The following is a 72,089-nucleotide window of genomic DNA, read 5'->3' as shown; positions in this document are numbered from 1 at the left end:
TAAGGACTGTAAGGAGTGTGATGAACGCTGTTCTGGCACAAGCTAAAGGAAGACTGGATGACACTTCATTAAGAACATTTTTCTACGAGGCAATGTCAATTGTAAATAGTCGTCCGCTTACCACAAACACAATAAATGACCCAGAGAGTGTTGAGCCTTTGACGCCTAATCATTTGCTCACGATGAAGACCTCAGTGCCTCTTCCTCCTCCTGGCAAATTTGTTCGGGAAGATTTGTATGCTAGGAAAAGATGGAGGAGAGTGCAGTACCTGTCGGAACAGTTTTGGGGCAGATGGCGCAAAGAATACCTGGCCAACTTAAGCCTCAGACAGCAATGGCACAGGCCTAGAAGAAATGTTCATGTTGGAGATGTAGTAATTCTCAAAGAGGACAATGTTCCCAGAAATGAATGGAGACTAGCTAGAGTCGTTGAGACAAGTGCAGACGATGATGGGTTGGTGCGAAAGGTTAAACTCCAAATGGGACAAAGGAAGTTAGGAAAAAAGGGTGAGCGATTGACACAAATATCCCTTTTGGACCGTCCAATCCAAAAATTAGTAGTAATAGTTGAAAACAACTCTTAAATAATGCGTGAAACCTCAAAATGGGATTAAACGGATTAGTTTTGACGCATCTAAAATAGTTTAATTCAAATAATGGTTAAATAACACTGGTTGTGAAAGTGTTGAAAGATGAATGCAAGTTAAGTGACAGCTCATAAGAAAATTACAGGATTCATTTAATTTGTTCAAGATATTACTGACATAAATCCTTTGTAATTTTGGTGGCAGTGTAGCTGTCGCACATAGTGTATTTTCTTGCTGAATATTCATCTTCTTTTGAAAGTTTTGTTTTGTTTGTTTTATTAATGTTGTATAATACTCTTTTGGGAATTGTATTTTATTTGCATGATAGTTTGGTAATAGTGACACCTACTGGAGAAAATGAGTGACATAAGACGTACTGGTCATGTGATTTGATTTTGCGTGAACACGGAAAGAAAGAAGAAACTGAGAGACATGAGGTGTCGCACACGAATTGAGAGGTGTGAAATTAAGAAGAGTTTTGATCAAAATATGTCTCCTAATGTCTCCTGAATCCTGATTAGAAGGCACACGGTATGTTTGTACATATCTTGTTTATCGTTTATGTGTATTGATGTGTATTGATTTGAAGTAATAAGCTAAATTGAATAACGTCATGGAAAAATCACTTCTTCACAAATTTGATTGTAATTTTGGTTTATTTTCAGTTTTTTCACGGTGTCCATTTGATGTTTGTGATGGTAAAATGTCCTAATTCTTGAGAAGAAGACATTAAATATAAAAGACATCGAAGGCATCAGTTGAAGCGTGATTTTTTCTGATCTGGAGAAAACATTCAGGAGCCGTTATAACTTCAGACAGTGCTGCAAGCAGTGTGGGGCATTTGCCCTTGACTTATGAAGTGGAGCTGCAAGTTCTGCGATTTCACGACAACTAATCAACTCATTCTAATAAGGCACTACAAGTTGAGACACTGTCATCACGCAAGTAACTATCCGCTCCCCTGCATCTATGAAGACTGTGTGTGTTCATTTAGAACTGAGTTTGGTCTAAAAAAACATTTGACCAGGGACCATAGGCCTATAAAATCTATCAGGCTCTCTGCTGAAGCTTTTACGTTGAACTGTGATCTTTGTGCTTTCTCAGAGACCTGTGCTATCACTCAATATTTCACACACTTAAAGACTCATCTCCGCAACAGAGAGAGTGTGAAATGTCCTTTTCAAAACTGCAGCTTTCAGTCTAGAGTATATAGTACATTTCATGCTCATAAGTGTAAAAAACATCAGCAGTGTGGAGTAAAAAATCTTCGTACTGACATTTATCAAGCTTGCACTCCAGATCTTCCAGGCTCTGAAAATACTGCTTTTGAAGAAAATTCTACAAATTTTGATGATCTGGACCTACCAGCATCTCCGTTATCTTTACCGTGTGAAGAAAATGTGCAAGATTTACTACATCGAAAACTAGCTTCATTCTTTCTTCGGTTGCAAACAGTTCTTCATGTTTCCAAAGCAGCAACCCAGGAAATTGTAAATGAACTTGCCAGCATTTTCACAGTTGCAGAAGAGTTTGCACCTAAAATAATTGAAGATGTTTTGAGCAAGCACAACTGTGCAGTAAGTGATACAGTTATAAGTGCCATAAAAGAGATAATTTGGAAAGCAAATCCATTCAGTTCTCTGACGAAGAGTGGCCCTTTTAGCACAGAATACAAAAGGACAATTTTCTACAAGGAACACTTTAAAGTGATTCAGCCTGTTGAATATGTTCTAGATGCGTCGTCTTCAAGAAAGTGTGTTTATATTCCTATTCTGCAAACATTGTCTGTTCTGTTAAACCGTAATGATGTTCTAGAAAAACTTTTGCAGACAGAAGACAGGGAAAATTTTCCAGAGTGGGCTCAGTACAAGTCATACAGGGACGGCCTATATTGTAAAGAGAATCAGTTGCTTTCTTCAGAAGATCTAAGTATAGCTTTGGGATTGTATATAGATGATTTTGAAGTATGTAATCCATTAGGGACATCTAGAAAAAAACATAAGATCTGTGCAGTTTACTGGGTACTTTCAAATTTACCAATTCGTTATAGGTCATCTGTCCAATCAATATATCTGGCATGTCTTTCCTACAGCAGTGATGTGAAAAAATATGGCTACAGTGCCATTCTTGAGCCATTGCTGAAGGACATAGAAGTACTAGAAAATCAAGGAATATATGTTCAAAAACTGGGAGAAAATATAAGAGGTACTGTACTGTATGTGTCTGCGGACAATTTGGGTGCGCACTCACTTGGTGGCTTTCAGGAAAACTTCAATGTGGATAAATTTTGTAGATTTTGTTTGGCCAGCCGCTCGGAAATTAACATTCATCAAGTAAGTGATGATTTGTTTCCACTCAGAACAATCGAAGCTCATGAAAACATCCTTCTGGAATTAAAGGGGACAAATTTGGTTTCTGTGGACGGTGTAAAAAAAGACTGTGTACTTAATAGACTCTCTCATTTTCACACAGTACAAGGATTCCCACCAGATTTCATGCATGATGTATTGGAAGGGGTAGTACCAAAGGAACTGAGTTTATGCCTTAAATCTTTTATTTCCAAACATTATTTTACTTTTGAAGAACTTAACTCAATAATTCAGTCCTTTCCTTTTAAATATTCTGATAAAATAAACAGACCTCAACAAATTCCAAAATCTTTTGCTGTAAGACACACTATAGGGGGTAACTGTCATGAAAACTGGACTTTATTGCGATTCTTGCCATTGATGATTGGCGACAAAGTCCCAGAGAATGACAAAACATGGCAAATTGTTTTGGAACTAAAAGACATTGTTGAACTTCTGACATGTGAACATTTTTCTGAAGAGACATTGCATTACTTGGATTTTAAAATCTCATCTCATCGGTGCTTGTTGAAAAAAGTCTTTCCTGACTTCAGTCTTTTGCCGAAACATCATTTTCTTGAACACTACCCTGAACTTGTTCGTAGATTTGGCCCACTGGTAGATTTCTGGACCATTCGCTTTGAAGCCAAGCACAGCTGTTTTAAAAGAGTGATTCATGAAGTTCGAAATTTTAAAAATATCTTACTCACTCTTGCTACAAAGCATCAGCTTACATTAGCTTATTGTCTAGACCTACCCAGTCTTTTTAAACCTGACTTGGAAGTTGGGCATGTTGCTTTTGTTTCTGTGGACACTCTGGAGCACTCAATGAAACGGGCTATAGAGGACAAATTTGCAAACATCACCACGGTATCTCTCGCAAGTCATGCATCTCTCCATGGGACTAAGTATGCAGAAGGAATGTTCCTGTCTGTGGGACATACAAGGGGACTGCCTGACTTTGCCAAGTTGGTTAAGATTTTGATAGTCTCCAACAGAGTTTCATTCATCATTGAACCTTACATTGCATGGCTCATTGAGCACTTAAGGTGTTATGAACTGGAAAAAAGACTTGCCCCTGAACTAAAGGTCGTGGAACCACATGAACTAAATGGATACCACCCCTTCTACCCATACATGAGAGCAGGCAAATTAATGGTGGTGCCAAAGACCAACCTTCTTTATTAGGGTAAAGTATGGCTGTACATGCCATTTTATATTGAAAAATTTGGTTTGATAGGAGTTAGGGCTGTGCAATATATTAAATTTATATCATATGGCCAAATACACACAAATTCATGTAAAAATTGTGACAGCCTAATAGACTGTGTGCTTAAAGGGATAGTTCACTTTGGAATTAATTTGATATGTTTTATCTTACGTCAAGGGCATCCAAGTTGCAGGTGTCTTTGTTTCCGCAGTATTTTCATTTTTGATATTTTTAGGTCAAACCGTTCTTGTCTGTCAGTCATATAATGCAGGTCTATGGTCACCACCCCAAAGAGCATGCACAGAGAAGTCAAAATTAAACATGATTTAATGACTCGTGAATGTAAGTACACATTGATGGCCTAAGACATGAAATGAGCGGTTTGTGTGAGAAAACGAACAGTATTTACATCGTTTTTACCTCTTGTAACCACAGTCACGTCCAACTGTTCTGAAGGCACAGGCGCTTCGGTCTGCGCAAGCGCCGGAAGTGATCTCTCTCATGTACCACACTCGCGTGTACCACACTCATTGTTTACACAGATTTCGGAAGTTTTACCTTTCACTGTGAAGATCTAAACATATTTAGATGTACAGGTAATCGCAATGGAAGATGATTTCGATATATCAACTGACAACAGTGATTTTTTTTTTTCGCAACCGCGCAATAAATCACTTCCACCACTTTCCAGCGCATGCGCAGACCGAAGCGCCCTTGCCTTCAGATCAGTTGGACAAGGCTGTGGTTACAAGAGGTAAAAACGATATAAATACTGTTCGTTTTCTCACACAAACCGCTCGTTTCGTGTCTTAGGCCATCGATGTGTACTTACATTTACGAGTCATTGAATCATGTTTAATTTGGACTTCTCTGTGCATGCTCTTTGAGGTGGTGACCATAGACCTGCATTATATGACTGACAGACAACAGTTTGACCTAAAAATATCAAACTGAAAATACTGTGGAAACAAAGACACCTACATCTTGGATGCCCTTGAGGTAAGCTAATACATATCAATAATTAATTTCAAAGTGAACTTTACCTTTAAAGGCATATTTCACCCAAAAATTCTGTCATTAACTACTCACCCTAATGTCGTTCCAAACCTGTAAGACCTTTGTTCATCTTCGGGAAACAAATTTGGATAAATTTGATGAAATCTGAGAGCTTTCTGACCCTTCATTGACCGCAACAGTAGTACTAACATGTTCAGGGTCCAGAAATGGTAGTAAGGACAAATTAATTTGTGTTCCGAAAATAAACGAAGGTCTTATGAGTTTGGAATGACATGAGGGAAAGTAAATAATGACAGAATTTTAATTTTTGGGTGAACTAACCCTTTAAATCTTAATAAAACAACTAAAGACAAAGAGAAAATCATTCACTGCTCTGCACTGAATATCCTCTGTAGTTTTAATATGGATCAGTGTAAATTTTTATGTTATAAATTTAACGTATACAATTTGTAATATTGAAAAGAAATTAGCAAGTGAATCTATGTAGGCTTTTATTTATTAATTGTTATAGCCAATATATTACTTCAGATGCTTGTTAGCACTTTTAAAAAGTACAAATTATTGATGTACTACTTTATTAACACTGTATTGTGCCTTTGTCCGAATTACTTTCTTTGCAGGTCGTAAAGGTTCCACTCCAACTTCAAAATGCTTCTACGAGTGATCATCTCTGAACGGGACATTAAAAAACTTGCACTTGACACTGTCCCTGAAACAGTCCATGGTCTCAAAGAGGTGCTGAGAAGCAAACTCCAGCTAAAAGACTGTTTTGATCTCCATTATGAGGACAATGATTTCAATGATTTTTGCAACCTTACTTCTATAACCGATCTGCCCAAGGACAAGGCGACGCTGAAAATTCTGTTCAGTCCCTCTGATACATTTTCAGATTCAAGTTTGTCTACTGCAGTATTGCCTGTATCAGATTCTCCATCAACATCCACTCAAATCAGCAGCTGTTTCTCAGAGATAAAACAGAGTCGTTCACATCCATGGCCTGCTGTCTTTACGATCCCCACCTTCTCATATGATGTGGAGCTGAGACTAAAGCATGGTAACGAGGCTTACAGTACAGATGGGACTCTTCTGACAATGTCTCGAGACATGCAGACAGAAATACTGGATAAACTTGCCGAAGCAGTGTTTGCTTACAAAGCTTACCCAGACAAAGAGGAAATCAAAAGTGTTGCCATTGCCCTTGTTGAAAAACACCCTTGTCTGAAAGAAAGGGGATCTGCAGCTGGGTGGTATGGTTGGAAATTAAGTTTGACGTGGAAAATGGGAAACTACAGATCAAAACTAAGTGATGCAGGTTGTAAAGAACTCAAAGTGAATTCTGCAAAGAGAGGTCTAGAGGGACTCCAAGGACCACGAAACAAAGTGAAGAAGCCCAAAAGGTCTGAGACAAACTTTCTCCCAGATCACCCTTCAGGAAAAGACCAGGAAACACTGGAACACGAAAGGGAACGGATGTGCCAGGAGATGAAAAAGAGGAGTCCAGAGATGAGTTTTGTGAATGCAGCCATGAGTAGCACATATTCTCTCCGGAGACAGGAGATAGTTGAAAATGAGCCTGCAATAACTGAAATGAAAAAGAGGTGGCCTGCTATTTTTTGTGAGAGACAGGTAAAGTCCCACGCTGCTTAAAATGGTGTTTAGATGAATATGTCGATATACTTTTTTGCAGTGTTGTTTAACATGTTGCTGTTTTGTTTGTCATTCAATGTAATTACTTTAGATCAGTGCTGAATTTAACAGGCTTATGTCGCTGGATCTGAGGAAGTCCTTTTATGAGGGTCTTGACCGCCATCTACCAAAACTGCTCTGCCTGTACCGCTCAAAGCGTTGTGCCGAGATTGCAGAAATGAGGACCATAATGGACAGCCTAGATAAAAATGTAAGTGCATATATTTCTACTGTACTTTTTTCATAAACATTATGAGCAAACATTATTTCCTTTTTTTGCAATTTCTCTTGTCCTGCATAGCTTTTATTAGTGCTGCAAAATATTGAAGAAAAAGGTGAAATTTACAAGCAGACGAATGCACACGCATGCGTCGTGGCACTCTCGTGACCGCACGTCAAGAACTGTCATGGAAAAAATTGTTGAATAAACTGGTTTTTGTTTTGTTTTTTCACAAAAAAGTGTTCTTGTAGCTTAATAACATTACGCATGAACCACTAGTGTCACAGACTAATTTAACAATGTCCTTTCTGTCTTTCTGGGCCTTAAACATAGTAGTTCCCTTGCTTTCTATGCAGGGTGAGAAATCTCATTTTGTGTTCCTAAGATGAAAGAAAAAATCTAAAACTAAAGTAAAAAGTGAAATCGGCTTCAGTGCAACAGGCTTCAGCTCAGTAAATAAACTTCTAATAACAGTATCAGTAAACCTTTTTTTCTTTTCTTTGGGGGAAGGCATCAAATCAACGAAAGAGAGTTGCAATACTGCAGGGGCTGCCATGGTTCATGCGTGAGAATTCATCGCAATTCATAAAGATCTGTGAGGTATGTGGAAAGTAAGGAGGCATGTTGGAGGCAGTTGAGTAGTTAAAGTTAATGTATTATCTCTTAACTATGTAGATGGAGTATGTATAAGATTAAAGGGATACTCCACCGGGTTTTCATATTAATTAAGACGTTATGTTATTCCCTTAATTAAGACGAGCTGATGCATACCTCTCTCGTCTCAGTGCGTGCACTCTATCGCTCTGTATTGCCGCAAAAAAAACTATGTTAGCACTTAGCTTAGCCCAGTGCATTAAATATGGGCCAGAAAGAGAGGTGACAAAACACTTCCTCGTTTTCCCTATTTAAACACAGTTACTCGATTAGTGTAACTCGACCTAGGCTGGTGACACAAAATAAAACGTTGTGTTTTTCTAAGCGTTTAAAATTGATGACTATATTGTATGGCGGAATACCATAAAAAAGTGCTTTAGAGCACTTCAACTTGGCGCAATAATACCTTCACTCGTGAAAAGTCCTCTTACCGGCTCCCGCTTTGGGGCATGTCACGTTGGCTGCATTGACGGAAATTAATGCATATTTAATGCACTGGGCTAAGCTAAGTGCTAACATAGTTTTGCGGCAATACAGAGCGATAGAGTGCACGCACTGAGACGAGAGAGGTATGCATCAGCTCGTCTTAATTAAGGGAATAACATAGTTTAATATGAAAACTGTCATATAGGCCTAAATAAAGTTATAATCCTGTTGCCTTAATTGATTTATTCTTAGAAAAAATAATGTATTCTTTGCTCATTGTTTCTAATGCAGATAATTGTTCTACTCTGTATTACAGTATTTACTGCTGTAAAAAAAAAAAAAGATGCAGCACTTTTATTATATACAATTAGAAGCTATTGTATGTGTTTATCTTAATAGACAACATGTTTTCAAAAAAGGAGCTTTACAACCTTATCAGAGCTAATGATAATATTATTAAATTTTAGCACGTTTTAAGTCCCATTTAAAATGTGGCTAGTAAAAGTGCTGTAGCTCTAGTAATTTTGGAAAACCACTAGCCACATTGGCTAATGAGCAAAAAAGTAAATGTCAAGCGCTGATTGTTTCCCTTGCAGACATCTAAAAAATGAATTTGCATAGACTCTCAGTGATAAAACCCATGCATTTGGATGATGATTTATTTATAGTGGAGCAAGTTCTGAAAAAAAATCACATTACATCCCCATTAAAAACAATAACTGTCCAAATTAAGTGAATGGTAGAGAGATATTCTCAAAGTAATTGAAATGTGTATTTGAGCACCACTTTTCATGAAAGACATGTTGGTAGCAATGTACTATAATACTGATATTGTGTGTAAGTCTTTGAGCTTCAGTGTTGTATGTGTCAAAGCACATTGTGAAGTTTGTCTTTTTTTTTTTTAAAACAGCACACAGATTCTGAAGAAGATCTGATCAGGGGCATGACTCTTGGGATTATCGCAGTGGTGGAAGATGTGACTGACCCCATTCCATGCGACTTTAGTGATGTGGCTCTTGTAATCGAGGAAGCGGTTGTTCTGCGAGGACTTGGTGACATACCAAATGCGTATGTGAACATGATGGGATTGCTTTATGCTCTCAACATAAACTACCCAAAAAACCTCAGATACACATTTGAGGTGATTCAGAGGCTGCTGATGAACATTGGAGCTGATGCCTGCAGTGCAAGAGTGCACTCCCTTAAAAATACATTGTTGAGTTAAAGATGTTGTTGAGGTAAGGTGTTGTGAATTTTTACCAAAGGGCTTGTTTGTTGTGTATTTTACAGTTGTTTTTCACGTTTTACAAGTTCTTTGCAACAATGGCCTGACATCCATTTTCAACAAGAAACGTGTTTTAAAGTTTGTATTACAGTTAAAAGGGTTTTATTAATCTGAAAAATCTTAGTGTTAAATTAAAATTATTTTGTTATATACTCAACCCTTAAGTTGCTCAACCTAAAATACCTTTGTTTGTCTTTGAAATACAAATGAGGATATTTTTAATGAAATCTGTGAGCTTTCTGTCCCTCCTTTGACAGCCTACGCAACTTTCAAGATCCAGTAAGGAAGTAAAAAGACATTCTTAAAGTAATCCAAGTGACTCCAGTAGTTTGAATATTCGATTTATTAACATGCAACAGTGTCTGCTTTCGTCCACACAAGAAGCATATGCTGTCATGCTGTTGTAAATATGCGATGAAGAAAATTATTTAATAAATGCAATGGTATGAAACACTCGTAATGATTCATAAAACAGGTTAAACCACTGAAATCACTTGTATTACTTTAACGATGTCTTTTTTGGACCTTAAAAGTGGTAGTTGCATAGGCTGTCAAAGGAGGGGCAGAAATCTCAGAGATTTCATTAAAAAGATCCTAAGTTTTCTTCCAACAAAGGCTTAATGGAACACACAAACTTTTTTTACTTTAGCTTATTCACTGTTCCCCCAGAGTTAGATAAGTCCATACATACCCTTCTCATCTCTGTGCGTGTTGTAACTCTGTCTGACGCACCCACCGCTAGCCTAGCTTAGCACAAAGACTGGAAGTAAATGGCTCCAGCTAGCATACTGTGCCCAATAAGTGACAAAACAACATTTTCCTATTTATATGTTGCGACTTGTATGTAGTGTGTATTTTTAACACAGTCTCATCCCAAATCGTCATATAACTGACGTTTTGGGACGTATTTTGACCATACGTCAATATCCGCCTTTTTAGGGCCCCCTTAAACGTCGGTAGATGGCGATCCCGGGCCGTCATACAACTGACGCTTTACCTTTAACGTCAGTTAGGTGACGGGTTAGGTTTAGGGTTAAGTTTAGGTATGGGGTAGAGTTAGGATCCCATAACCTCATCTACCGACGTTTAAGGGGGCCCTAAAAAGGCGAATATTGACGTATGGTCAAAAGACGTCCCAAAACGTCAGTTATATGACGATTTGGGATGAGACCGGGTTGGTATTTTTGTATTTGAATGTCACAGTGTGTAGAAATAACAAGGTCATATGAGACACAAGTCTTCTAATCGTATACATACAGTATTAGGAACTATATTCTCAGAAGGCCAAGCACTGCTACTTGGGCAGAGTGATTTGCTCGCAGCACCTGAGAAGCCCTGTCGTGAGGAGCAAAGTTCAGAGTGCTATGGTAATCAATATATCCAAGTAACAGTGCTTTGCCTTCTGCGAATATAGTATGTATACGGTTAAAGATACCTGTGTCTCATGTGACCTTGTTATTTGTTATTTGTAATCACGCTGTGACTATACAAATTACAACATATAAATAGGAAAATGTTTGCTTAATTTTGTCACTTATTGTGATTAGTGTGCTAGCTGGAGCCATTTACTTCCAGTCTTTGTGCTAAGCTAGGCTAGCAGTGGGTATGTCAGACAGAGTTACAACACGCACAGAGATGAGAAGGGTATGTATGGACTTATCTAACTCTGGGGATATAGTGAATAAACTAAAGTCCAAAAAAGTCGGCGTGTTCCTTTAACATGTATTGGATGGCATGAGGATGAGCAATTTACAATGGTATTTACATTGTTGTGTGAACTGACTTTTTGTTTTTCACATGAATACACCTTCCATGCATTTTTAAATAATTTTTCACCTTTAAACTTTATGAAATTGCAATACCATTTTATTTTTATGATTATTTTATTTTTATTTTACAATGAAATTATTTTGCTGTAATTATTTTGTAATTTTTATATTCTATATAATGTTTTTTTTTTTATTTTGAAATGAAATTATTTTTCTGTAGTTATTTCTGTAATGTTTATACTATATAAGGTAGTTTTAGCTTGTATTTACAAATACTTGTAATTGTTCTGCATTTCTAAGTGTTGGCTATTAGCTGTATTTTACAATTAGAAAGTTGTAACAAAGAAAAAAATTCATGGTAATCCTTTGAATGGTTTAACTGTTACCCTTAACATTTATTGATTTATAAGGGGCAATAAAATCATTTGAATGGAAAAATTCTGTTATTTGTTTGGTTGAATGTATTGCAAGTTGAGAAAATATGCCAAATTGAGTTCAATGAACATACATTTTAGTACAGATAACTTGAAAATGTAAGTTGTATTATTTCAACTAAACTTTACAAGTCCAAGTAACTTGAAATAAGTTGTTGGGTCAACTATTTTAATTATGTCAACTAAACTTTTTAAGTTGAAAATACTTAGTAGATTAAGTCAATAAAACTTAACTGAGTCAAAGCAAAAAGATAACTAAAAAATGTAAGTTGAGTGAACAAATTTTTTTTTACAGGAGTTACATGACTTAAAAAAAGCTTGACAAGGCATCGTTCCCTTCAAATAAGTAACGTTACATGTCAGTTTACACATAGTAAAAAAAAAAAAAAAGATATTATAGGCCACAATACTGTAAATGTCACACATAGCTTTGTATTTTGGACAAAAATACACCTTGGGCGCTTTCCGCGGTCCAACTTTATCACTGAGGTAACGTTATGATGGCAGAATGCCAGGTCAGGATTTACACGAAAATAAGCGTGAAAAAATCAATAAGAGGAATCGACACTTTAATTTTATAACAATAAATCCGAATCCTAACCTTGGATGTCCGATTTCAGGATACATTTGTCGATTATCAATTCCTAACCCCTGTAAGTCATAAAATAATGAACGTGCAGGCGCTTCCACCGACTTAACGTGGTAAATAACAAAATGATTAGACCATTTTGACCTTATAAGAGGTTACATATGAAATATATGTTAATAAAATCACATTTAATCAAGTAAGGCTATCAACATTAAAAAGAAATCCGCGTCTGACTTATACAGACGTTATAGAACATTCCGCGGCCACTTCTTTCTAACGTTAATCTGTTAACGTAAGTAACTCATATGGTTTGCATAAAAATATGAATTACTAACCAGATATGTATGGCGAAAACGTTGCCGACAGCGACGCGATGCACGGCCTGCGTGTTCTTACAGAGGGAAGGGAACTGAAGAGTTCTTCATAAACTGGCAGCTTGTTGTGGTTATTTTTCGCGGTCATTTCGTACTAATGTATTTGAATTTACAGTAACATCCCAAATGGCTACATTGAAGAGTAGCCTATCATATACATATTATATTAAAATGTCTAGAATATATTAAATTAAATATAGAAATCGTGGTCAGCTATTCTAAATAACTTTAAAGTTATTAGCTAGAATCCGTTTGCATACACATTATAAGAATTATTACTTACCAGATGAAGAAGTTGCAGGTCGGCAGAAAAGACAGCAGCACCACTGACACGACAGAGAAACTCTTCCAAAGTCAAATATACTCTCATGCACACCCCACTGACATAAATTATGTCATAAATTATGACTGTTAATGGTCAACCAGTGCTACATTTTTATTTTAAATGTAAGAATAACATTAGTAGGCTAGCAATTTTACCCGTGGAACTGTGTGTGGTGTTTTTCGCGGTCAATTGCACTGCTGTATTTAGATTAACAGTAACTGATAATTTCCCAGAATGCATTGCAATTCTACAGTAACATACTGTCAACTGTGTGCACAGTACATAACTGTTGAAAAAACAATTTAATACTGTGAAAACAACTAAATCTACTGTAACTTACTGTATATAGATTATACAGTAAGAAACTGTTGAGAAAAACAGTATAATCCTGTGAAAACAACAGAAATCATTTACAGTGTACATTTAAGTGCACCTAGTAACTTATATTTTTGTGTTACACAGACTATATATGTTAAGTAAACGTTGAAAAGTTATGAATACGTAATTTTTTTTGTTTGATCCAATTACTTTTATTGGTTGTTCGGCTGCTTCAAGATCATACATGCTTTCGAATCAGTACTGTGATGTCATACTACACCAATCGTCTGTACTCTGTACAGTGCTGCTTCAAGATCATACTGTATGCTTTCGAATCAGTACTGTTATGTCATACACCAATCGTCTGTAGGGGAGACCGGGGGCAATTGTAACATATTTTACATTTTCCTTAATAACTCACAAACTACTTGAGATAGACTAGTCATCTTTTGATACAAGAAACATTTATATGTGCACTAATTAATAATACAATTTATATATTTTCACTTATAAAAACAAGTCTAAAATATTTAATTAAATGCAGTGTGGGGGCAATTGTAACACTGAGAAATAACTCCTATTATAACCCACTTTTATCTCAAATAAAAGCCTACCTCAAAGTAATCACTTTACTGCTGTTGTATATAATAATGTTACTTAAGAGTTTATATAATATTCACACAACTTGTCAAGCACATATAAAACACACATTATTTTATATAAAAAATGTTAATTGATGATTTGTTAATACTGGAACAACATTTATTTTAATACACCCTTTTAAAATGAAGTTTTACAATAGAATTTAGTGTAATATGTTCATTTTTTTAACAGAAAAGTATGTCAACACACATAAACAAGCTTATTACAATGGGCCTTGTGGCTCGTGGGCAATTGTAACACAGTGTTACAGTATATATATATATATATATATATATATATATAATTTTATTTTTTCAAAAATCAATAAAAAACAAAAAACAATTAAATGTAACAAATTAGTCCATTAAATGCCTATAAATATAAAAATTAGTCTATTAAATAATATCTATTAATTTAAACAAAACAGAAGTTAATTCATGACTTTTGTCCAGAGGTTTTGAACGAATCTCTTCAAAAACATTTTAACAGTAACTACTGGAAAACAGTAAAGATCTACAATCTTTATTTGAAGCTAAACTTTTGTTTAAAGGGTATTTACTTATTTTGATAATAATTTTGAAGGTTTAATTTACTGAATTGTCGCTGTCATTTAGGAATAATATTGTGCTAGAATCAAGATTGCCATTATTTAATGATAAATCGTGCACACAGAGCTGTAGGCAATGTGTTTTCGAATTTAATATTTGTATGTTAAGGTTACCAAAAGTAGGCTAACCCGCGCCCAAGGCCCCCTTTTCCGCGATCCATGTATAGACATTAGAGATAGAGAACATGGGAATTTGTAAATATGCAAAGTACATTTGTTTTATCCAAAAACAACTCGCTAATAAAGTAGGCCTATAATCTATCCGTGGGGGAGAGAGCGCAGCGGCAGTCCGAATTGGTTACACCGAACGCGTCAAACACGTCGCGTGTAGTTAGATGCTTGAATCTTCCGCAGCCTGCTCAAGTTCAAAATTTTCTACTGAGAAAGACGTTCGCGGCAAACGAGTCACCCAATTCGCGACGCCCGGCGCGAATGATGGGTGACTCGTTCTTTGCATTGACTATGAATGTAATCTGCTATCGCAATTAAATTCGCGTTCGGTGTGAACACACCATTAATGCATACGAGCCAACATCATGGTCATATATTTTGAAAAAAAAAAAAAAAAAAAAAACACACACACAATATATACTCGCGTGCAAAACATTTATTTCATTCAACAAATGTTTGCATTCATAAGTAACGTTTCTAATTGTTGATGCAAAATTTGTAGCAATTCTGAAAATCAGTTAAAAGTAAATTTCTTGACCAAAAATGCAATAAATGATCATGTGTAGTGTAGGCCTAAGTACAAAAAATAAGCTTACCTCTTCTCAACGTCTTCACATGTGTTTCATAAATTTTTTGTCTGGATAGGCATCACGGGAAATTGCATAGCCTATATCACGTGGCTCATATAGTTACTTAAAATGATATGCTCGATTTACTTAATTTTGATGCAATTATTGTAGTAGTTGACATGCTTTATGTTTTTTATTTTTTATTTTATTTATGCATACATTTAAGTGCACCTAGTAACTTATATTTTTGTGTTACACAGACTATATATGTTAAGTAAACGTTGAAAAGTTATGAATACGTAATTTTTTTTTGTTTGATCCAATTACTTTTATTGGTTGTTCGGCTGCTTTAAGATCATATATGCTTTCGAATCAGTACTGTGATGTCATACATCAATCGTCTGTACTCTGTACAGTGCTGCTACAAGATCATACTGTATGCTTTCAAATCAGTACTGTGATGTCATACACCAATCGTCTGTACTCTGTACAGTGCTGCTTCAAGATCATACTGTATGCTTTCGAATCAGTACTGTGATGTCATACACCAATCGTCTCTATGGGAGACCGGGGGCAATTGTAACATATTTTACATTTTCCTTAATAACTCACAAACTACTTGAGATACACTAGTCATCTTTTGATACAAGAAACATATATATGTGCACTAATTAATAATACAATTTATATATTTTCACTTATAAAAACAAGACTAAAATATTTAATTAAATGCAGTGTGGGGGCAATTGTAACACTGAGAAATAACTCCTATTAACCCACTTTTATCTCAAATAAAAGCCTACCTCAAAGTAATCACTTTACTGCTGTTGTATTTAATAATGTTACTTAAGATTTTATATAATATTCACACAACTTGTCAAGCACATATAAAACACACATTATTTTATATAAAAAATGTTAATTGATGATTTGTTAATACTGGAACAAACATTTATTTTAATATACCCTTTTAAAATGAAGTTTTACAATAGAATTTAGTGTAATATGTTCATTTTTTTTAACAGAAAAGTATGTCAACACACACAAACAAGCTTATTACAATGGGCCTTGTGGCTTGGGGGCAATTGTAACACAGTGTTACAGTGTATATATATACATATATATATATATATACAGTGCCCTTATTGGCACCCCTGTTTAAGATCTGGTTGAGGACTTTTAAAAATTCTCCCTTTTTTTTAAACAACATAGAACCCAAATGCAAAAAAAGAGAAAAATCCAACCTTTTATTCAAGTACATTACTTTGGTGGTAAAAAAAAATGTAAAAATTTAGAAAAATAAAAACTTCAAATCCTGTGTCCCACAATTATTGGCACCCCTAACAATTCCGCTGAAAAATGTAATTGATTTTTAAAAAAATATATATTTTCTGTAGTTGCTAATGTTGGTCAGGATATCTAGGAACTTTTAATTAGTAATTCATGACTTCCTATTTCCCTGGGGTATAAATATGACATGACACAGAGGCCTAATTCTCTTACCCATTTGTCAACATGGCAAAGACAAGAGAACACACCATTCAAATAAGGCAGATGTGTGATGACCTTTATAAGTCAGGCAATGGCTACAAGAAAATAGCCACTCACCTTATATTGCCCATATCTAAAGTTAGAGGAATCATTAAGAAGTTTAAAACAACAGGAACAGTGACAAACAAGGCTGAAAGAGGTCCCAAGTTTATCTTGCCACAACGCACTGTGAGGAGGATGCTAAGAAAAGTAAAAAAAAGTCCTAAGCTCACTGTCACAGAATTGCATCAAATAGTGGCATCTTGGGGTCACAAAATCTCCAAAACAACCATCAGACGCTCTCTACATGCCAACAAGATGTTTGGGAGGCATGCTAGGAAAAAGCCTTTTCTCACTAACACTGACAAACGTAAACGTCTGGAGTTTGCCAAGCGAGTTTGCCACTGGGACTTCATCTGGGATCGTGTGCTTTGGTCGGATGAGACTAAGATTGAGCTTTTTGGCAACAAACACTCTAAGTGGATCTGGTGTAAAACAAAAGATGTGTATGCCGAAAAGTACCTCATGCCCACCGTGAAGTATGGTGGAGGATCTGTGATGCTGTGGGCCTGTTTCTCTTCCAAAGGCCCTGGGAACCTTGTTAGGGTGCATGGCATTATGAACGCTTTGAACTACCAGGACATTTTAAATAAAAACCTGATGGCCTCTGCCAGAAAGCTGAAGATGGGTCGTCATTGGGTCTTTCAGCAGGATAATGATCCAAAACGTGTGGCAAAATCTATACAAAAATGGTTCAGTCACAAACTCAAGGTCCTCCCATGGCCATCTCAGTCCCCAGACCTCAATCCAATCGAAAACCTGTGGGGTGAGCTAAAGAGGAGAGTGCACAAGAGAGGGCCCAGGATACTGGATGATCTAGAAAGATTTTGCAAAGAAGAATGGTCAAAGATCCCTCTCTCTGTGTTCTTCAATCTTGTGAAATGTTATAGGAGGAGATTAAGTGCTGTCTTGTTGGCAAAAGGGGGTTGTACAAAGTATTAACATCAGGGGTGCCAATAATTGTGGGACACATGATTTGAAGTTTTTATTTTTTTAAATTTTAAATTTTTTTTTTTACCACCAAAGTAATGTACTTAAATAAAAGGTTGGATTTTTCTCTTTTTTTGCATTTGGATTCTATGTTGTTTAAAAAAAAGGGAGAATTTTTAAAAGTCCTCGACCACATCTTAAACAGGGGTGCCAATAATTGTGGAGGGCACTGTATATATAATTTTATTTTTTCAAAAATTAATAAAAAACAAAAAACAATTAAATGTAACAAATTAGTCCATTATTAAATGCCTATAAATATAAAAATTAGTCTATTAAATAATATCTATTAATTTAAACAAAACAGAAGTTAATTCATGACTTTTGTCCAGAGGTTTTGAACGAATCTCTTCAAAAACATTTTAACAGTAACTACTGGAAAACAGTAAAGATCTACAATCTTTATTTGAAGCTAAACTTTTGTTTAAATGGTATTTACTTATTTTGATAATAATTTTGAAGGTTTAATTTACTGAATTGTCGCTGTCATTTAGGAATAATATTGTGCTAGAATCAAGATTGCCATTATTTACTGATAAATCGTGCACACGGAGCTGTAGGCAATGTGTTTTCAAATTTAATATTTGTATGTTAAAGGGTTAGTTCACCCAAAAATGAAAATTCTGTCAGTATTTACTCACCCTCATGTTGTTCCAACCCCGTAAGACCTTCGTTCATCTTCGGAACACAAATTAAGATATTTAGGATATTAAAATCGCTCCTGCATACAGTCCATAGGCTTCTTGAGGGACTGGCTCTTGCTGTCCTCGAAAAGTAATTGAAGACATCGTTAAAATAGTCCAAGTGACTACAGGGGCTCAATCTTAAGTTTATCAAACGACGAGAACACTTTTGTGCGCAAAAAAAACAACAAAAATAACGACTTTATTTCAACTATTTACTTCCTTCTCCATAAGCCTATAGTCCGTTAACGTAGTGTGATTGCGTAGAGCTACGTCACACGTAGGCTCACTATTGGTCGACGCTGGTCATGTGTGTGTGATGCGTGTGACGTACAATAACAGAAGCTTACGCTATTAAACTAGTTAGCTGACTCGCGCAGAGGGAGAAATAAACGAATAGTTGAAATAAAGTCGTTATTTTTGTTGTTTTTTTGCGCACAAAAGTGTTCTCGTCGTTTGATAAACTTAAGATTGAGCCCCTGTAGTCACTTGGACTATTTTAACGATGTCTTTTATGACTTTTCGGGGACGGCAAGAGCCAGTCCCCCAAGAAGCCTATGGACTGTATGCAGGAGCGATTTTAATATCTTAAATATCTTAATTCGTTTTCCGAAGATGAACGAAGGTCTTACGGGGTTGGAACAACATGAGGGTGAGTAAATACTGACAGAATTTTCATTTTTGGGTGAACTAACCCTTTAACGTTACCAAAAGTAGGCTAACCCGCGCCCAAGGCCCCCTTTCCCGCGATCCATGTATAGACATTAGAGATAGAGAACATGGGAATTTGTAAATATGCAAAATACATTTGTTTTATCCAAAAACAACTCGCTAATAAAGTAGGCCTATAATCTATCCGTGGGGGAGAGAGCGCAGTCCGAATTGGTCACACCGAACGCGTCAAACACGTCGCGTGTAGTTAGACGCTTGAATCTTCCGCAGCCTGCTCTAGTTCAAAATTTTCTACTGAGAAAGACGTTCGCGGCAAACGAGTCACCCAATTCGCGACGCCCGGCGCGAATGATGGGTGACTCGTTCTTTGCATTGACTATGAATGTAATCTGCTATCGCAATTAAATTCGCGTTCGGTGTGAACACACCATTAATGCATACGAGCCAACATCATGGTCATATATTTTGAAAAAAAAAAACAAAAAAAAAAACACACACAATATATACTCGCGTGCAAAACACTTATTTCATTCAACAAATGTTTGCATTCATAAGTAACGTTTCTAATTGTTGATGCAAAATTTGTAGCAATTCTGAAAATCAGTTAAAAGTAAATTTCTTGACCAAAAATGCAATAAAAGATCATGTGTAGTGTAGGCCTAAGTACAAAAAATAAGCTTACCTCTTCTCAACGTCTTCACATGTGTTTCATAAATTTTTTGTCTGGATAGGCATCATGGGAAATTGCATAGCCCATATCACGTGGCTCATATAGTTACTTAAAATGATATGCTCGATTTACTTAATTTTGATGCAATTATTGTAGTAGTTGACATGCTTTATGTTTTTTATTTTTTATTTTATTTATGCATACATTTAAGTGCACCTAGTAACTTATATTTCTGTGTTACACAGACTATATATGTTAAGTAAACGTTGAAAAGTTATGAATACGTAATTTTTTTTTGTTTGATCCAATTACTTTTATTGGTTGTTCGGCTGCTTTAAGATCATATATGCTTTCGAATCAGTACTGTGATGTCATACATCAATCGTCTGTACTCTGTACAGTGCTGCTACAAGATCATACTGTATGCTTTCAAATCAGTACTGTGATGTCATACACCAATCGTCTGTACTCTGTACAGTGCTGCTTCAAGATAATACTGTATGCTTTCAAATCAGTACTGTGATGTCATACACCAATCGTCTGTACTCTGTAGAGTGCTGCTTCAAGATCATACTGTATGCTTTCGAATCAGTACTGTGATGTCATACACCAATCGTCTCTATGGGAGACCGGGGGCAATTGTAACATATTTTACATTTTCCTTAATAACTCACAAACTACTTGAGATACACTAGTCATCTTTTGATACAAGAAACATATATATGTGCACTAATTAATAATACAATTTATATATTTTCACTTATAAAAACAAGACTAAAATATTTAATTAAATGCAGTGTGGGGGCAATTGTAACACTGAGAAATAACTCCTATTAACCCACTTTTATCTCAAATAAAAGCCTACCTCAAAGTAATCACTTTACTGCTGTTGTATTTAATAATGTTACTTAAGATTTTATATAATATTCACACAACTTGTCAAGCACATATAAAACACACATTATTTTATATAAAAAATGTTAATTGATGATTTGTTAATACTGGAACAAACATTTATTTTAATATACCCTTTTAAAATGAAGTTTTACAATAGAATTTAGTGTAATATGTTCATTTTTTTTAACAGAAAAGTATGTCAACACACACAAACAAGCTTATTACAATGGGCCTTGTGGCTTGGGGGCAATTGGAACACAGTGTTACAGTGTATATATATACATATATATATATATACAGTGCCCTTATTGGCACCCCTGTTTAAGATCTGGTTGAGGACTTTTAAAAATTCTCCTTTTTTTTTAAACAACATAGAACCCAAATGCAAAAAAAGAGAAAAATCCAACCTTTTATTCAAGTACATTACTTTGGTGGTAAAAAAAAATGTAAAAATTTAGAAAAATAAAAACTTCAAATCTTGTGTCCCACAATTATTGGCACCCCTAACAATTCCGCTGAAAAATGTAATTGATTTTTAAAAAAATATATATTTTCTGTAGTTGCTAATGTTGGTCAGGATATCTAGGAACTTTTAATTAGTAATTCATGACTTCCTATTTCCCTGGGGTATAAATATGACATGACACAGAGGCCTAATTCTCTTACCCATTTGTCAACATGGCAAAGACAAGAGAACACACCATTCAAATAAGGCAGATGTGTGATGACCTTTATAAGTCAGGCAATGGCTACAAGAAAATAGCCACTCACCTTATATTGCCCATATCTAAAGTTAGAGGAATCATTAAGAAGTTTAAAACAACAGGAACAGTGACAAACAAGGCTGAAAGAGGTCCCAAGTTTATCTTGCCACAACGCACTGTGGGGAGGATGCTAAGAAAAGTAAAAAAAAGTCCTAAGCTCACTGTCACAGAATTGCATCAAATAGTGGCATCTTGGGGTCACAAAATCTCCAAAACAACCATCAGACGCTCTCTACATGCCAACAAGATGTTTGGGAGGCATGCTAGGAAAAAGCCTTTTCTCACTAACACTGACAAACGTAAACGTCTGGAGTTTGCCAAGCGAGTTTGCCACTGGGACTTCATCTGGGATCGTGTGCTTTGGTCGGATGAGACTAAGATTGAGCTTTTTGGCAACAAACACTCTAAGTGGATCTGGTGTAAAACAAAAGATGTGTATGCCGAAAAGTACCTCATGCCCACCGTGAAGTATGGTGGAGGATCTGTGATGCTGTGGGCCTGTTTCTCTTCCAAAGGCCCTGGGAACCTTGTTAGGGTGCATGGCATTATGAACGCTTTGAACTACCAGGACATTTTAAATAAAAACCTGATGGCCTCTGCCAGAAAGCTGAAGATGGGTCGTCATTGGGTCTTTCAGCAGGATAATGATCCAAAACGTGTGGCAAAATCTATACAAAAATGGTTCAGTCACAAACTCAAGGTCCTCCCATGGCCATCTCAGTCCCCAGACCTCAATCCAATCGAAAACCTGTGGGGTGAGCTAAAGAGGAGAGTGCACAAGAGAGGGCCCAGGATACTGGATGATCTAGAAAGATTTTGCAAAGAAGAATGGTCAAAGATCCCTCTCTCTGTGTTCTTCAATCTTGTGAAATGTTATAGGAGGAGATTAAGTGCTGTCTTGTTGGCAAAAGGGGGTTGTACAAAGTATTAACATCAGGGGTGCCAATAATTGTGGGACACATGATTTGAAGTTTTTATTTTTTTAAATTTTAAATTTTTTTTTTACCACCAAAGTAATGTACTTAAATAAAAGGTTGGATTTTTCTCTTTTTTTTGCATTTGGATTCTATGTTGTTTAAAAAAAAGGGAGAATTTTTAAAAGTCCTCGACCACATCTTAAACAGGGGTGCCAATAATTGTGGAGGGCACTGTATATATAATTTTATTTTTTCAAAAATTAATAAAAAACAAAAAACAATTAAATGTAACAAATTAGTCCATTATTAAATGCCTATAAATATAAAAATTAGTCTATTAAATAATATCTATTAATTTAAACAAAACAGAAGTTAATTCATGACTTTTGTCCAGAGGTTTTGAACGAATCTCTTCAAAAACATTTTAACAGTAACTACTGGAAAACAGTAAAGATCTACAATCTTTATTTGAAGCTAAACTTTTGTTTAAATGGTATTTACTTATTTTGATAATAATTTTGAAGGTTTAATTTACTGAATTGTCGCTGTCATTTAGGAATAATATTGTGCTAGAATCAAGATTGCCATTATTTACTGATAAATCGTGCACACGGAGCTGTAGGCAATGTGTTTTCAAATTTAATATTTGTATGTTAAAGGGTTAGTTCACCCAAAAATGAAAATTCTGTCAGTATTTACTCACCCTCATGTTGTTCCAACCCCGTAAGACCTTCGTTCATCTTCGGAACACAAATTAAGATATTTAGGATATTAAAATCGCTCCTGCATACAGTCCATAGGCTTCTTGAGGGACTGGCTCTTGCTGTCCTCGAAAAGTAATTGAAGACATCGTTAAAATAGTCCAAGTGACTACAGGGGCTCAATCTTAAGTTTATCAAACGACGAGAACACTTTTGTGCGCAAAAAAAACAACAAAAATAACGACTTTATTTCAACTATTTACTTCCTTCTCCATAAGCCTATAGTCCGTTAACGTAGTGTGATTGCGTAGAGCTACGTCACACGTAGGCTCACTATTGGTCGACGCTGGTCATGTGTGTGTGATGCGTGTGACGTACAATAACAGAAGCTTACGCTATTAAACTAGTTAGCTGACTCGCGCAGAGGGAGAAATAAACGAATAGTTGAAATAAAGTCGTTATTTTTGTTGTTTTTTTGCGCACAAAAGTGTTCTCGTCGTTTGATAAACTTAAGATTGAGCCCCTGTAGTCACTTGGACTATTTTAACGATGTCTTTTATGACTTTTCGGGGACGGCAAGAGCCAGTCCCCCAAGAAGCCTATGGACTGTATGCAGGAGCGATTTTAATATCTTAAATATCTTAATTCGTTTTCCGAAGATGAACGAAGGTCTTACGGGGTTGGAACAACATGAGGGTGAGTAAATACTGACAGAATTTTCATTTTTGGGTGAACTAACCCTTTAACGTTACCAAAAGTAGGCTAACCCGCGCCCAAGGCCCCCTTTCCCGCGATCCATGTATAGACATTAGAGATAGAGAACATGGGAATTTGTAAATATGCAAAATACATTTGTTTTATCCAAAAACAACTCGCTAATAAAGTAGGCCTATAATCTATCCGTGGGGGAGAGAGCGCAGTCCGAATTGGTCACACCGAACGCGTCAAACACGTCGCGTGTAGTTAGACGCTTGAATCTTCCGCAGCCTGCTCTAGTTCAAAATTTTCTACTGAGAAAGACGTTCGCGGCAAACGAGTCACCCAATTCGCGACGCCCGGCGCGAATGATGGGTGACTCGTTCTTTGCATTGACTATGAATGTAATCTGCTATCGCAATTAAATTCGCGTTCGGTGTGAACACACCATTAATGCATACGAGCCAACATCATGGTCATATATTTTGAAAAAAAAAAACAAAAAAAAAACACACACAATATATACTCGCGTGCAAAACACTTATTTCATTCAACAAATGTTTGCATTCATAAGTAACGTTTCTAATTGTTGATGCAAAATTTGTAGCAATTCTGAAAATCAGTTAAAAGTAAATTTCTTGACCAAAAATGCAATAAAAGATCATGTGTAGTGTAGGCCTAAGTACAAAAAATAAGCTTACCTCTTCTCAACGTCTTCACATGTGTTTCATAAATTTTTTGTCTGGATAGGCATCATGGGAAATTGCATAGCCCATATCACGTGGCTCATATAGTTACTTAAAATGATATGCTCGATTTACTTAATTTTGATGCAATTATTGTAGTAGTTGACATGCTTTATGTTTTTTATTTTTTATTTTATTTATGCATACATTTAAGTGCACCTAGTAACTTATATTTCTGTGTTACACAGACTATATATGTTAAGTAAACGTTGAAAAGTTATGAATACGTAATTTTTTTTTGTTTGATCCAATTACTTTTATTGGTTGTTCGGCTGCTTTAAGATCATATATGCTTTCGAATCAGTACTGTGATGTCATACATCAATCGTCTGTACTCTGTACAGTGCTGCTACAAGATCATACTGTATGCTTTCAAATCAGTACTGTGATGTCATACACCAATCGTCTGTACTCTGTACAGTGCTGCTTCAAGATAATACTGTATGCTTTCAAATCAGTACTGTGATGTCATACACCAATCGTCTGTACTCTGTAGAGTGCTGCTTCAAGATCATACTGTATGCTTTCGAATCAGTACTGTGATGTCATACACCAATCGTCTCTATGGGAGACCGGGGGCAATTGTAACATATTTTACATTTTCCTTAATAACTCACAAACTACTTGAGATACACTAGTCATCTTTTGATACAAGAAACATATATATGTGCACTAATTAATAATACAATTTATATATTTTCACTTATAAAAACAAGACTAAAATATTTAATTAAATGCAGTGTGGGGGCAATTGTAACACTGAGAAATAACTCCTATTAACCCACTTTTATCTCAAATAAAAGCCTACCTCAAAGTAATCACTTTACTGCTGTTGTATTTAATAATGTTACTTAAGATTTTATATAATATTCACACAACTTGTCAAGCACATATAAAACACACATTATTTTATATAAAAAATGTTAATTGATGATTTGTTAATACTGGAACAAACATTTATTTTAATATACCCTTTTAAAATGAAGTTTTACAATAGAATTTAGTGTAATATGTTCATTTTTTTTAACAGAAAAGTATGTCAACACACACAAACAAGCTTATTACAATGGGCCTTGTGGCTTGGGGGCAATTGGAACACAGTGTTACAGTGTATATATATACATATATATATATATACAGTGCCCTTATTGGCACCCCTGTTTAAGATCTGGTTGAGGACTTTTAAAAATTCTCCTTTTTTTTTAAACAACATAGAACCCAAATGCAAAAAAAGAGAAAAATCCAACCTTTTATTCAAGTACATTACTTTGGTGGTAAAAAAAAATGTAAAAATTTAGAAAAATAAAAACTTCAAATCTTGTGTCCCACAATTATTGGCACCCCTAACAATTCCGCTGAAAAATGTAATTGATTTTTAAAAAAATATATATTTTCTGTAGTTGCTAATGTTGGTCAGGATATCTAGGAACTTTTAATTAGTAATTCATGACTTCCTATTTCCCTGGGGTATAAATATGACATGACACAGAGGCCTAATTCTCTTACCCATTTGTCAACATGGCAAAGACAAGAGAACACACCATTCAAATAAGGCAGATGTGTGATGACCTTTATAAGTCAGGCAATGGCTACAAGAAAATAGCCACTCACCTTATATTGCCCATATCTAAAGTTAGAGGAATCATTAAGAAGTTTAAAACAACAGGAACAGTGACAAACAAGGCTGAAAGAGGTCCCAAGTTTATCTTGCCACAACGCACTGTGGGGAGGATGCTAAGAAAAGTAAAAAAAAGTCCTAAGCTCACTGTCACAGAATTGCATCAAATAGTGGCATCTTGGGGTCACAAAATCTCCAAAACAACCATCAGACGCTCTCTACATGCCAACAAGATGTTTGGGAGGCATGCTAGGAAAAAGCCTTTTCTCACTAACACTGACAAACGTAAACGTCTGGAGTTTGCCAAGCGAGTTTGCCACTGGGACTTCATCTGGGATCGTGTGCTTTGGTCGGATGAGACTAAGATTGAGCTTTTTGGCAACAAACACTCTAAGTGGATCTGGTGTAAAACAAAAGATGTGTATGCCGAAAAGTACCTCATGCCCACCGTGAAGTATGGTGGAGGATCTGTGATGCTGTGGGCCTGTTTCTCTTCCAAAGGCCCTGGGAACCTTGTTAGGGTGCATGGCATTATGAACGCTTTGAACTACCAGGACATTTTAAATAAAAACCTGATGGCCTCTGCCAGAAAGCTGAAGATGGGTCGTCATTGGGTCTTTCAGCAGGATAATGATCCAAAACGTGTGGCAAAATCTATACAAAAATGGTTCAGTCACAAACTCAAGGTCCTCCCATGGCCATCTCAGTCCCCAGACCTCAATCCAATCGAAAACCTGTGGGGTGAGCTAAAGAGGAGAGTGCACAAGAGAGGGCCCAGGATACTGGATGATCTAGAAAGATTTTGCAAAGAAGAATGGTCAAAGATCCCTCTCTCTGTGTTCTTCAATCTTGTGAAATGTTATAGGAGGAGATTAAGTGCTGTCTTGTTGGCAAAAGGGGGTTGTACAAAGTATTAACATCAGGGGTGCCAATAATTGTGGGACACATGATTTGAAGTTTTTATTTTTTTAAATTTTAAATTTTTTTTTTTACCACCAAAGTAATGTACTTAAATAAAAGGTTGGATTTTTCTCTTTTTTTGCATTTGGATTCTATGTTGTTTAAAAAAAAGGGAGAATTTTTAAAAGTCCTCGACCACATCTTAAACAGGGGTGCCAATAATTGTGGAGGGCACTGTATATATAATTTTATTTTTTCAAAAATTAATAAAAAACAAAAAACAATTAAATGTAACAAATTAGTCCATTATTAAATGCCTATAAATATAAAAATTAGTCTATTAAATAATATCTATTAATTTAAACAAAACAGAAGTTAATTCATGACTTTTGTCCAGAGGTTTTGAACGAATCTCTTCAAAAACATTTTAACAGTAACTACTGGAAAACAGTAAAGATCTACAATCTTTATTTGAAGCTAAACTTTTGTTTAAATGGTATTTACTTATTTTGATAATAATTTTGAAGGTTTAATTTACTGAATTGTCGCTGTCATTTAGGAATAATATTGTGCTAGAATCAAGATTGCCATTATTTACTGATAAATCGTGCACACGGAGCTGTAGGCAATGTGTTTTCGAATTTAATATTTGTATGTTAACGTTACCAAAAGTAGGCTAACCCGCGCCCAAGGCCCCCTTTCCCGCGATCCATGTATAGACATTAGAGATAGAGAACATGGGAATTTGTAAATATGCAAAATACATTTGTTTTATCCAAAAACAACTCGCTAATAAAGTAGGCCTATAATCTATCCGTGGGGGAGAGAGCGCAGTCCGAATTGGTCACACCGAACGCGTCAAACACGTCGCGTGTAGTTAGACGCTTGAATCTTCCGCAGCCTGCTCTAGTTCAAAATTTTCTACTGAGAAAGACGTTCGCGGCAAACGAGTCACCCAATTCGCGACGCCCGGCGCGAATGATGGGTGACTCGTTCTTTGCATTGACTATGAATGTAATCTGCTATCGCAATTAAATTCGCGTTCGGTGTGAACACACCATTAATGCATACGAGCCAACATCATGGTCATATATTTTGAAAAAAAAAACAAACAAAAAAACACACACAATATATACTCGCGTGCAAAACACTTATTTCATTCAACAAATGTTTGCATTCATAAGTAACGTTTCTAATTGTTGATGCAAAATTTGTAGCAATTCTGAAAATCAGTTAAAAGTAAATTTCTTGACCAAAAATGCAATAAAAGATCATGTGTAGTGTAGGCCTAAGTACAAAAAATAAGCTTACCTCTTCTCAACGTCTTCACATGTGTTTCATAATTTTTTTGTCTGGATAGGCATCATGGGAAATTGCATAGCCCATATCACGTGGCTCATATAGTTACTTAAAATGATATGCTCGATTTACTTAATTTTGATGCAATTATTGTAGTAGTTGACATGCTTTATGTTTTTTATTTTTTATTTTATTAATTGCATACATTTAAGTGCACCTAGTAACTTATATTTTTGTGTTACACAGACTATATATGTTAAGTAAACGTTGAAAAGTTATGAATACGTAATTTTTTTTTGTTTGATCCAATTACTTTTATTGGTTGTTCGGCTGCTTTAAGATCATATGCTTTCGAATCAGTACTGTGATGTCATACATCAATCGTCTGTACTCTGTACAGTGCTGCTACAAGATCATACTGTATGCTTTCAAATCAGTACTGTGATGTCATACATCAATCGTCTGTACTCTGTACAGTGCTGCTACAAGATCATACTGTATGCTTTCAAATCAGTACTGTGATGTCATACACCAATCGTCTGTACTCTGTACAGTGCTGCTTCAAGATAATACTGTATGCTTTCAAATCAGTACTGTGATGTCATACACCAATCGTCTGTACTCTGTAGAGTGCTGCTTCAAGATCATACTGTATGCTTTCGAATCAGTACTGTGATGTCATACACCAATCGTCTCTATGGGAGACCGGGGGCAATTGTAACATATTTTACATTTTCCTTAATAACTCACAAACTACTTGAGATACACTAGTCATCTTTTGATACAAGAAACATATATATGTGCACTAATTAATAATACAATTTATATATTTTCACTTATAAAAACAAGACTAAAATATTTAATTAAATGCAGTGTGGGGGCAATTGTAACACTGAGAAATAACTCCTATTAACCCACTTTTATCTCAAATAAAAGCCTACCTCAAAGTAATCACTTTACTGCTGTTGTATTTAATAATGTTACTTAAGATTTTATGTAATATTCACACAACTTGTCAAGCATATAAAACACACATTATTTTATATAAAAAATGTTAATTGATGATTTGTTAATACTGGAACAAACATTTATTTTAATATACCCTTTTAAAATGAAGTTTTACAATAGAATTTAGTGTAATATGTTCATTTTTTTAACAGAAAAGTATGTCAACACACACAAACAAGCTTATTACAATGGGCCTTGTGGCTTGGGGGCAATTGTAACACAGTGTTACAGTGTGTATATATATATATATATATATATATATATATGTATATATATATATATAATTTTATTTTTTCAAAAATCAATAAAAAACAAAAAACAATTAAATGTAACAAATTAGTCCATTAAATGCCTATAAATATAAAAATTAGTCTATTAAATAATATCTATTAATTTAAACAAAACAGAAGTTAATTCATGACTTTTGTCCAGAGGTTTTGAACGAATCTCTTCAAAAACATTTTAACAGTAACTACTGGAAAACAGTAAAGATCTACAATCTTTATTTGAAGCATTTATTTTATTTTAATATACCCTTTATTTTAACATTCATTTATTTTAATATACCCTTTTAAAATGAACATTTATTTTAATATACCCTTTTAAAATGAAGTTTTACAATAGAATTTAGTGTAATATGTTCATTTTTTTAACAGAAAAGTATGTCAACACACACAAACAAGCTTATTACAATGGGCCTTGTGGCTTGGGGGCAATTGTAACACAGTGTTACAGTGTGTGTATATATATATATATATATATATATATATATATTTATATATATAATTTTTATTTTTTCAAAAATCAATAAAAAACAAAAAACAATTAAATGTAACAAATTAGTCCATTATTAAATGCCTATAAATATAAAAATTTGTCTATTAAATAATATCTATTAATTTAAACAAAACAGAAGTTAATTTGAGACTTTTGTCCAGAGGTTTTGAACGAATCTCTTCAAAAACATTTTAACAGTAACTACTGGAAAACAGTAAAGATCTACAATCTTTATTTGAAGCTAAACTTTTGTTTAAAGGGTATTTACTTATTTTGATAATAATTTTGAAGGTTTAATTTACTGAATTGTCGCTGTCATTTAGGAATAATATTGTGCTAGAATCAAGATTGCCATTATTTACTGATAAATCGTGCACACGGAGCTGTAGGCAATGTGTTTTCGAATTTAATATTTGTATGTTAACGTTACCAAAAGTAGGCTAACCCGCGCCCAAGGCCCCCTTTCCCGCGATCCATGTATAGACATTAGAGATAGAGAACATGGGAATTTGTAAATATGCAAAATACATTTGTTTTATCCAAAAACAACTCGCTAATAAAGTAGGCCTATAATCTATCCGTGGGGGAGAGAGCGCAGTCCGAATTGGTCACACCGAACGCGTCAAACACGTCGCGTGTAGTTAGACGCTTGAATTTTCCGCAGCCTGCTCTAGTTCAAAATTTTCTACTGAGAAAGACGTTCGCGGCAAACGAGTCACCCAATTCGCGACGCCCGGCGCGAATGATGGGTGACTCGTTCTTTGCATTGACTATGAATGTAATCTGCTATCGCAATTAAATTCGCGTTCGGTGTGAACACACCATTAATGCATACGAGCCAACATCATGGTCATATATTTTGAAAAAAAAAAAAAAAAACACACACAATATATACTCGCGTGCAAAACACTTATTTCATTCAACAAATGTTTGCATTCATAAGTAACGTTTCTAATTGTTGATGCAAAATTTGTAGCAATTCTGAAAATCAGTTAAAAGTAAATTTCTTGACCAAAAATGCAATAAATGATCATGTGTAGTGTAGGCCTAAGTACAAAAAATAAGCTTACCTCTTCTCAACGTCTTCACATGTGTTTCATAAATTTTTTGTCTGGATAGGCATCACGGGAAATTGCATAGCCCATATCACGTGGCTCATATAGTTACTTAAAATGATATGCTCGATTTACTTAATTTTGATGCAATTATTGTAGTAGTTGACATGCTTTATGTTTTTTATTTTTTATTTTATTTTACTCATACATTTAAGTGCACCTAGTAACTTATATTTTTGTGTTACACAGACTATATATGTTAAGTAAACGTTGAAAAGTTATGAATACGTAATTTTTTTTTGTTTGATCCAATTACTTGTATTGGTTGTTCGGCTGCTTTAAGATCATATATGCTTTCGAATCAGTACTGTGATGTCATACATCAATCGTCTGTACTCTGTACAGTGCTGCTACAAGATCATACTGTATGCTTTCAAATCAGTACTGTGATGTCATACATCAATCGTCTGTACTCTGTACAGTGCTGCTACAAGATCATACTGTATGCTTTCAAATCAGTACTGTGATGTCATACACCAATCGTCTGTACTCTGTAGAGTGCTGCTTCAAGATCATACTGTATGCTTTCGAATCAGTACTGTGATGTCATACACCAATCGTCTCTATGGGAGACCGGGGGCAATTGTAACATATTTTACATTTTCCTTAATAACTCACAAACTACTTGAGATACACTAGTCATCTTTTGATACAAGAAACATATATATGTGCACTAATTAATAATACAATTTATATATTTTCACTTATAAAAACAAGACTAAAATATTTAATTAAATGCAGTGTGGGGGCAATTGTAACACTGAGAAATAACTCCTATTAACCCACTTTTATCTCAAATAAAAGCCTACCTCAAAGTAATCACTTTACTGCTGTTGTATTTAATAATGTTACTTAAGATTTTATATAATATTCACACAACTTGTCAAGCACATATAAAACACACATTATTTTATATAAAAAATGTTAATTGATGATTTGTTAATACTGGAACAAACATTTATTTTAACATACCCTTTTAAAATGAAGTTTTACAATAGAATTTAGTGTAATATGTTAATTTTTTTAACAGAAAAGTATGTCAACACACACAAACAAGCTTATTACAATGGGCCTTGTGGCTTGGGGGCAATTGTAACACAGTGTTACAGTGTGTGTATATATATATATATATATATATATATATATCATTTTATTTTTTCAAAAATCAATAAAAAACAAAAAACAATTAAATGTAACAAATTAGTCCATTAAATGCCTATAAATATAAAAATTAGTCTATTAAATAATATCTATTAATTTAAACAAAACAGAAGTTAATTCATGACTTTTGTCCAGAGGTTTTGAACGAATCTCTTCAAAAACATTTTAACAGTAACTACTGGAAAACAGTAAAGATCTACAATCTTTATTTGAAGCATTTATTTTATTTTAATATACCCTTTATTTTAACATTTATTTATTTTATTATACCCTTTTAAAATGAACATTTATTTTAATATACCCTTTTAAAATGAAGTTTTACAATAGAATTTAGTGTAATATGTTCATTTTTTTAACAGAAAAGTATGTCAACACACACACAAACAAGCTTATTACAATGGGCCTTGTGGCTTGGGGGCAATTGTAACACAGTGTTACAGTGTGTATATATATATATATATATATATATATATATATATATATATAATTTTATTTTTTCAAAAATCAATAAAAAACAAAAAACAATTAAATGTAACAAATTAGTCCATTATTAAATGCCTATAAATATAAAAATTAGTCTATTAAATAATATCTATTAATTTAAACAAAACAGAAGTTAATTCATGACTTTTGTCCAGAGGTTTTGAACGAATCTCTTCAAAAACATTTTAACAGTAACTACTGGAAAACAGTAAAGATCTACAATCTTTATTTGAAGCTAAACTTTTGTTTAAAGGGTATTTACTTATTTTGATAATAATTTTGAAGGTTTAATTTACTGAATTGTCGCTGTCATTTAGGAATAATATTGTGCTAGAATCAAGATTGCCATTATTTACTGATAAATCGTGCACACGGAGCTGTAGGCAATGTGTTTTCGAATTTAATATTTGTATGTTAACGTTACCAAAAGTAGGCTAACCCGCGCCCAAGGCCCCCTTTCCCGCGATCCATGTATAGACATTAGAGATAGAGAACATGGGAATTTGTAAATATGCAAAATACATCTGTTTTATCCAAAAACAACTCGCTAATAAAGTAGGCCTATAATCTATCCGTGGGGGAGAGAGCGCAGTCCGAATTGGTCACACCGAACGCGTCAAACACGTCGCGTGTAGTTAGACGCTTGAATTTTCCGCAGCCTGCTCTAGTTCAAAATTTTCTACTGAGAAAGACGTTCGCGGCAAACGAGTCACCCAATTCGCGACGCCCGGCGCGAATGATGGGTGACTCGTTCTTTGCATTGACTATGAATGTAATCTGCTATCGCAATTAAATTCGCGTTCGGTGTGAATGTCACAGGTCGAGGGGAGGAACGCTCGGGTGACCAACCACCCCCCCTCTAACTGAGTCACCACCGTGAGGAGCCGACACCACAGGCACACAACAGAGGACCCGGAGACAGAGACAAGTTTCAAAGGAGTAACAATCTTTATTAAACCAAGGGTTTCTCACAGTTTAAGATACTCTCAGCGGTGCTGCAGACTTCCGGACTCATACAGTAAGTATGGCAGGTAAGGATTCTTCACAGTACAGGGTATTCTCATTGGTGCACGGTAGTGAACAGTGGATTAAAAGCTTACTTTTCCCCCAGCGGTACTGCAGACTTCCGGACTATGGCAATAAGTATGGCAGGTAAGGATTCTTCACAGTACAGGGTACTCTCTCTCTCTTCAGTTCACAGTAGGGCGACAGTGGGTTAAACGATTACTTTATCAGCATTGCTGTATACTTCTGGGCTCAAACAGTAAGTAGAACAGGTGAGGACATTCACAGTACACAGTACTCTCTCTTCAGTTCACAATAGGGAGACAGTGAGTCATAATGTTACTTTACCAGCGATGCTGTGTGCTTCTGGGCTCAAACAGCAAGTAGAACAGGTGGGGATCTTCACAGTACAAAGTACTCTCTCCTCAGTTCACAGTAGGGCGACAGTGGGTTAAACGATTACTTTATCAGCATTGCTGTATACTTCTGGGCTCAAACAGTAAGTAGAACAGGTGAGGACATTCACAGTACACAGTACTCTCTCTTCAGTTCACAATAGGGAGACAGTGAGTCATAATGTTACTTTACCAGCGATGCTGTGTGCTTCTGGGCTCAAACAGCAAGTAGAACAGGTGGGGACATTCACAGTACACAGTACTCTCTCTTCAGTTCACTATATCACTCTGGGCTTCTGACGGGGGCAGATATAATAACCTTCCACGAACGTGCAAGCATGGATAGGGCTACTTCTCAGCAAAGACACATCACACTCGTGTTCACTTCAATTCCACAGGCAAAAATCAATGTGTATTAATAAGGCAAAAGCACTGCAATTCACTCACACGGTAGGGCTGATCAGAGGCCTCGCTCTGTTTGTTGTGCTCACTTTACATGGGTTTCACTTTCAATTCCTCCTCCACACACTCTGAAACACATAGCTCCTCCAACAGTCAGATCCACACTCACTGTATCCTCTTCAAGCGGTTTAAATGTTCATAAGTTAAAATCAGTTCACTTATCTTTGCTCTTTCCTTTCCCAGCACAGATCCAGTCGATAGCTCAGACCAGCAGGCTTCCTACAAACAATCACTCTGATCCAGCAAGCTTAAATGGGCGTCTCTCCCTTTCCCCTGTCCCTTCCTTGTCAGTGGGTCCTCCATCTGAGCCTCCTCCATCTGAGCCTCCTCCATCTGAGCCTCCTCCATCTGAGCCTCCTCCATCTGTGTCTTCCCCGTCTGTGTTTCCCCCGTCTGAGCCTCTCCTTCTCCCTTCTGTCTGTCTCCTTTTATCTCGTTTATCTTGACTCGTCAAACAGGAAACCTGTGTGAGTGCCGCTCCTCTCTCTCTCGCACCTGCAGGGCATTAGCGCTAATCAGTGCGGGCATGATTCCATCACGCCCGGAACTGCAGTGGTGTGTTGCACACAATCTGTTCCCCTAGGGAACTTGCGACTCTGAGGAGGGTTCCGATCGCCAAGCGATTTTGTCACCCGTGACATCCCCCCTTGCCAATCGGTTCTAGTCCCTAGAACCGACGTTCCTCAATTCCATTTGCCATATCTCTCCAGTGGCTGTCCTCGGGTATCCCACTGAGGTCGTCGGGGTGGCGAGGGCGGAGCCGCTCTGGCTTCAACTTCGGGGTCCCTCGGGACCACAGCCCACCCTACCATGGGTACCTCTTCGTCCGCCATCGTGTACCTGGCCGCTACAACTCACGGTGTGTATCCTGCCGACTACGCCACTTTTGTTGTCACAGGTCGAGGGGAGGAACGCTCGGGTGACCAACCACCCCCCCTCTAACTGAGTCACCACCGTGAGGAGCCGACACCACAGGCACACAACAGAGGACCCGGAGACAGAGACAAGTTTCAAAGGAGTAACAATCTTTATTAAACCAAGGGTTTCTCACAGTTTAAGATACTCTCAGCGGTGCTGCAGACTTCCGGACTCATACAGTAAGTATGGCAGGTAAGGATTCTTCACAGTACAGGGTACTCTCATTGGTGCACGGTAGTGAACAGTGGATTAAAAGCTTACTTTTCCCCCAGCGGTACTGCAGACTTCCGGACTATGGCAATAAGTATGGCAGGTAAGGATTCTTCACAGTACAGGGTACTCTCTCTCTCTTCAGTTCACAGTAGGGCGACAGTGGGTTAAACGATTACTTTATCAGCATTGCTGTATACTTCTGGGCTCAAACAGTAAGTAGAACAGGTGAGGACATTCACAGTACACAGTACTCTCTCTTCAGTTCACAATAGGGAGACAGTGAGTCATAATGTTACTTTACCAGCGATGCTGTGTGCTTCTGGGCTCAAACAGCAAGTAGAACAGGTGGGGATCTTCACAGTACAAAGTACTCTCTCCTCAGTTCACAGTAGGGCGACAGTGGGTTAAACGATTACTTTATCAGCATTGCTGTATACTTCTGGGCTCAAACAGTAAGTAGAACAGGTGAGGACATTCACAGTACACAGTACTCTCTCTTCAGTTCACAATAGGGAGACAGTGAGTCATAATGTTACTTTACCAGCGATGCTGTGTGCTTCTGGGCTCAAACAGCAAGTAGAACAGGTGGGGACATTCACAGTACTCTCTCTTCAGTTCACTATATCACTCTGGGCTTCTGACGGGGGCAGATATAATAACCTTCCACGAACGTGTAAGCATGGATAGGGCTACTTCTCAGCAAAGACACATCACACTCGTGTTCACTTCAATTCCACAGGCAAAAATCAATGTGTATTAATAAGGCAAAAGCACTGCAATTCACTCACACGGTAGGGCTGATCAGAGGCCTCGCTCTGTTTGTTGTGCTCACTTTACATGGGTTTCACTTTCAATTCCTCCTCCACACACTCTGAAACACATAGCTCCTCCAACAGTCAGATCCACACTCACTGTATCCTCTTCAAGCGGTTTAAATGTTCATAAGTTAAAATCAGTTCACTTATCTTTGCTCTTTCCTTTCCCAGCACAGATCCAGTCGATAGCTCAGACCAGCAGGCTTCCTACAAACAATCACTCTGATCCAGCAAGCTTAAATGGGCGTCTCTCCCTTTCCCCTGTCCCTTCCTTGTCAGTGGGTCCTCCATCTGAGCCTCCTCCATCTGAGCCTCCTCCGTCTGTGTTTTCCCCGTCTGTGTTTTCCCCGTCTGTGTTTTCCCCGTCTGTGTTTCCCCCGTCTGAACCTCTCCTTCTCCCTTCTGTCTGTCTCCTTTTATCTCGTTTATCTTGACTCGTCAAACAGGAAACCTGTGTGAGTGCCGCTCCTCTCTCTCTCGCACCTGCAGGGCATTAGCGCTAATCAGTGCGGGCATGATTCCATCACGCCCGGAACTGCAGTGGTGTGTTGCACACAATCCGTTCCCCTAGGGAACTTGCGACTCTGAGGAGGGTTCCGATCGCCAAGCGATTTTGTCACCCGTGACATGAACACACCATTAATGCATACGAGCCAACATCATGGTCATATATTTTGAAAAAAAAAAAAAAAAACACACACAATATATACTCGCGTGCAAAACACTTATTTCATTTAACAAATGTTTGCATTCATAAGTAACGTTTCTAATTGTTGATGCAAAATTTGTAGCAATTCTGAAAATCAGTTAAAAGTAAATTTCTTGACCAAAAATGCAATAAATGATCATGTGTAGTGTAGGCCTAAGTACAAAAAATAAGCTTACCTCTTCTCAACGTCTTCACATGTGTTTCATAAATTTTTTGTCTGGATAGGCATCACGGGAAATTGCATAGCCCATATCACGTGGCTCATATAGTTACTTAAAATGATATGCTCGATTTACTTAATTTTGATGCAATTATTGTAGTAGTTGACATGCTTTATGTTTTTTATTTTTTATTTTATTTATGCATACATTTAAGTGCACCTAGTAACTTATATTTTTGTGTTACACAGACTATATATGTTAAGTAAACGTTGAAAAGTTATGAATACGTAATTTTTTTTTGTTTGATCCAATTACTTGTATTGGTTGTTCGGCTGCTTTAAGGTCATATATGCTTTCGAATCAGTACTGTGATGTCATACATCAATCGTCTGTACTCTGTACAGTGCTGCTACAAGATCATACTGTATGCTTTCAAATCAGTACTGTGATGTCATACATCAATCGTCTGTACTCTGTACAGTGCTGCTACAAGATCATACTGTATGCTTTCAAATCAGTACTGTGATGTCATACACCAATCGTCTGTACTCTGTACAGTGCTGCTTCAAGATAATACTGTATGCTTTCAAATCAGTACTGTGATGTCATACACCAATCGTCTGTACTCTGTAGAGTGCTGCTTCAAGATCATACTGTATGCGTTCGAATCAGTACTGTGATGTCATACACCAATCGTCTCTATGGGAGACCGGGGGCAATTGTAACATATTTTACATTTTCCTTAATAACTCACAAACTACTTGAGATACACTAGTCATCTTTTGATACAAGAAACATATATATGTGCACTAATTAATAATACAATTTATATATTTTCACTTATAAAAACAAGACTAAAATATTTAATTAAATGCAGTGTGGGGGCAATTGTAACACTGAGAAATAACTCCTATTAACCCACTTTTATCTCAAATAAAAGCCTACCTCAAAGTAATCAATTTACTGCTGTTGTATTTAATAATGTTACTTAAGATTTTATATAATATTCACACAACTTGTCAAGCATATAAAACACACATTATTTTATATAAAAAAATGTTAATTGATGATTTGTTAATACTGGAACAAACATTTATTTTAATATATCCTTTTAAAATGAAGTTTTACAATAGAATTTAGTGTAATATGTTCATTTTTTTAACAGAAAAGTATGTCAACACACACAAACAAGCTTATTACAATGGGCCTTGTGGCTTGGGGGCAATTGTAACACAGTGTTACAGTGTGTGTATATATATATATATATATATATATATATATATATATAATTTTATTTTTTCAAAAATCAATAAAAAACAAAAAACAATTAAATGTAACAAATTAGTCCATTAAATGCCTATAAATATAAAAATTAGTCTATTAAATAATATCTATTAATTTAAACAAAACAGAAGTTAATTCATGACTTTTGTCCAGAGGTTTTGAACGAATCTCTTCAAAAACATTTTAACAGTAACTACTGGAAAACAGTAAAGATCTACAATCTTTATTTGAAGCATTTATTTTATTTTAATATACCCTTTATTTTAACATTTATTTATTTTAATATACCCTTTTAAAATGAACATTTATTTTAATATACCCTTTTAAAATGAAGTTTTACAATAGAATTTAGTGTAATATGTTCATTTTTTTAACAGAAAAGTATGTCAACACACACAAATAAGCTTATTACAATGGGCCTTGTGGCTTGGGGGCAATTGTAACACAGTGTTACAGTGTGTATATATATATATATATATATATATATATATATATATATATATATATATATATATATATATATATATATATATAAAATTTTATTTTTTCAAAAATCAATAAAAAACAAAAAACAATTAAATGTAACAAATTAGTCCATTATTAAATGCCTATACATATAAAAATTAGTCTATTAAATAATATCTATTAATTTAAACAAAACAGAAGTTAATTCATGACTTTTGTCCAGAGGTTTTGAACGAATCTCTTCAAAAACATTTAACAGTAACTACTGGAAAACAGTAAAGATCTACAATCTTTATTTGAAGCTAAACTTTTGTTTAAAGGGTATTTACTTATTTTGATAATAATTTTGAAGGTTTAATTTACTGAATTGTCGCTGTCATTTAGGAATAATATTGTGCTAGAATCAAGATTGCCATTATTTACTGATAAATCGTGCACACGGAGCTGTAGGCAATGTGTTTTCGAATTTAATATTTGTATGTTAACGTTACCAAAAGTAGGCTAACCCGCGCCCAAGGCCCCCTTTCCCGCGATCCATGTATAGACATTAGAGATAGAGAACATGGGAATTTGTAAATATGCAAAATACATCTGTTTTATCCAAAAACAACTCGCTAATAAAGTAGGCCTATAATCTATCCGTGGGGGAGAGAGCGCAGTCCGAATTGGTCACACCGAACGCGTCAAACACGTCGCGTGTAGTTAGACGCTTGAATTTTACGCAGCCTGCTCTAGTTCAAAATTTTCTATGAGAAAGACGTTCGCGGCAAACGAGTCACCCAATTCGCGACGCCCGGCGCGAATGATGGGTGACTCGTTCTTTGCATTGACTATGAATGTAATCTGCTATCGCAATTAAATTCGCGTTCGGTGTGAACACACCATTAATGCATACGAGCCAACATCATGGTCATATATTTTGAAAAAAAAAAAAAAACACACACACAATATATACTCGCGTGCAAAACACTTATTTCATTCAACAAATGTTTGCATTCATAAGTAACGTTTCTAATTGTTGATGCAAAATTTGTAGCAATTCTGAAAATCAGTTAAAAGTAAATTTCTTGACCAAAAATGCAATAAATGATCATGTGTAGTGTAGGCCTAAGTACAAAAAATAAGCTTACCTCTTCTCAACGTCTTCACATGTGTTTCATAAATTTTTTGTCTGGATAGGCATCACGGGAAATTGCATAGCCCATATCACGTGGCTCATATAGTTACTTAAAATGATATGCTCGATTTACTTAATTTTGATGCAATTATTGTAGTAGTTGACATGCTTTATGTTTTTTATTTTTTATTTTATTTTACTCATACATTTAAGTGCACCTAGTAACTTATATTTTTGTGTTACACAAACTATATATGTTAAGTAAACGTTGAAAAGTTATGAATACGTAATTTTTTTTTGTTTGATCCAATTACTTGTATTGGTTGTTCGGCTGCTTTAAGATCATATATGCTTTCGAATCAGTACTGTGATGTCATACATCAATCGTCTGTACTCTGTACAGTGCTGCTACAAGATCATACTGTATGCTTTCAAATCAGTACTGTGATGTCATACATCAATCGTCTGTACTCTGTACAGTGCTGCTACAAGATCATACTGTATGCTTTCAAATCAGTACTGTGATGTCATACACCAATCGTCTGTACTCTGTAGAGTGCTGCTTCAAGATCATACTGTATGCTTTCGAATCAGTACTGTGATGTCATACACCAATCGTCTCTATGGGAGACCGGGGGCAATTGTAACATATTTTACATTTTCCTTAATAACTCACAAACTACTTGAGATACACTAGTCATCTTTTGATACAAGAAACATATATATGTGCACTAATTAATAATACAATTTATATATTTTCACTTATAAAAACAAGACTAAAATATTTAATTAAATGCAGTGTGGGGGCAATTGTAACACTGAGAAATAACTCCTATTAACCCACTTTTATCTCAAATAAAAGCCTACCTCAAAGTAATCACTTTACTGCTGTTGTATTTAATAATGTTACTTAAGATTTTATATAATATTCACACAACTTGTCAAGCACATATAAAACACACATTATTTTATATAAAAAATGTTAATTGATGATTTGTTAATACTGGAACAAACATTTATTTTAACATACCCTTTTAAAATGAAGTTTTACAATAGAATTTAGTGTAATATGTTAATTTTTTTAACAGAAAAGTATGTCAACACACACAAACAAGCTTATTACAATGGGCCTTGTGGCTTGGGGGCAATTGTAACACAGTGTTACAGTGTGTGTATATATATATATATATATATATATATATATATATATATATATATATATATATATATAATTTTATTTTTTCAAAAATCAATAAAAAACAAAAAACAATTAAATGTAACAAATTAGTCCATTAAATGCCTATAAATATAAAAATTAGTCTATTAAATAATATCTATTAATTTAAACAAAACAGAAGTTAATTCATGACTTTTGTCCAGAGGTTTTGAACGAATCTCTTCAAAAACATTTTAACAGTAACTACTGGAAAACAGTAAAGATCTACAATCTTTATTTGAAGCTAAACTTTTGTTTAAAGGGTATTTACTTATTTTGATAATAATTTTGAAGGTTTAATTTACTGAATTGTCGCTGTCATTTAGGAATAATATTGTGCTAGAATCAAGATTGCCATTATTTACTGATAAATCGTGCACACGGAGCTGTAGGCAATGTGTTTTCGAATTTAATATTTGTATGTTAACGTTACCAAAAGTAGGCTAACCCGCGCCCAAGGCCCCCTTTCCCGCGATCCATGTATAGACATTAGAGATAGAGAACATGGGAATTTGTAAATATGCAAAATACATCTGTTTTATCCAAAAACAACTCGCTAATAAAGTAGGCCTATAATCTATCCGTGGGGGAGAGAGCGCAGTCCGAATTGGTCACACCGAACGCGTCAAACACGTCGCGTGTAGTTAGACGCTTGAATTTTCCGCAGCCTGCTCTAGTTCAAAATTTTCTACTGAGAAAGACGTTCGCGGCAAACGAGTCACCCAATTCGCGACGCCCGGCGCGAATGATGGGTGACTCGTTCTTTGCATTGACTATGAATGTAATCTGCTATCGCAATTAAATTCGCGTTCGGTGTGAATGTCACAGGTCGAGGGGAGGAACGCTCGGGTGACCAACCACCCCCCCTCTAACTGAGTCACCACCGTGAGGAGCCGACACCACAGGCACACAACAGAGGACCCGGAGACAGAGACAAGTTTCAAAGGAGTAACAATCTTTATTAAACCAAGGGTTTCTCACAGTTTAAGATACTCTCAGCGGTGCTGCAGACTTCCGGACTCATACAGTAAGTATGGCAGGTAAGGATTCTTCACAGTACAGGGTATTCTCATTGGTGCACGGTAGTGAACAGTGGATTAAAAGCTTACTTTTCCCCCAGCGGTACTGCAGACTTCCGGACTATGGCAATAAGTATGGCAGGTAAGGATTCTTCACAGTACAGGGTACTCTCTCTCTCTTCAGTTCACAGTAGGGCGACAGTGGGTTAAACGATTACTTTATCAGCATTGCTGTATACTTCTGGGCTCAAACAGTAAGTAGAACAGGTGAGGACATTCACAGTACACAGTACTCTCTCTTCAGTTCACAATAGGGAGACAGTGAGTCATAATGTTACTTTACCAGCGATGCTGTGTGCTTCTGGGCTCAAACAGCAAGTAGAACAGGTGGGGACATTCACAGTACACAGTACTCTCTCTTCAGTTCACTATATCACTCTGGGCTTCTGACGGGGGCAGATATAATAACCTTCCACGAACGTGCAAGCATGGATAGGGCTACTTCTCAGCAAAGACACATCACACTCGTGTTCACTTCAATTCCACAGGCAAAAATCAATGTGTATTAATAAGGCAAAAGCACTGCAATTCACTCACACGGTAGGGCTGATCAGAGGCCTCGCTCTGTTTGTTGTGCTCACTTTACATGGGTTTCACTTTCAATTCCTCCTCCACACACTCTGAAACACATAGCTCCTCCAACAGTCAGATCCACACTCACTGTATCCTCTTCAAGCGGTTTAAATGTTCATAAGTTAAAATCAGTTCACTTATCTTTGCTCTTTCCTTTCCCAGCACAGATCCAGTCGATAGCTCAGACCAGCAGGCTTCCTACAAACAATCACTCTGATCCAGCAAGCTTAAATGGGCGTCTCTCCCTTTCCCCTGTCCCTTCCTTGTCAGTGGGTCCTCCATCTGAGCCTCCTCCATCTGAGCCTCCTCCATCTGTGTCTTCCCCGTCTGTGTTTCCCCCGTCTGAGCCTCTCCTTCTCCCTTCTGTCTGTCTCCTTTTATCTCGTTTATCTTGACTCGTCAAACAGGAAACCTGTGTGAGTGCCGCTCCTCTCTCTCTCGCACCTGCAGGGCATTAGCGCTAATCAGTGCGGGCATGATTCCATCACGCCCGGAACTGCAGTGGTGTGTTGCACACAATCTGTTCCCCTAGGGAACTTGCGACTCTGAGGAGGGTTCCGATCGCCAAGCGATTTTGTCACCCGTGACATCCCCCCTTGCCAATCGGTTCTAGTCCCTAGAACCGACGTTCCTCAATTCCATTTGCCATATCTCTCCAGTGGCTGTCCTCGGGTATCCCACTGAGGTCGTCGGGGTGGCGAGGGCGGAGCCGCTCTGGCTTCAACTTCGGGGTCCCTCGGGACCACAGCCCACCCTACCATGGGTACCTCTTCGTCCGCCATCGTGTACCTGGCCGCTACAACTCACGGTGTGTATCCTGCCGACTACGCCACTTTTGTTGTCACAGGTCGAGGGGAGGAACGCTCGGGTGACCAACCACCCCCCCTCTAACTGAGTCACCACCGTGAGGAGCCGACACCACAGGCACACAACAGAGGACCCGGAGACAGAGACAAGTTTCAAAGGAGTAACAATCTTTATTAAACCAAGGGTTTCTCACAGTTTAAGATACTCTCAGCGGTGCTGCAGACTTCCGGACTCATACAGTAAGTATGGCAGGTAAGGATTCTTCACAGTACAGGGTACTCTCATTGGTGCACGGTAGTGAACAGTGGATTAAAAGCTTACTTTTCCCCCAGCGGTACTGCAGACTTCCGGACTATGGCAATAAGTATGGCAGGTAAGGATTCTTCACAGTACAGGGTACTCTCTCTCTCTTCAGTTCACAGTAGGGCGACAGTGGGTTAAACGATTACTTTATCAGCATTGCTGTATACTTCTGGGCTCAAACAGTAAGTAGAACAGGTGAGGACATTCACAGTACACAGTACTCTCTCTTCAGTTCACAATAGGGAGACAGTGAGTCATAATGTTACTTTACCAGCGATGCTGTGTGCTTCTGGGCTCAAACAGCAAGTAGAACAGGTGGGGATCTTCACAGTACAAAGTACTCTCTCCTCAGTTCACAGTAGGGCGACAGTGGGTTAAACGATTACTTTATCAGCATTGCTGTATACTTCTGGGCTCAAACAGTAAGTAGAACAGGTGAGGACATTCACAGTACACAGTACTCTCTCTTCAGTTCACAATAGGGAGACAGTGAGTCATAATGTTACTTTACCAGCGATGCTGTGTGCTTCTGGGCTCAAACAGCAAGTAGAACAGGTGGGGACATTCACAGTACTCTCTCTTCAGTTCACTATATCACTCTGGGCTTCTGACGGGGGCAGATATAATAACCTTCCACGAACGTGTAAGCATGGATAGGGCTACTTCTCAGCAAAGACACATCACACTCGTGTTCACTTCAATTCCACAGGCAAAAATCAATGTGTATTAATAAGGCAAAAGCACTGCAATTCACTCACACGGTAGGGCTGATCAGAGGCCTCGCTCTGTTTGTTGTGCTCACTTTACATGGGTTTCACTTTCAATTCCTCCTCCACACACTCTGAAACACATAGCTCCTCCAACAGTCAGATCCACACTCACTGTATCCTCTTCAAGCGGTTTAAATGTTCATAAGTTAAAATCAGTTCACTTATCTTTGCTCTTTCCTTTCCCAGCACAGATCCAGTCGATAGCTCAGACCAGCAGGCTTCCTACAAACAATCACTCTGATCCAGCAAGCTTAAATGGGCGTCTCTCCCTTTCCCCTGTCCCTTCCTTGTCAGTGGGTCCTCCATCTGAGCCTCCTCCGTCTGTGTTTTCCCCGTCTGTGTTTTCCCCGTCTGTGTTTTCCCCGTCTGTGTTTTCCCCGTCTGTGTTTCCCCCGTCTGAGCCTCTCCTTCTCCCTTCTGTCTGTCTCCTTTTATCTCGTTTATCTTGACTCGTCAAACAGGAAACCTGTGTGAGTGCCGCTCCTCTCTCTCTCGCACCTGCAGGGCATTAGCGCTAATCAGTGCGGGCATGATTCCATCACGCCCGGAACTGCAGTGGTGTGTTGCACACAATCCGTTCCCCTAGGGAACTTGCGACTCTGAGGAGGGTTCCGATCGCCAAGCGATTTTGTCACCCGTGACATGAACACACCATTAATGCATACGAGCCAACATCATGGTCATATATTTTGAAAAAAAAAAAAAAAACACACACAATATATACTCGCGTGCAAAACACTTATTTCATTTAACAAATGTTTGCATTCATAAGTAACGTTTCTAATTGTTGATGCAAAATTTGTAGCAATTCTGAAAATCAGTTAAAAGTAAATTTCTTGACCAAAAATGCAATAAATGATCATGTGTAGTGTAGGCATAAGTACAAAAAATAAGCTTACCTCTTCTCAACGTCTTCACATGTGTTTCATAAATTTTTTGTCTGGATAGGCATCACGGGAAATTGCATAGCCCATATCACGTGGCTCATATAGTTACTTAAAATGATATGCTCGATTTACTTAATTTTGATGCAATTATTGTAGTAGTTGACATGCTTTATGTTTTTTATTTTTTATTTTATTTATGCATACATTTAAGTGCACCTAGTAACTTATATTTTTGTGTTACACAGACTATATATGTTAAGTAAACGTTGAAAAGTTATGAATACGTAATTTTTTTTTGTTTGATCCAATTACTTGTATTGGTTGTTCGGCTGCTTTAAGGTCATATATGCTTTCGAATCAGTACTGTGATGTCATACATCAATCGTCTGTACTCTGTACAGTGCTGCTACAAGATCATACTGTATGCTTTCAAATCAGTACTGTGATGTCATACATCAATCGTCTGTACTCTGTACAGTGCTGCTACAAGATCATACTGTATGCTTTCAAATCAGTACTGTGATGTCATACACCAATCGTCTGTACTCTGTACAGTGCTGCTTCAAGATAATACTGTATGCTTTCAAATCAGTACTGTGATGTCATACACCAATCGTCTGTACTCTGTAGAGTGCTGCTTCAAGATCATACTGTATGCGTTCGAATCAGTACTGTGATGTCATACACCAATCGTCTCTATGGGAGACCGGGGGCAATTGTAACATATTTTACATTTTCCTTAATAACTCACAAACTACTTGAGATACACTAGTCATCTTTTGATACAAGAAACATATATATGTGCACTAATTAATAATACAATTTATATATTTTCACTTATAAAAACAAGACTAAAATATTTAATTAAATGCAGTGTGGGGGCAATTGTAACACTGAGAAATAACTCCTATTAACCCACTTTTATCTCAAATAAAAGCCTACCTCAAAGTAATCAATTTACTGCTGTTGTATTTAATAATGTTACTTAAGATTTTATATAATATTCACACAACTTGTCAAGCATATAAAACACACATTATTTTATATAAAAAAATGTTAATTGATGATTTGTTAATACTGGAACAAACATTTATTTTAATATATCCTTTTAAAATGAAGTTTTACAATAGAATTTAGTGTAATATGTTCATTTTTTTAACAGAAAAGTATGTCAACACACACAAACAAGCTTATTACAATGGGCCTTGTGGCTTGGGGGCAATTGTAACACAGTGTTACAGTGTGTGTATATATATATATATATATATATATATATATATATATATATATATATATATATATATATAATTTTATTTTTTCAAAAATCAATAAAAAACAAAAAACAATTAAATGTAACAAATTAGTCCATTAAATGCCTATAAATATAAAAATTAGTCTATTAAATAATATCTATTAATTTAAACAAAACAGAAGTTAATTCATGACTTTTGTCCAGAGGTTTTGAACGAATCTCTTCAAAAACATTTTAACAGTAACTACTGGAAAACAGTAAAGATCTACAATCTTTATTTGAAGCATTTATTTTATTTTAATATACCCTTTATTTTAACATTTATTTATTTTAATATACCCTTTTAAAATGAACATTTATTTTAATATACCCTTTTAAAATGAAGTTTTACAATAGAATTTAGTGTAATATGTTCATTTTTTTAACAGAAAAGTATGTCAACACACACAAATAAGCTTATTACAATGGGCCTTGTGGCTTGGGGGCAATTGTAACACAGTGTTACAGTGTGTATATATATATATATATATATATATATATATATATATATATATATATAAAATTTTATTTTTTCAAAAATCAATAAAAAACAAAAAACAATTAAATGTAACAAATTAGTCCATTATTAAATGCCTATACATATAAAAATTAGTCTATTAAATAATATCTATTAATTTAAACAAAACAGAAGTTAATTCATGACTTTTGTCCAGAGGTTTTGAACGAATCTCTTCAAAAACATTTAACAGTAACTACTGGAAAACAGTAAAGATCTACAATCTTTATTTGAAGCTAAACTTTTGTTTAAAGGGTATTTACTTAGGCTATTTTGATAATAATTTTGAAGGTTTAATTTACTGAATTGTCGCTGTCATTTAGGAATAATATTGTGCTAGAATCAAGATTGCCATTATTTACTGATAAATCGTGCACACGGAGCTGTAGGCAATGTGTTTTCGAATTTAATATTTGTATGTTAACGTTACCAAAAGTAGGCTAACCCGCGCCCAAGGCCCCCTTTCCCGCGATCCATGTATAGACATTAGAGATAGAGAACATGGGAATTTGTAAATATGCAAAATACATCTGTTTTATCCAAAAACAACTCGCTAATAAAGTAGGCCTATAATCTATCCGTGGGGGAGAGAGCGCAGTCCGAATTGGTCACACCGAACGCGTCAAACACGTCGCGTGTAGTTAGACGCTTGAATTTTCCGCAGCCTGCTCTAGTTCAAAATTTTCTACTGAGAAAGACGTTCGCGGCAAACGAGTCACCCAATTCGCGACGCCCGGCGCGAATGATGGGTGACTCGTTCTTTGCATTGACTATGAATGTAATCTGCTATCGCAATTAAATTCGCGTTCGGTGTGAACACACCATTAATGCATACGAGCCAACATCATGGTCATATATTTTGAAAAAAAAAAAAAAAAAAAACACACACACAATATATACTCGCGTGCAAAACACTTATTTCATTCAACAAATGTTTGCATTCATAAGTAACGTTTCTAATTGTTGATGCAAAATTTGTAGCAATTCTGAAAATCAGTTAAAAGTAAATTTCTTGACCAAAAATGCAATAAATGATCATGTGTAGTGTAGGCCTAAGTACAAAAAAATAAGCTTACCTCTTCTCAACGTCTTCACATGTGTTTCATAAATTTTTTGTCTGGATAGGCATCACGGGAAATTGCATAGCCCATATCACGTGGCTCATATAGTTACTTAAAATGATATGCTCGATTTACTTAATTTTGATGCAATTATTGTAGTAGTTGACATGCTTTATGTTTTTTATTTTTTATTTTATTTATGCATACATTTAAGTGCACCTAGTAACTTATATTTTTGTGTTACACAGACTATATATGTTAAGTAAACGTTGAAAAGTTATGAATACGTAATTTTTTTTTGTTTGATCCAATTACTTGTATTGGTTGTTCGGCTGCTTTAAGATCATATATGCTTTCGAATCAGTACTGTGATGTCATACACCAATCGTCTGTACTCTGTACAGTGCTGCTTCAAGATCATACTGTATGCTTTCGAATCAGTACTGTGATGTCATACACCAATCGTCTCTATGGGAGACCGGGGGCAATTGTAACATATTTTACATTTTCCTTAATAACTCACAAACTACTTGAGATACACTAGTCATCTTTTGATACAAGAAACATATATATGTGCACTAATTAATAATACAATTTATATATTTTCACTTATAAAAACAAGACTAAAATATTTAATTAAATGCAGTGTGGGGGCAATTGTAACACTGAGAAATAACTCCTATTAACCCACTTTTATCTCAAATAAAAGCCTACCTCAAAGTAATCACTTTACTGCTGTTGTATTTAATAATGTTACTTAAGATTTTATATAATATTCACACAACTTGTCAAGCACATATAAAACACACATTATTTTATATAAAAAATGTTAATTGATGATTTGTTAATACTGGAACAAACATTTATTTTAATATACCCTTTTAAAACGAAGTTTTACAATAGAATTTAGTGTAATATGTTCATTTTTTTAACAGAAAAGTATGTCAACACACACAAACAAGCTTATTACAATGGGCCTTGTGGCTTGGGGGCAATTGTAACACAGTGTTACAGTGTATATATATATATATATATATATATATATAATTTTATTTTTTCAAAAATCAATAAAAAACAAAAAACAATTAAATGTAACAAATTAGTCCATTAAATGCCTATAAATATAAAAATTAGTCTATTAAATAATATCTATTAATTTAAACAAAACAGAAGTTAATTCATGACTTTTGTCCAGAGGTTTTGAACGAATCTCTTCAAAAACATTTTAACAGAAACTACTGGAAAACAGTAAAGATCTACAATCTTTATTTGAAGCATTTATTTTATTTTAATATACCCTTTATTTTAACATTTATTCATTTTAATATACCCTTTTAAAATGAACATTTATTTTAATATACCCTTTTAAAATGAAGTTTTACAATAGAATTTAGTGTAATATGTTCATTTTTTTAACAGAAAAGTATGTCAACACACACAAACAAGCTTATTACAATGGGCCTTGTGGCTTGGGGGCAATTGTAACACAGTGTTACAGTGTATATATATATATATATATATATATATATATATATATATATATATATATAATTTTATTTTTTCAAAAATCAATAAAAAACAAAAAACAATTAAATGTAACAAATTAGTCCATTATTAAATGCCTATAAATATAAAAATTAGTCTATTAAATAATATCTATTAATTTAAACAAAACAGAAGTTAATTCATGACTTTTGTCCAGAGGTTTTGAACGAATCTCTTCAAAAACATTTTAACAGTACTGGAAAACAGTAAAGATCTACAATCTTTATTTGAAGCTAAACTTTTGTTTAAAGGGTATTTACTTATTTTGATAATAATTTTGAAGGTTTAATTTACTGAATTGTCGCTGTCATTTAGGAATAATATTGTGCTAGAATCAAGATTGCCATTATTTACTGATAAATCGTGCACACGGAGCTGTAGGCAATGTGTTTTCGAATTTAATATTTGTATGTTAACGTTACCAAAAGTAGGCTAACCCGCGCCCAAGGCCCCCTTTCCCGCGATCCATGTATAGACATTAGAGATAGAGAACATGGGAATTTGTAAATATGCAAAATACATTTGTTTTATCCAAAAACAACTCGCTAATAAAGTAGGCCTATAATCTATCCGTGGGGGAGAGAGCGCAGTCCGAATTGGTCACACCGAACGCGTCAAACACGTCGCGTGTAGTTAGACGCTTGAATTTTCCGCAGCCTGCTCTAGTTCAAAATTTTCTACTGAGAAAGACGTTCGCGGCAAACGAGTCACCCAATTCGCGACGCCCGGCGCGAGTGATGGGTGACTCGTTCTTTGCATTGACTATGAATGTAATCTGCTATCGCAATTAAATTCGCGTTCGGTGTGAACACACCATTAATGCATACGAGCCAACATCATGGTCATATATTTTGAAAAAAAAAAAAAAAAAAAACACACACAATATATACTCGCGTGCAGAACACTTATTTCATTCAACAAATGTTTGCATTCATAAGTAACGTTTCTAATTGTTGATGCAAAATTTGTAGCAATTCTGAAAATCAGTTAAAAGTAAATTTCTTGACCAAAAATGCAATAAATGATCATGTGTAGTGTAGGCCTAAGTACAAAAAATAAGCTTACCTCTTCTCAACATCTTCACATGTGTTTCATAAATTTTTTGTCTGGATAGGCATCACGGGAAATTGCATAGCCTATATCACGTGGCTCATATAGTTACTTAAAATGATATGCTCGATTTACTTAATTTTGATGCAATTATTGTAGTAGTTGACATGCTTTATGTTTTTTATTTTTTTATTTTATTTATGCATACATTTAAGTGCACCTAGTAACTTATATTTTTGTGTTACACAGACTATATATGTTAAGTAAACGTTGAAAAGTTATGGATACGTAATTTTTTTTTGTTTGATCCAATTACTTTTATTGGTTGTTCGGCTGCTTTAAGATCATATATGCTTTCGAATCAGTACTGTGATGTCATACATCAATCGTCTGTACTCTGTACAGTGCTGCTACAAGATCATACTGCTTTCAAATCAGTACTGTGATGTCATACATCAATCGTCTGTACTCTGTACAGTGCTGCTACAAGATCATACTGTATGCTTTCAAATCAGTACTGTGATGTCATACACCAATCGTCTGTACTCTGTACAGTGCTGCTTCAAGATCATACTGTATGCTTTCAAATCAGTACTGTGATGTCATACACCAATCGTCTGTACTCTGTAGAGTGCTGCTTCAAGATCATACTGTATGCTTTCGAATCAGTACTGTGATGTCATACACCAATCGTCTCTATGGGAGACCGGGGGCAATTGTAACATATTTTACATTTTCCTTAATAACTCACAAACTACTTGAGATACACTAGTCATCTTTTGATACAAGAAACATATATATGTGCACTAATTAATAATACAATTTATATATTTTCACTTATAAAAACAAGACTAAAATATTTAATTAAATGCAGTGTGGGGGCAATTGTAACACTGAGAAATAACTCCTATTAACCCACTTTTATCTCAAATAAAAGCCTACCTCAAAGTAATCACTTTACTGCTGTTGTATTTAATAATGTTACTTAAGATTTTATATAATATTCACACAACTTGTCAAGCACATATAAAACACACATTATTTTATATAAAAAATGTTAATTGATGATTTGTTAATACTGGAACAAACATTTATTTTAATATACCCTTTTAAAACGAAGTTTTACAATAGAATTTAGTGTAATATGTTCATTTTTTTAACAGAAAAGTATGTCAACACACACAAACAAGCTTATTACAATGGGCCTTGTGGCTTGGGGGCAATTGTAACACAGTGTTACAGTGTATATATATATATATATATATATATATATAATTTTATTTTTTCAAAAATCAATAAAAAACAAAAAACAATTAAATGTAACAAATTAGTCCATTAAATGCCTATAAATATAAAAATTAGTCTATTAAATAATATCTATTAATTTAAACAAAACAGAAGTTAATTCATGACTTTTGTCCAGAGGTTTTGAACGAATCTCTTCAAAAACATTTTAACAGAAACTACTGGAAAACAGTAAAGATCTACAATCTTTATTTGAAGCATTTATTTTATTTTAATATACCCTTTATTTTAACATTTATTCATTTTAATATACCCTTTTAAAATGAACATTTATTTTAATATACCCTTTTAAAATGAAGTTTTACAATAGAATTTAGTGTAATATGTTCATTTTTTTAACAGAAAAGTATGTCAACACACACAAACAAGCTTATTACAATGGGCCTTGTGGCTTGGGGGCAATTGTAACACAGTGTTACAGTGTATATATATATATATATATATATATATATATATATATATAATTTTATTTTTTCAAAAATCAATAAAAAACAAAAAACAATTAAATGTAACAAATTAGTCCATTATTAAATGCCTATAAATATAAAAATTAGTCTATTAAATAATATCTATTAATTTAAACAAAACAGAAGTTAATTCATGACTTTTGTCCAGAGGTTTTGAACGAATCTCTTCAAAAACATTTTAACAGTACTGGAAAACAGTAAAGATCTACAATCTTTATTTGAAGCTAAACTTTTGTTTAAAGGGTATTTACTTATTTTGATAATAATTTTGAAGGTTTAATTTACTGAATTGTCGCTGTCATTTAGGAATAATATTGTGCTAGAATCAAGATTGCCATTATTTACTGATAAATCGTGCACACGGAGCTGTAGGCAATGTGTTTTCGAATTTAATATTTGTATGTTAACGTTACCAAAAGTAGGCTAACCCGCGCCCAAGGCCCCCTTTCCCGCGATCCATGTATAGACATTAGAGATAGAGAACATGGGAATTTGTAAATATGCAAAATACATTTGTTTTATCCAAAAACAACTCGCTAATAAAGTAGGCCTATAATCTATCCGTGGGGGAGAGAGCGCAGTCCGAATTGGTCACACCGAACGCGTCAAACACGTCGCGTGTAGTTAGACGCTTGAATTTTCCGCAGCCTGCTCTAGTTCAAAATTTTCTACTGAGAAAGACGTTCGCGGCAAACGAGTCACCCAATTCGCGACGCCCGGCGCGAGTGATGGGTGACTCGTTCTTTGCATTGACTATGAATGTAATCTGCTATCGCAATTAAATTCGCGTTCGGTGTGAACACACCATTAATGCATACGAGCCAACATCATGGTCATATATTTTGAAAAAAAAAAAAAAAAAAACACACACAATATATACTCGCGTGCAGAACACTTATTTCATTCAACAAATGTTTGCATTCATAAGTAACGTTTCTAATTGTTGATGCAAAATTTGTAGCAATTCTGAAAATCAGTTAAAAGTAAATTTCTTGACCAAAAATGCAATAAATGATCATGTGTAGTGTAGGCCTAAGTACAAAAAATAAGCTTACCTCTTCTCAACATCTTCACATGTGTTTCATAAATTTTTTGTCTGGATAGGCATCACGGGAAATTGCATAGCCTATATCACGTGGCTCATATAGTTACTTAAAATGATATGCTCGATTTACTTAATTTTGATGCAATTATTGTAGTAGTTGACATGCTTTATGTTTTTTATTTTTTTATTTTATTTATGCATACATTTAAGTGCACCTAGTAACTTATATTTTTGTGTTACACAGACTATATATGTTAAGTAAACGTTGAAAAGTTATGGATACGTAATTTTTTTTTGTTTGATCCAATTACTTTTATTGGTTGTTCGGCTGCTTTAAGATCATATATGCTTTCGAATCAGTACTGTGATGTCATACATCAATCGTCTGTACTCTGTACAGTGCTGCTACAAGATCATACTGCTTTCAAATCAGTACTGTGATGTCATACATCAATCGTCTGTACTCTGTACAGTGCTGCTACAAGATCATACTGTATGCTTTCAAATCAGTACTGTGATGTCATACACCAATCGTCTGTACTCTGTACAGTGCTGCTTCAAGATCATACTGTATGCTTTCAAATCAGTACTGTGATGTCATACACCAATCGTCTGTACTCTGTAGAGTGCTGCTTCAAGATCATACTGTATGCTTTCGAATCAGTACTGTGATGTCATACACCAATCGTCTCTATGGGAGACCGGGGGCAATTGTAACATATTTTACATTTTCCTTAATAACTCACAAACTACTTGAGATACACTAGTCATCTTTTGATACAAGAAACATATATATGTGCACTAATTAATAATACAATTTATATATTTTCACTTATAAAAACAAGACTAAAATATTTAATTAAATGCAGTGTGGGGGCAATTGTAACACTGAGAAATAACTCCTATTAACCCACTTTTATCTCAAATAAAAGCCTACCTCAAAGTAATCACTTTACTGCTGTTGTATTTAATAATGTTACTTAAGATTTTATATAATATTCACACAACTTGTCAAGCACATATAAAACACACATTATTTTATATAAAAAATGTTAATTGATGATTTGTTAATACTGGAACAAACATTTATTTTAATATACCCTTTTAAAATGAAGTTTTACAATAGAATTTAGTGTAATATGTTCATTTTTTTAACAGAAAAGTATGTCAACACACACAAACAAGCTTATTACAATGGGCCTTGTGGCTTGGGGGCAATTGTAACACAGTGTTACAGTGTGTGTGTATATATATATATATATATATATATATATATATATATATATATATATATATATATATATATATATATATATATATATATAATTTTATTTTTTCAAAAATCAATAAAAAACAAAAAACAATTAAATGTAACAAATTAGTCCATTATTAAATGCCTATAAATATAAAAATTAGTCTATTAAATAATATCTATTAATTTAAACAAAACAGAAGTTAATTCATGACTTTTGTCCAGAGGTTTTGAACGAATCTCTTCAAAAACATTTTAACAGTAACTACTGGAAAACAGTAAAGATCTACAATCTTTATTTGAAGCTAAACTTTTGTTTAAAGGGTATTTACTTATTTTGATAATAATTTTGAAGGTTTAATTTACTGAATTGTCGCTGTCATTTAGGAATAATATTGTGCTAGAATCAAGATTGCCATTATTTACTGATAAATCGTGCACACGGAGCTGTAGGCAATGTGTTTTCGAATTTAATATTTGTATGTTAACGTTACCAAAAGTAGGCTAACCCGCGCCCAAGGCCCCCTTTCCCGCGATCCATGTATAGACATTAGAGATAGAGAACATGGGAATTTGTAAATATGCAAAATACATTTGTTTTATCCAAAAACAACTCGCTAATAAAGTAGGCCTATAATCTATCCGTGGGGGAGAGAGCGCAGTCCGAATTGGTCACACCGAACGCGTCAAACACGTCGCGTGTAGTTAGACGCTTGAATTTTCCGCAGCCTGCTCTAGTTCAAAATTTTCTACTGAGAAAGACGTTCGCGGCAAACGAGTCACCCAATTCGCGACGCCCGGCGCGAATGATGGGTGACTCGTTCTTTGCATTGACTATGAATGTAATCTGCTATCGCAATTAAATTCGCGTTCGGTGTGAACACACCATTAATGCATACGAGCCAACATCATGGTCATATATTTTGAAAAAAAAAAAAAAAACACACACACACAATATATACTCGCGTGCAAAACACTTATTTCATTCAACAAATGTTTGCATTCAAAAGTAACGTTTCTAATTGTTGATGCAAAATTTGTAGCAATTCTGAAAATCAGTTAAAAGTAAATTTCTTGACCAAAAATGCAATAAATGATCATGTGTAGTGTAGGCCTAAGTACAAAAAATAAGCTTACCTCTTCTCAACGTCTTCACATGTGTTTCATAAATTTTTTGTCTGGATAGGCATCACGGGAAATTGCATAGCCTATATCACGTGGCTCATATAGTTACTTAAAATGATATGCTCGATTTACTTAATTTTGATGCAATTATTGTAGTAGTTGACATGCTTTATGTTTTTTATTTTTTATTTTATTTATGCATACATTTAAGTGCACCTAGTAACTTATATTTTTGTGTTACACAGACTATGTATGTTAAGTAAACGTTGAAAAGTTATGAATACGTAATTTTTTTTTGTTTGATCCAATTACTTTTATTGGTTGTTCGGCTGCTTTAAGATCATATATGCTTTCGAATCAGTACTGTGATGTCATACATCAATCGTCTGTACTCTGTACAGTGCTGCTACAAGATCATACTGTATGCTTTCAAATCAGTACTGTGATGTCATACATCAATCGTCTGTACTCTGTACAGTGCTGATACAAGATCATACTGTATGCTTTCAAATCAGTACTGTGATGTCATACACCAATCGTCTGTACTCTGTACAGTGCTGCTTCAAGATCATACTGTATGCTTTCGAATCAGTACTGTGATGTCATACACCAATCGTCTCTATGGGAGACCGGGGGCAATTGTAACATATTTTACATTTTCCTTAATAACTCACAAACTACTTGAGATACACTAGTCATCTTTTGATACAAGAAACATATATATGTGCACTAATTAATAATACAATTTATATATTTTCACTTATAAAAACAAGACTAAAATATTTAATTAAATGCAGTGTGGGGGCAATTGTAACACTGAGAAATAACTCCTATTAACCCACTTTTATCTCAAATAAAAGCCTACCTCAAAGTAATCACTTTACTGCTGTTGTATTTAATAATGTTACTTAAGATTTTATATAATATTCACACAACTTGTCAAGCACATATAAAACACACATTATTTTATATAAAAAATGTTAATTGATGATTTGTTAATACTGGAACAAACATTTATTTTAATATACCCTTTTACAATAGACAATAGAATTTCTACAATAGAATTTAGTGTAATATGTTCATTTTTTTAACAGAAAAGTATGTCAACACACACAAACAAGCTTATTACAATGGGCCTTTTACAATAGACAATAGAATTTCTACAATAGAATTTAGTGTAATATGTTCATTTTTTTAACAGAAAAGTATGTCAACACACACAAACAAGCTTATTACAATGGGCCTTGTGGCTTGGGGGCAATTGTAACACAGTGTTACAGTGTATATATATATATATATATATATATATATATATATATATATATATATATATATATATATATATATATATATATATAATTTTATTTTTTCAAACATCAATAAAAAACAAAAAACAATTAAATGTAACAAATTAGTCCATTAAATGCCTATAAATATAAAAATTAGTCTATTAAATAATATCTATTAATTTAAACAAAACAGAAGTTAATTCATGACTTTTGTCCAGAGGTTTTGAACGAATCTCTTCAAAAACATTTTAACAGTAACTACTGGAAAACAGTAAAGATCTACAATCTTTATTTGAAGCATTTATTTTATTTTAATATACCCTTTATTTTAACATTTATTTATTTTAATATACCCTTTTAAAATTGTCACAGTCCCTCGTCTGCACCATCCTGTCTGCGTCTCCAGCACTACACTTCCCAGGATCCTCTTGTCTCCACACCTGAACTCACTCCCTCATCAGCCTCCCGTTCAGCGTCCTGTATTCATCTGTTTCACCTGTTTTCACCTCGTTTAGTTTGATTCCTGTGTGTATTTAGTTCCTTCCCATTCAGTCTGTCTTTGTCGGTCGATGTTAATGTTACCCTGTGTTCCGCCTGCCTGTTTCCTGTTTATTTGAGATTAAACCTTTTGTATTGGAGCTTTTCTGGACTCTGCCTGTTCGTTTGCCTGCACCCACCCCGTGACAGATCGACCGACCTCCAAACATGGATTTAGCAGCTGTGCAACTTCTCCTCCTGGAGCAGGAGGATCAATCCCTCGAGGCCCACACACAGAGGTATTTGGACTTGGTACCTCATGTTCACTATGATGTTACCAGCCTCTGTGTGTTCTTCCGGGCAGGCCTAAATGCTGAAACCCAGGCACGCCTGCCCGGAGACGGGCCTCGAGGGGACTTTGCGGCCTATGTGGAGTGGGTGCTGGTGACATGTGGATCTCCCTTTACCGTGGATGACGTCACTAGCCCCACTCCATCGCTAGAATGCTCTTCACCGCTGGTTCCGTCCAGCTCTCCAGAGACTGAATGCTCTTCACCGCTGGTTCCGTCCAGCTCTCCAGAGACTGAATGCTCTTCACCGCTGGTTCCGTCCAGCTCTCCAGAGACTGAATGCTCTTCACCGCTGGTTCCGTCCAGCTCTCCAGAGACTGAATGCTCTTCACCGCTGTTTCCGTCCAGCTCTCCAGAGACTGAATGCTCTTCACCGCTGGTTCCGTCCAGCTCTCCAGAGACTGTATGCTCTTCACCGCTGGTTCCGTCCAGCCCTCCAGAGTCTGTATGCTCTTCACTGCTGGTTCCGTCCAGCCCTCCAGAGACTGTATGCTCTTCACTGCTGGTTCCGTCCAGCTCTCCAGAGACTGTATGCTCTTCGCTGCTGGTTCCGTCCAGCCCTCCAGAGACTGTGTGCTCTTCACTGCTGGGTCCGTCCAGCTCTCCAGAGACTGTATGTTCTTCACTGCTGGTTCCGTCCAGCCATCCAGAGACTGAATGCTCTTCACTGCTGGTTCCGTCCAGCCCTCCAGAGACTGTAAGCTCTTCACTGCTGGCTCCGTCCAGCCCTCCAGAGACTGAATGCTCTTCACTGCTGGTTCCGTCCAGCCCTCCAGAGACTGTATGCTTTTCACTGCTGGTTCCGTCCAGCCCTCCAGAGACTGTATGCTCTTCACTGCTGGTTCCAACCAGTCCCGTCCAGACCGTCCAGCCAGCGCCAGAGACCGTCCAGCCAGCGCCAGAGACCGTCCAGCCAGCGCCCGAGACCGTCCAGCCAGCGCCAGAGACCGTCCAGCCAGCGCCAGAGACCGTCCAGCCAGCGCCAGAGACCGTCCAGCCAGAGCCCGAGACCGTCCAGCCAGCGCCCGAGACCGTCCAACCTGAGCCCGAGACCGTCCAGCCAGAGCCCGAGACCAGGATCCCACCCAGCCTCCCTCTCCCACCTCCTCCCGTCATGCATCCGTCAGCCCCTCCGTCTGCCAGCTCCCCTGACCTAGCTGGGTCGTTGGATCCCCGGCCTTCGCCTCACACCTCCTCCATTTGGACACTTCCTCGGCCCTCTGTTCCATCAGCTCCCCCGTGGCTCCTACCTCCCTCAGCTCCTCCATGGCCCCTCAGTCCACCAGCTCGACCAGGCTCCCTCGACCCTCTGGACTCCCTTCGTTCCCTCGTCATCCTCCCTTCACCTTTGGACTTCCTTCCCTTTGCTCCGCACTGTCATGTCACCCCCCCGGTTCTGTCGGACTCCTCACTCCCTCCAGTCACCCGCCAGCCCTCACTCCCTCTGGCCTCACTGTGTCCCTCTGTGCCCCTGTCGTCACTTCTGTCACCTGAGCCTACGGTGTCCCCATGGTCCCTCGGTCCCTCTTCAGCACCCGATGTCGTCTGTCCCTCTGCTTCACCCTGGTCTCCTCTCCCATCTGCTCCGCCCCTGTCTGTCGGCCCCCTGGTGTTGTCAGCCCCGCTTCCATCGGCTCCACCAGGGGTCCTCCCTCCATCTGCTCCGCCCTGGTCTCGCCCTACATCTGCTCCGCCCTGGTCTCGCCCCCCATCTGCTCAGCCCTGGGGACGCCCTCAGCCTGCTCCGCCCTGGCCACGCCCTCAGCCTGCTCCGCCCTGGCCACGCCCTCAGCCTGCTCCGCCCTGGCCACGCCCCTCTCAGCCCCCAGTTCGTCCCCCCTCCTTCCTCTGTTCTGCGGCGTGAGGTCACGCCTCCCGGGAGGGGGGAGTTCTGTCACAGTCCCTCGTCTGCACCATCCTGTCTGCGTCTCCAGCACTACACTTCCCAGGATCCTCTTGTCTCCACACCTGAACTCACTCCCTCATCAGCCTCCCGTTCAGCGTCCTGTATTCATCTGTTTCACCTGTTTTCACCTCGTTTAGTTTGATTCCAGTGTGTATTTAGTTCCTTCCCATTCAGTCTGTCTTTGTCGGTCGATGTTAAAGTTACCCTGTGTTCCGCCTGCCTGTTTCCTGTTTATTTGAGATTAAACCTTTTGTATTGGAGCTTTTCTGGACTCTGCCTGTTCGTTTGCCTGCACCCACCCCGTGACAAAAATTAACATTTATTTTAATATACCCTTTTAAAATGAAGTTTTACAATAGAATTTAGTGTAATATGTTCATTTTTTTAACAGAAAAGTATGTCAACACACACAAACAAGCTTATTACAATGGGCCTTGTGGCTTGGGGGCAATTGTAACACAGTGTTACAGTGTGTATATATATATATATATATATATATATATAATTTTATTTTTTCAAAAATCAATAAAAAACAAAAAACAATTAAATGTAACAAATTAGTCCATTATTACATGCCTATAAATATAAAAATTAGTCTATTAAATAATATCTATTAATTTAAACAAAACAGAAGTTAATTCATGACTTTTGTCCAGAGGTTTTGAACGAATCTCTTCAAAAACATTTTAACAGTAACTACTGGAAAACAGTAAAGATCTACAATCTTTATTTGAAGCATTTATTTTATTTTAATATACCCTTTATTTTAACATTTATTTATTTTAATATACCCTTTTAAAATGAACATTTATTTTAATATACCCTTTTAAAATGAAGTTTTACAATAGAATTTAGTGTAATATGTTCATTTTTTTTAACAGAAAAGTATGTCAACACACACAAACAAGCTTATTACAATGGGCCTTGTGGCTTGGGGGCAATTGTAACACAGTGTTACAGTGTGTATATATATATATATATATATATATATATATATATATATATATATATATAATTTTATTTTTTCAAAAATCAATAAAAAACAAAAAACAATTAAATGTAACAAATTAGTCCATTATTAAATGCCTATAAATATAAAAATTAGTCTATTAAATAATATCTATTAATTTAAACAAAACAGAAGTTAATTCATGACTTTTGTCCAGAGGTTTTGAACGAATCTCTTCAAAAACATTTTAACAGTAACTACTGGAAAACAGTAAAGATCTACAATCTTTATTTGAAGCTAAACTTTTGTTTAAAGGGTATTTACTTATTTTGATAATAATTTTGAAGGTTTAATTTACTGAATTGTCGCTGTCATTTAGAAATAATATTGTGCTAGAATCAAGATTGCCATTATTTACTGATAAATCGTGCACACGGAGCTGTAGGCAATGTGTTTTCGAATTTAATATTTGTATGTTAACGTTACCAAAAGTAGGCTAACCCGCGCCCAAGGCCCCCTTTCCCGCGATCCATGTATAGACATTAGAGATAGAGAACATGGGAATTTGTAAATATGCAAAATACATTTGTTTTATCCAAAAACAACTCGCTAATAAAGTAGGCCTATAATCTATCCGTGGGAGAGAGCGCAGTCCGAATTGGTCACACCGAACGCGTCAAACACGTCGCGTGTAGTTAGACCCTTGAATTTTCCGCAGCCTGCTCTAGTTCAAAATTTTCTACTGAGAAAGACGTTCGCGGCAAACGAGTCACCCAATTCGCGACGCCCGGCGCAAATGATGGGTGACTCGTTCTTTGCATTGACTATGAATGTAATCTGCTATCGCAATTAAATTCGCGTTCGGTGTGAACACACCATTAATGCATACGAGCCAACATCATGGTCATATATTTTGAAAAAAAAACAAAAAAAAAACACACAATATATACTCGCGTGCAAAACACTTATTTCATTCAACAAATGTTTGCATTCATAAGTACACTGTAAAAATTAATGCGCTTTATCTAATAAAAAAAATTGCTGCAACAGATTACAAGCAATATTATTAATTCAATTTAACAAAAGAATTGAGTAAAAATTAATCAAATTAATTCCTTAACATGCACTGTAAAAATGAATAAGCCTTATCTAATCAATAAAATTGTGCCAACAGATTACAAGTAATATTGAACAAATTAGAATTGAGTAATAGTTAATCAAATTAACATTCTAATTAGTTCTAATTTGTATAATTTAATTAATAATATTGCTTGTAATATGTTGCCACAATTTTATTGATTAGATAAAGCATATTATTATTTTTTCAGTGTGAGTAAAACGTACCAAAAAAAAAAGTACATTTAAGTCAGCATTGTGGTGATCGTGTGTTTGTTTTAAAATGCCGGTTTTCTCCTTCAGTGATTCTGCTTGTTCACATCAGGTGTCTTCAATGTTGCCAATTTAAAATAAAGAGTTCTTAATTAATCTTTGACGTCTGTCTGTTATTCTGATATTTTAGTTTAGTTTTTTGGTGTAAACTTTACTCATTTTAAATAATTTGATTAATTATTACTCAATTCTAATTTGTTGAATTTAAATAATAATATTGTTTGTAATCTGTTGCCACAATTGTATTGATTAGATAAGTCATATTCATTTTTACAGTGTAACGTTTCTAATTGTTGATGCAAAATTTGTAGCAATTCTGAAAATCAGTTAAAAGTAAATTTCTTGACCAAAAATGCAATAAATGATCATGTGTAGTGTAGGCCTAAGTACAAAAAATAAGCTTACCTCTTCTCAACGTCTTCACATGTGTTTCATAAATTTTTTGTCTGGATAGGCATCACGGGAAATTGCATAGCCTATATCACGTGGCTCATATAGTTACTTAAAACAAGGACGATCTTTGCTGGTCCACTCTCTCTCCCTTATGTCTTATATAAATTGGTAAAATAAATAACATATATTGGCAGAATGACTGGTGTCTTTTCATTAAATTAAATAACAAGGGGAAACGAAGATTTTAAATCTACAAAATGATATGCTCGATTTACTTAATTTTGATGCAATTATTGTAGTAGTTGACATGCTTTGTTTTTTATTTTTTATTTTATTTATGCATACATTTAAGTGCACCTAGTAACTTATATTTTTGTGTTACACAGACTATATATGTTAAGTAAACGTTGAAAAGTTATGAATACGTAATTTTTTTTTTTGTTTGATCCAATTACTTTTATTGGTTGTTCGGCTGCTTTAAGATCATATATGCTTTCGAATCAGTACTGTGATGTCATACACCAATCGTCTGTACTCTGTACAGTGCTGCTTCAAGATCATACTGTATGCTTTCGAATCAGTACTGTGATGTCATACAGCAATCGTCTCTATGGGAGACCGGGGGCAATTGTAACATATTTTACATTTTCCTTAATAACTCACAAACTACTTGAGATACACTAGTCATCTTTTGATACAAGAAACATATATATGTGCACTAATTAATAATACAATTTATATATTTTCACTTATAAAAACAAGACTAAAATATTTAATTAAATGCAGTGTGGGGGCAATTGTAACACTGAGAAATAACTCCTATTAACCCACTTTTATCTCAAATAAAAGCCTACCTCAAAGTAATCACTTTACTGCCGTTGTATTTAATAATGTTACTTAAGATTTTATATAATATTCACACAACTTGTCAAGCACATATAAAACACACATTATTTTATATAAAAAATGTTAATTGATGATTTGTTAATACTGGAACAAACATTTATTTTAATATACCCTTTTAAAATGAAGTTTTACAATAGAATTTAGTGTAATATGTTCATTTTTTTAACAGAAAAGTATGTCAACACACACAAACAAGCTTATTACAATGGGCCTTGTGGCTTGGGGGCAATTGTAACACAGTGTTACAGTGTGTATATATATATATATATATATATATATATATATATATATATATATATATATATATATATATATACAATTTTATTTTTTCAAAAATCAATAAAAAACAAAAAACAATTAAATGTAACAAATTAGTCCATTAAATGCCTATAAATATAAAAATTAGTCTATTAAATAATATCTATTAATTTAAACAAAACAGAAGTTAATTCATGACTTTTGTCCAGAGGTTTTGAACGAATCTCTTCAAAAACATTTTAACAGTAACTACTGGAAAACAGTAAAGATCTACAATCTTTATTTGAAGCATTTATTTTATTTTAATATACCCTTTATTTTAACATTTATTTATTTTAATATACCCTTTTAAAATGAACATTTATTTTAATATACCCTTTTAAAATGAAGTTTTACAATAGAATTTAGTGTAATATGTTCATTTTTTTAACAGAAAAGTATGTCAACACACACAAACAAGCTTATTACAATGGGCCTTGTGGCTTGGGGGCAATTGTAACACAGTGTTACAGTGTGTATATATATATATATATATATATATATATATATAATTTTATTTTTTCAAAAATCAATAAAAAACAAAAAACAATTAAATGTAACAAATTAGTCCATTATTAAATGCCTATAAATATAAAAATTAGTCTATTAAATAATATCTATTAATTTAAACAAAACAGAAGTTAATTCATGACTTTTGTCCAGAGGTTTTGAACGAATCTCTTCAAAAACATTTTAACAGTAACTACTGGAAAACAGTAAAGATCTACAATCTTTATTTGAAGCTAAACTTTTGTTTAAAGGGTATTTACTTATTTTGATAATAATTTTGAAGGTTTAATTTACTGAATTGTCGCTGTCATTTAGGAATAATATTGTGCTAGAATCAAGATTGCCATTATTTACTGATAAATCGTGCACACGGAGCTGTAGGCAATGTGTTTTCGAATTTAATATTTGTATGTTAACGTTACCAAAAGTAGGCTAACCCGCGCCCAAGGCCCCCTTTCCCGCGATCCATGTATAGACATTAGAGATAGAGAACATGGGAATTTGTAAATATGCAAAATACATTTGTTTTATCCAAAAACAACTCGCTAATAAAGTAGGCCTATAATCTATCCGTGGGGGAGAGAGCGCAGTCCGAATTGGTCACACCGAACGCGTCAAACACGTCGCGTGTAGTTAGACGCTTGAATTTTCCGCAGCCTGCTCTAGTTCAAAATTTTCTACTGAGAAAGACGTTCGCGGCAAACGAGTCACCCAATTCGCGACGCCCGGCGCAAATGATGGGTGACTCGTTCTTTGCATTGACTATGAATGTAATCTGCTATCGCAATTAAATTCGCGTTCGGTGTGAACACACCATTAATGCATACGAGCCAACATCATGGTCATATATTTTGAAAAAAACCCAAAAAAAAACACACAATATATACTCGCGTGCAAAACACTTATTTCATTCAACAAATGTTTGCATTCATAAGTACACTGTAAAAATTAATGCGCTTTATCTAATAAAAAAAATTGCTGCAACAGATTACAAGCAATATTATTAATTCAATTTAACAAAAGAATTGAGTAAAAATTAATCAAATTAATTCCTTAACATGCACTGTAAAAATGAATAAGCCTTATCTAATCAATAAAATTGTGCCAACAGATTACAAGTAATATTGAACAAATTAGAATTGAGTAATAGTTAATCAAATTAACATTCTAATTAGTTCTAATTTGTATAATTTAATTAATAATATTGCTTGTAATATGTTGCCACAATTTTATTGATTAGATAAAGCATATTATTATTTTTTCAGTGTGAGTAAAACGTACCAAAAAAAAAAGTACATTTAAGTCAGCATTGTGGTGATCGTGTGTTTGTTTTAAAATGCCGGTTTTCTCCTTCAGTGATTCTGCTTGTTCACATCAGGTGTCTTCAATGTTGCCAATTTAAAATAAAGAGTTCTTAATTAATCTTTGACGTCTGTCTGTTATTCTGATATTTTAGTTTAGTTTTTTGGTGTAAACTTTACTCATTTTAAATAATTTGATTAATTATTACTCAATTCTAATTTGTTGAATTTAAATAATAATATTGTTTGTAATCTGTTGCCACAATTGTATTGATTAGATAAGTCATATTCATTTTTACAGTGTAACGTTTCTAATTGTTGATGCAAAATTTGTAGCAATTCTGAAAATCAGTTAAAAGTAAATTTCTTGACCAAAAATGCAATAAATGATCATGTGTAGTGTAGGCCTAAGTACAAAAAATAAGCTTACCTCTTCTCAACGTCTTCACATGTGTTTCATAATTTTTTTGTCTGGATAGGCATCACGGGAAATTGCATAGCCTATATCACGTGGCTCATATAGTTACTTAAAACAAGGACGATCTTTGCTGGTCCACTCTCTCTCCCTTATGTCTTATATAAATTGGTAAAATAAATAACATATATTGGCAGAATGACTGGTGTCTTTTCATTAAATTAAATAACAAGGGGAAACGAAGATTTTAAATCTACAAAATGATATGCTCGATTTACTTAATTTTGATGCAATTATTGTAGTAGTTGACATGCTTTATGTTTTTTATTTTTTATTTTATTTATGCATACATTTAAGTGCACCTAGTAACTTATATTTTTGTGTTACACAGACTATATATGTTAAGTAAACGTTGAAAAGTTATGAATACGTAATTTTTTTTTGTTTGATCCAATTACTTTTATTGGTTGTTCGGCTGCTTTAAGATCATATATGCTTTCGAATCAGTACTGTGATGTCATACATCAATCGTCTGTACTCTGTACAGTGCTGCTACAAGATCATACTGTATGCTTTCAAATCAGTACTGTGATGTCATACATCAATCGTCTGTACTCTGTACAGTGCTGCTACAAGATCATACTGTATGCTTTCAAATCAGTACTGTGATGTCATACACCAATCGTCTGTACTCTGTACAGTGCTGCTTCAAGATCATACTGTATGCTTTCAAATCAGTACTGTGATGTCATACACCAATCGTCTGTACTCTGTAGAGTGCTGCTTCAAGATCATACTGTATGCTTTCGAATCAGTACTGTGATGTCATACAGCAATCGTCTCTATGGGAGACCGGGGGCAATTGTAACATATTTTACATTTTCCTTAATAACTCACAAACTACTTGAGATACACTAGTCATCTTTTGATACAAGAAACATATATATGTGCACTAATTAATAATACAATTTATATATTTTCACTTATAAAAACAAGACTAAAATATTTAATTAAATGCAGTGTGGGGGCAATTGTAACACTGAGAAATAACTCCTATTAACCCACTTTTATCTCAAATAAAAGCCTACCTCAAAGTAATCACTTTACTGCTGTTGTATTTAATAATGTTACTTAAGATTTTATATAATATTCACACAACTTGTCAAGCACATATAAAACACACATTATTTTATATAAAAAATGTTAATTGATGATTTGTTAATACTGGAACAAACATTTATTTTAATATACCCTTTTAAAATGAAGTTTTACAATAGAATTTAGTGTAATATGTTCATTTTTTTAACAGAAAAGTATGTCAACACACACAAACAAGCTTATTACAATGGGCCTTGTGGCTTGGGGGCAATTGTAACACAGTTTTACAGTGTGTGTATATATATATATATATATATATATATATATATATATATATATATATATATATACAATTTTATTTTTTCAAAAATCAATAAAAAACAAAAAACAATTAAATGTAACAAATTAGTCCATTAAATGCCTATAAATATAAAAATTAGTCTATTAAATAATATCTATTAATTTAAACAAAACAGAAGTTAATTCATGACTTTTGTCCAGAGGTTTTGAACGAATCTCTTCAAAAACATTTTAACAGTAACTACTGGAAAACAGTAAAGATCTACAATCTTTATTTGAAGCATTTATTTTATTTTAATATACCCTTTATTTTAACATTTATTTATTTTAATATACCCTTTTAAAATGAACATTTATTTTAATATACCCTTTTAAAATGAAGTTTTACAATAGAATTTAGTGTAATATGTTCATTTTTTTAACAGAAAAGTATGTCAACACACACAAACAAGCTTATTACAATGGGCCTTGTGGCTTGGGGGCAGTAACACAGTGTTACAGTGTGTATATATATATATATATATATATATATATATATATATATATATATATATATATATATATATAATTTTATTTTTTCAAAAATCAATAAAAAACAAAAAACAATTAAATGTAACAAATTAGTCCATTATTAAATGCCTATAAATATAAAAATTAGTCTATTAAATAATATCTATTAATTTAAACAAAACAGAAGTTAATTCATGACTTTTGTCCAGAGGTTTTGAACGAATCTCTTCAAAAACATTTTAACAGTAACTACTGGAAAACAGTAAAGATCTACAATCTTTATTTGAAGCTAAACTTTTGTTTAAAGGGTATTTACTTATTTTGATAATAATTTTGAAGGTTTAATTTACTGAATTGTCGCTGTCATTTAGGAATAATATTGTGCTAGAATCAAGATTGCCATTATTTACTGATAAATCGTGCACACGGAGCTGTAGGCAATGTGTTTTCGAATTTAATATTTGTATGTTAACGTTACCAAAAGTAGGCTAACCCGCGCCCAAGGCCCCCTTTCCCGCGATCCATGTATAGACATTAGAGATAGAGAACATGGGAATTTGTAAATATGCAAAATACATTTGTTTTATCCAAAAACAACTCGCTAATAAAGTAGGCCTATAATCTATCCGTGGGGGAGAGAGCGCAGTCCGAATTGGTCACACCGAACGCGTCAAACACGTCGCGTGTAGTTAGACGCTTGAATTTTCCGCAGCCTGCTCTAGTTCAAAATTTTCTACTGAGAAAGACGTTCGCGGCAAACGAGTCACCCAATTCGCGACGCCCGGCGCAAATGATGGGTGACTCGTTCTTTGCATTGACTATGAATGTAATCTGCTATCACAATTAAATTCGCGTTCGGTGTGAACACACCATTAATGCATACGAGCCAACATCATGGTCATATATTTTGAAAAAAACAAAAAACAAAAAAAAAACACAATATATACTCGCGTGCAAAACACTTATTTCATTCAACAAATGTTTGCATTCATAAGTACACTGTAAAAATTAATGCGCTTTATCTAATAAAAAAAATTGCTGCAACAGATTACAAGCAATATTATTAATTCAATTTAACAAAAGAATTGAGTAAAAATTAATCAAATTAATTCCTTAACATGCACTGTAAAAATGAATAAGCCTTATCTAATCAATAAAATTGTGCCAACAGATTACAAGTAATATTGAACAAATTAGAATTGAGTAATAGTTAATCAAATTAACATTCTAATTAGTTCTAATTTGTATAATTTAATTAATAATATTGCTTGTAATATGTTGCCACAATTTTATTGATTAGATAAAGCATATTATTATTTTTTCAGTGTGAGTAAAACGTACCAAAAAAAAAAGTACATTTAAGTCAGCATTGTGGTGATCGTGTGTTTGTTTTAAAATGCCGGTTTTCTCCTTCAGTGATTCTGCTTGTTCACATCAGGTGTCTTCAATGTTGCCAATTTAAAATAAAGAGTTCTTAATTAATCTTTGACGTCTGTCTGTTATTCTGATATTTTAGTTTAGTTTTTTGGTGTAAACTTTACTCATTTTAAATAATTTGATTAATTATTACTCAATTCTAATTTGTTGAATTTAAATAATAATATTGTTTGTAATCTGTTGCCACAATTGTATTGATTAGATAAGTCATATTCATTTTTACAGTGTAACGTTTCTAATTGTTGATGCAAAATTTGTAGCAATTCTGAAAATCAGTTAAAAGTAAATTTCTTGACCAAAAATGCAATAAATGATCATGTGTAGTGTAGGCCTAAGTACAAAAAATAAGCTTACCTCTTCTCAACGTCTTCACATGTGTTTCATAAATGTTTTGTCTGGATAGGCATCACGGGAAATTGCATAGCCTATATCACGTGGCTCATATAGTTACTTAAAATGATATGCTCGATTTACTTAATTTTGATGCAATTATTGTAGTAGTTGACATGCTTTATGTTTTTTATTTTTTATTTTATTTATGCATACATTTAAGTGCACCTAGTAACTTATATTTTTGTGTTACACAGACTATATATGTTAAGTAAACGTTGAAAAGTTATGAATACGTAATTTTTTTTTTGTTTGATCCAATTACTTTTATTGGTTGTTCGGCTGCTTTAAGATCATATATGCTTTCGAATCAGTACTGTGATGTCATACATCAATCGTCTGTACTCTGTACAGTGCTGCTACAAGATCATACTGTATGCTTTCAAATCAGTACTGTGATGTCATACATCAATCGTCTGTACTCTGTACAGTGCTGCTACAAGATCATACTGTATGCTTTCAAATCAGTACTGTGATGTCATACACCAATCGTCTGTACTCTGTACAGTGCTGCTTCAAGATCATACTGTATGCTTTCAAATCAGTACTGTGATGTCATACACCAATCGTCTGTACTCTGTAGAGTGCTGCTTCAAGATCATACTGTATGCTTTCGAATCAGTACTGTGATGTCATACAGCAATCGTCTCTATGGGAGACCGGGGGCAATTGTAACATATTTTACATTTTCCTTAATAACTCACAAACTACTTGAGATACACTAGTCATCTTTTGATACAAGAAACATATATATGTGCACTAATTAATAATACAATTTATATATTTTCACTTATAAAAACAAGACTAAAATATTTAATTAAATGCAGTGTGGGGGCAATTGTAACACTGAGAAATAACTCCTATTAACCCACTTTTATCTCAAATAAAAGCCTACCTCAAAGTAATCACTTTACTGCTGTTGTATTTAATAATGTTACTTAAGATTTTATATAATATTCACACAACTTGTCAAGCACATATAAAACACACATTATTTTATATAAAAAATGTTAATTGATGATTTGTTAATACTGGAACAAACATTTATTTTAATATACCCTTTTAAAATGAAGTTTTACAATAGAATTTAGTGTAATATGTTCATTTTTTTAACAGAAAAGTATGTCAACACACACAAACAAGCTTATTACAATGGGCCTTGTGGCTTGGGGGCAATTGTAACACAGTGTTACAGTGTGTGTATATATATATATATATACAATTTTATTTTTTTTAAAAATCAATAAAAAACAAAAAACAATTAAATGTAACAAATTAGTCCATTAAATGCCTATAAATATAAAAATTAGTCTATTAAATAATATCTATTAATTTAAACAAAACAGAAGTTAATTCATGACTTTTGTCCAGAGGTTTTGAACGAATCTCTTCAAAAACATTTTAACAGTAACTACTG

The 72,089-nt window shown here is 35.0% G+C and overlaps 1 protein-coding gene across 1 annotated transcript in view; it reads left to right on the top strand.

Moving 5' to 3' along the window:
* Nucleotides 1-1,337, top strand: part of LOC148976487 (uncharacterized) — a 4,965-nt gene extending 3,628 nt beyond the window's left edge. Inside the window, exons 1-2 of the mRNA XM_089118390.1 lie at nucleotides 1-1,118; nucleotides 1,253-1,337. The exon at nucleotides 1-1,118 is cut by the window's left edge and continues 3,628 nt beyond it. Coding sequence (XP_088974516.1) covers nucleotides 1-584 — 584 coding nt within the window. The 3' untranslated portion in view covers nucleotides 585-1,118; nucleotides 1,253-1,337. The remainder of the gene's footprint in view (nucleotides 1,119-1,252) is intronic.
* The last annotated feature ends 70,752 nt before the right edge of the window (nucleotides 1,338-72,089 follow it).

This window comes from Pimephales promelas, chromosome 13 (assembly GCF_988280905.1).
Source record: "Pimephales promelas chromosome 13, fPimPro1.hap1.1, whole genome shotgun sequence".
Lineage (NCBI taxonomy): Eukaryota > Metazoa > Chordata > Actinopteri > Cypriniformes > Leuciscidae > Pimephales > Pimephales promelas.
This window is presented reverse-complemented; position numbering and strand designations above follow the sequence as displayed.